The sequence below is a fragment of the Pleurodeles waltl genome, chromosome 3_1 (assembly GCF_031143425.1).
Source record: "Pleurodeles waltl isolate 20211129_DDA chromosome 3_1, aPleWal1.hap1.20221129, whole genome shotgun sequence".
In the NCBI taxonomy this organism is placed as follows: Eukaryota; Metazoa; Chordata; class Amphibia; order Caudata; family Salamandridae; genus Pleurodeles; species Pleurodeles waltl.
This window is the reverse complement of record NC_090440.1, coordinates 952,396,178-952,468,266: the sequence shown is the minus strand read 5'-3', so window position 1 is coordinate 952,468,266 and position 72,089 is coordinate 952,396,178. Positions and strand designations below refer to the sequence as shown.

Here is a 72,089-nt window from a genome sequence, read left to right as displayed (position 1 = left end):
CCCATGGTAGAGAACCCCCACTCCTCTTTTATAAAAATATCCCTGGTGTCTAGTGGGCTTTCTGCCCCACCCTAGGGGACAGATCAGGGGTAAGAAACCCTATCCGCCCCCCACAGGGACAGAAAGACTGTTTCTATTTTTTATGGGGTGGGTGGAGGCATTGGCATGTCAATTTTGGGAGCCACCACCCCTATGTATAAAAAAATAATCCCTGGGTCTAGTGGGCTTTCTGCCCTCCCCGGGGGGCTGATTGGGGTCTATTATTGCCATCTGCCAATTAGGCGGGGCAGACAGACTGATTATGCCACAGAGTTAAGGGGGGAGGAAAAGCCCTTGCCCAAGGGGCTGCACGCCCCTCACTGGTGTCTAGTGGATAGATCCTTGCTTGGGTTCGCGCTCCCACTAGGGAGGAGGTACCATTGGATAGGGGAGATAATCCCCTTTCCAATTATACCTCTCTCATCTACCTCGGTGCTCGGGGACTGAGATAGCCACTGAGAACCAAAGCAGTGAAAGTGAAATGAGCCAATCAACTAATTTCACTTTCTTTTTCATGGAAATGATGCTCGTGCACCATGCACGCTGGTCATCATGTCACTGAAAACCCTGAACAGCCTTGGAAGCTGGGGAAGCTCTCCCCAACTTCCGAGGCTGTTTTGGTAAAAAGGAAATCCCTCTGGTGCCCGCACCAGAGAGATTTCCAGTGCCATGTACGCAGACAACCAGGAGCTGTCCAACGCAAATGAGCATTGATGCGTCAGATGGCTCTCAGTCGTCTGACATATCGAAAGGGATAAGGCATCTTGAGTGGTAGGCAATACCTTTGAAATCTTAGATCAAAGCATTGGTTCCGATTTTAAAATACAAGTGATTAATCTGAAAAAAATGACATCACACTGAGGCGACAATGCCACGTACCCAACAGAAAAAAGTTTGGAACAACAAAAAAGGATTGCAATTAAGTACAGGAGTGGTCGCGCAAAGGTTCTCTGAAAAACAGATAGCAGGATGAAAACATGTGCAGTTGAGTGTCACACAACTTACATGTTGAATATCAGAACCATGGTATTCGTTACTCTTTTGAAGCGAAACATGTTTTAAACTCAGGCGATAGGGAGTAGGTAATTGTTATCAGGGATCTACTTATGGGACTCCTCATTAAGTGAAAATGACCTCAAATAACATGGTTTGTGAAACTGCCTCCACAATTTTTAAATATTAAAATAAAATACAAGCATGCACAATTCACAGGCCAGAACTTTGCAATTCTGTAATAAGGTAAGCTTAAGCTACGTTTCTGATGCCAACCTTGGTTCCAGCTTTTAGATGTGTCTAAATCTCCTTAAGAGGTTCAGAAATCTTCTACCTCTAAGACTAATTTCAGATATTTATAAAAGGAGAAGATTGATATAAAAGCAGAATTTCATGTCTGCAACCTCAAACTAGTCCATGAGATAGAAACCCTGCAATGAAATGTTCAAGAAGGGTACAATCAAAATGCTTCCAGAGATACAAGGGAATAGTAGCCATGTGATTCCCAAAATTGGTGTGGTTGCCTCATATTCTCCATTGAAAGGGGCACCAAATGTGTATATTAACCCTAAAGCTAAAACTCCCATGGTCTCTACACAAATGTCAAAGTGGCAAATACTAAGGGCTTTTCAGAAACATCAAATATCAAAGAAGTGTTTTTAAGAAAGGCCCAACAGGAGGTTCTGTGTGACTCTTTTAAGTGTAAATTTAGCATACCCTCGTATCTTAATAAAAGCAAGGTTGGAACTGATAGAAACATTTCATGTTTCTTTAAATAGCAGGACATGTAATGTAGGCTTCTCTCCAGACTTGTCCACATGGAGGGAACACTCAATGTCTCCCTTGGAATACGTCAATAAAGAAACACAAGTCACCATCTAGTTCTTCACTTAAATGCTTTGACTTAGAATTTAAAAATGGTTGTGTCATTATAGGGGATCGGCCATACATAGGAGACTACAGAAAGGATTAGTATGTAAATTAAAATGTGATTCAAAACTAAACCATATTTTACTCAACTATTTTCATTTAATAGCAAAATGCACAATTAAATCCAAGTGAACAAACACATACACAGAAATTTCTCTCAAAACGATGACCCCCATCAGAAAAGAAAAGCAGAGCTCATTTGAGAGATTTTAACAAACGAGACAACAACAGTAGCCCCTGCTATAGTGGATAAAGCGTTCGTTTGCTTAGCACAGAGAAAAGGGGAGGTTCTTGGAGAAATTCTATTATGACTCTACACACCATTTATTTTGATACAAAGTATTTTATAACTGCTTTCAATGTGGATTGTTGCAGTGAAAGGCACTTGTAGGGTAGGGCACATTTACAACAAAGGTTTTTTTTTAATCACAGGGAAAATCCAAAATATTTGAAATCATTTTTGCATACAGGCAACCAAGGATCATTACGGAGTTAATCCAAAGAGATTAACAGTCATGTGTATTAAAATGAAGTTTAATCACTCAGTCTCATCTTTCAGAATTTTTTATTGCTTGTGGAGCAAATGGACAAGTTCCAGTCTACATTGCAAGTTATGATGCAAGGAAGGCATTTGATAGAGCACAGTGAAGCTCCTTCTGATCTGTCATTGCTGTTGAGATCGGATCTACTGTATAAAAGATTCTCAGAACATTCTATAAAACTTATATTGCAAGGGTCTCAGTCATAATACTTCAGATTGTTTGAAATCACTGAGGATACTAAGTAAACATGCCATTATCTCCACTTCTAGTTCTATATTTTATTGAGCCTAATATCTGGTGTGATTGGAAAGAAAACATAGAGCATGAAGGTATTTCCATGGCTATTGCCCTATGGCATTGATGCCCTTTTTTCAACTCAGCAGCACAACATAGATGGGACTCTGGTACGATCACTGATTGAGTCTGCGCTGAAATATCAAGTTTTACAGTTATTGATGTGAAGTAAAAAGAGTTGCACAGCAGCGTATTTTCCATGAAGTAGAGTGAGGGAGACTTTGAATCAAAATGAAATACTTTCAGATTTGAATATCCACATAATTCCTGGGGCTGTATCACAGATAAAGCTTATTTTCCTTGTTTGTGCCAGGTGCACCTTTTAAAAGATGCGTCTGACGCAAACAAGGAAAATATGCTGTTAGGATGAATTTGCTTGCCCCCAGGGCAGCCATGCACTTGTGCTAACCTGGGGGCAGAGCATTCATGTGCATAATTAACGGGCTGCATTGAAGCCGCTCCGTGTTTCACAGTGCAGGCAGGAACCTGCCCCCACTTTTAGAGATCTCCATGCTGGTGGGCACAAAGGGTGACTGCACCCCCCTTCAAGGGGTTGTGTGGGGGGTCCATAGACCCCTCCTTTCCCACCTCCAGAAGGCTGCCATCAGAGGGCACAGTGACAGCATAGCGCACTGTCAGTGTGCCTCCTGACATCTTTTGTGCCCCTGTTCCTGCGTGTCTGATACTGCGCACGCGCAGAGGCAAAAGGGATCCCTCATTTGCATGGGGCCAGTCCGCTTTGCAAATGAGAGAACACCCTCTGATGGTAGTGCTGATGCTTTATGTGCACCAGCGCTATTGGTATTACAGAAGGGGACACAAAAGCGTCTGCGAACCCTTCTGTAATACTAAAGTGCCATGGGGGCATGGAAAGTTAAGGCAAACAACCATGGCTATTGGTATTACAGAAGAGGATGCACAAGCGTTTGCGGCCCTTTCTTTAATACTAAAGTTCCCTGAGGGTGTGCAAAGCGTCCCAGGGCACTTCTGTAATACAGCCACTGATATTCTGAGTGTGACACACATCAAGTATCACTGAACATTGCTAAAATAAATATATCCCTCCACATGAAGCTTCCTAGAATTCTATTTTATTTAAATGTATCACTTGTAAGGCACCCTCAAAACCAAGTAATTAATCAAATCATGTGGGGAAACAAAGATCAAAGTGCAGCTATGAAGAACTTTACTGATCAAGATTCAAATGGAAATAGGCTCTTCCTAGTATTCAGATTTAAAACTGAACCATAACATCAACTAAAAGTTTGAGTGTTAATCAATACCCTCTAAGAAATCACTGGGTTACCATGCTGGTAAATAGCCTGCATATTGTAGTGTAGTTTTAATGACACTCTTTAAAAGGCTGTAAGAGTTCATGTAAAATTTAGACCAGAATTACCAATATTTCTTTGTTATTTTTATAAAAATGAAGGGGCATATTCATGGGGATTTGGCGCAGGTCAGCGCAGAAATCCGCCGTGCTGCGCTGCCCTGTGTCAAAGCGAAACAACAGGAGTGGGCTGTATCTGTAGGATACAGTGCATTCCTGTCCTTTCCCCCTGCGCTGGTTCACAATGGAAGGCTTAGTGACAAGGCAGGGACTCTTGCACTATGGACCAAGGGTGCCTTTGTTGCATGCAGAATTGTCTTTGTGCACAAAAACAATCCTGGGAGGCGTTTTCATCTTTCTATGTGTGCTGCAGTACGAAGCACACATGGAAAAGGTAAAAAACAAAGAGCAATAAACACATTGTCCCTGGGGAGGCATACAGTTTTGACGCATCCCAGGGATGCACCAAAATCCATGGGTGTTGCATGGTAACACCCACCGCAACATACCCATGGAATGCCTCCCTAATGCAGAGTAAGGCTTTGCACGGCCTCATAGATATGATTTGAAGGTTTGCGCCGCTATTTTGTCACAAAAAGTCATGCAACGGTGGCACTAGGAGTCCATAAATATGCCCAGGGTATTTTTTCCTCTATTTTAAAACCAGTTTGTTTGTGATTTCCTACAAACAATTACACACTTCAAAGTTAATGGAGATGTTCAAACAGCAAGAAAATATTATGTTTAATTTGTCCCTTGCCGTCCATTCAGTCAAGAGATACTGTAGTCCTTCTTGAACTCTAGGCATAAATCTACCACTAAATTTTTCATTTTCATTCAGCTCAAAAGCAAATGTAATGCTTGTGAATCTACAGTGAAGCTAACAGAGGCGTAAATATTTTTCTAAATCATTCATGGCAGTAGGCTTTCCTGAAATATAAAAAATCATATGTTACATCCGCAGACAGAGCTCACTTGAGAGCTGCCTTGGTTCCACAGCGGAAGAGGTGTGGTCATCTGGTTGAGCATCAGCAGATTGGAATGCAGGGCATTTGCTGTGCAGAAAGTATTCCATGTTTAATTCATGTTGGAACACATGCTGGCACTGGTATGTTCATAGCTGTCACAGATCGGATGGGTTTGCACTGGTGGCAGGATTCTGTGCGGCCAGACAAGGATGTCAGTCCTAAAGTTTAGAGCAAGGAATATGGTGATACTGGGGATCAAACACCTCAGATGGATCATGGGCAGGATGTCGGGGATTCAATCTCCCTTCTCCTACCAAACAAAGAGAAAGCTTCCTGTGACAGTGGGTGTGATTACTCCTAACAAATATGGTTGTCTTCCCAGTTTGTATTGTCATGCCTTCCCTGTCAAAGATGGCCTTTGACCAATTTCCTGTAAAGTAATTTTCTGTTCTGCTTGTATATAAGGGAACTTGGAGCTGAAAAGGATGTGTCACAACCATTTTTAAATTCTAAGTCAAAGCATTTAAGTGAAGAACTAGATGGTGCTTTGCAAACCAAGACACCAAAAATACCCTGAGACAGGCTGAAGAATCTAATAGCTGCATAACAAAGGAGCGTACATTAGAGATAAAAAGTAACTGAGGTCAGTGATGAACAGATTGAAAAATATTGTAGTATGCCACAGCAGTGTGACTAATGTCTTGATATATTAAGGCTAAGTCAGACCCTGTGACAAGGGACTAGAATGAATGAGGTCATAGAGACCTAGGACCACAAGAGTGTCATTTAGAGGCTGGGGGAGAAGATGATTGCATGCTGGATGGATGAGGTCTCAGAAGATGAATAAACTTCTTCTGTCTGCTTAATTCTTCTGCCTGACGTGTTCCTTTATGAGGGTCCCTTGCCACACTGGTGACAGGGCTGGGATGCTGAGAACCCAGAAGCAACATAATGAGAAGAGACCTCAACAACTGACTCCAATCCTGTTGATGCTATCCCAAGTCTGCTGACAGCAAAAGGTCATTAGTGCTGATTCTGCTTTAACTGAAAAAGAAAGAGCGCAGTTTCCTCTTCATCCCTGTGAGTCTACAAAGCGTACAAAACCTGAACAAAAATTAGACTGATGCCTCTGTGGCATTAGGAGATAGTGATTCATGCTAGAGCAGGGGCAGAGTTTAAATTCAAACCATCCAGCACCTTGTTGAGTGACTGTCTTGCCTGCTGAAAATAAGTATTTGGGGCCAGTGGTAGCTTACTGGATAGGACTTTAGCCTTGAGGATTCTGTTACTGCTGGGTCAAACCAGTTAGCGCTGTGTTCAGTGACTGTATTGCTTGCTGTAAATAGATGTTTGGGGTCAGTTGTAGTTTACTGGAGAGGACTTTGGCTTTGAGGGTTGTGTAACTGATGGGATTTAATAGATAAAAGAGGATGACACATTTCTTCAGGACATACAGTTGAAATTCCCTTAAGTCTGTCATAATAAGTTACGATGCTTGAAAGCCTACGTTTATAAGATTTGCATGTTAGCACAGGCTAACCCTGTTACTGGTAATCTTTTCAATATACCAATAGCTATCAGAGAAGATGTATAAGTCAAATTGGAAAGACTCAAGTCTGAAGGAATTATTGAGGAGGTTGAAGGCACAAAGTGATTGGCTCTAATTGTGGTGGCCAAGAAACCCAATGGAAATCCTTGCTTATGCGTGAACCTCGGAGAACTGGATAAAAATGTGGTAATTGACAAATATCCTCTTCCAAATATTGCTAACATGCTTTTACTGCTTGACGGGGCTAAATTACTTTCAGCCATTGATTTAACGTTGGCATATCATCAGATCAAGTTAGATACAGCCAGAAACTGTATATTCCCTTTTGGTACCTTTCAATATATTAGATTACTGTTTGGCCTAGTTTTGACAGCCCTGAAAAAGGTATTGAGAGGTCTGAAAGGTATTAAAATTTATCAGGGTGGCGTACTGGTGTTTGGGAGGGATGCTGAAGAACATGATTTCAGGGTGAGACAGGTGTTGAAAAGGTTTGAAGAAAGTAATCTTACACTACACATGTAAAATGTATGTTTAGGAGAGATTCCATTGTTTATCGAGGAAAGACCATTACTGGGGAGAGCATTATTCCCAAAGAGGAGTTGGTACTTTCTAAACACAAATTGAACTCACCCTGCAACAAAGAGGAGCTAATAAACTTTTTAGGCTCGGCTGAATTTTACAACAAATTTGTTAAAGGGTTTGCAAAAATCTGTGTCAACATGAGAACACTTTTTAAGAAAGGTGTAGATTTTTAAGGGAGGGCTCAGTGTTAAACTGAATTTAAAGAGCTTAATAAGAAATCTAGTGGTGCTTCCAAGTTAAGGAATATTAATTCAAAGGAAAGATCAGTATTTATCACAAATGCTAGCCTGAAAGGACTTGGTGTTATATTTCAGAAAGGTGAAAGTGAAACCCAAGGAAACCTATTGTTCTGAACATGAAGTCTGAAAGAAACAGAAACCAGAAATCCAGTGATAAAGAGAGAGACATTAGAAGTGCATTGGACTACAAGGAAACTTTTTATGGGCAGGAAAAATTGAGGTGGGAACACATCACAAACCTCTTCATGAAGTTTTTCATAAAAAAAGGAATCCTTGCTGTCTCGACTAGGATCACGAAATAGGTGGTCACGCCTCAGGAATATTATTTTGTAATCAATTACATTTCTGGTGTATAGAACATGGTGGCAGATTAATTACCTGGGTTAGTTTCACCGGGTCAGGATCAGAATTGTGATGAATTTGAAGATAAAAATGACTTTGATGATGAAATGGTTTGTGGTATTGATACTGCAATGATATCAGAAAAGAAATGGCAATCAGTTACAGTCTGATGCTGTCATGCAGGAAGTGCTTGCATTCATTAAAGAGGATTGGGGTGCAAAAACCAAAAGAGGTGAAAGAACCAATGGTCTGACTTAAAAAAGTGGCATTGCACTTAGTGCAGTGGCACTTTTTTTGCGGCCCTTAGCACCCCTGTAACTCCACCATGTGTGTGCCGTATCTAAAATACAGCGCACCATGGCCGTGATTAGGGGAACTAGCGTGAAAAATTTTGACGCTAGATCAGAGCTTTCCAGGATTAGCTTTAAAAATGTTATAGCTAATCCTGCAAAGCCCATTGAGGCCCATTGAAAACAATGGTGTGCCTCCTTATAGTGCCATCTCTGAGCAGGCGTTAAAAGTGGCGAAACAAATTAAGCAAAAAAAATCTTAGATTTCTTTGCACCATTTTTTCAGCCCCCCCTAACGGGGAACACCCCCTTTGCATACATTATGCTTACCGCAGGCATAATGTAGCACAAAGGGTTACAAAGTGGTGCAATGCATGCATTGCACCACTTTGTAAATTTGGCGCAGTGATTTTTGCCTCTTTGGGCCACATTAGCATTTTAAAAAATGGCGCTAATGTGGTACAAGGAGGTGCTAGGTGCTGTTAAATCAGTCCTTAAGGGCTTCTGAAATGTCAAAGATGAGTTAGCAGTAAGTCAAGAATTACTGTTTCATGGCACTAGATTAATCCCACCTCAGTCTCTCAGAGATGAATTGTTCACCCTGGCACATGATGGTCATCAGGATAAGTCTAAAACCAAAGAGAGGCTTAGAATGGCATATTGGTGTTCAGGCATGGACACACAGGTAGAAAGAGCAGTAAGAGAATGTACCAATGTGCTTTCAATGAGAAATCAGTGAAGTTTAGAGTTCAGCCTATAAGCATTAGAGAAGAAAAAGTGAAAGATCGCAAGGAAAACTTTGAAAGAAGAAAGTCAATGAAAAAATAGTGGTGAAAGTTGGTGATTGGGTTACGATTAGGAGAACATGTGGCAAGGAAAGAGGATTGAAACTTTTTCAACCTTTACGACTCTCTAAACTGTACCAATGGTGTATAAACAGATGATTTCTATATTTGGAATCTTAACAGAATTGTTCCATTTAAAGCAAAGATAAATCTCACTGACACAATGGATCCTCAATGCCCGCCCATAGACAAAGAATGGAATCTCAAGTACAACAAGAGAAACAAAATACCTGTTGGGATTCTTAATAAAATATCATGTAGAGAAATTAGATTACCAGATGTCTTGAAAGATTATGGGAAATAAGTGCAATGCAAATTTTGACATGCATAACTGGACGCCGTGTTAGTATATATGTTCTTGAATTTCTGTCAATTGTAACTACTATTATATTTGACATTAGTGAATAGGGAAAAAATGAATTTATTTTGTTTAAAAAGTTGTAAATGAGGAGGTGTGTAGTATCCACTGTAGTCTGCTACAGCACAGTGAGACTTATTTCTGTTATATTGAGGCTGAGTCAGAACCTGTAACAAGGAAGTAGAATGTAATGAGGTCATAGAGACCTGTGAGAGTGGCACAGGGTGGAGGAGAAGATGATTCAATGCTGGATGGATGAGGTCTCAGACGATGAATAAACTACTTCTGTCTTCTTAATACTACTGCCTCACGCGTTGCTTTATGAGGGCCCCTTATCACACAGATATATTATTTTCAAGTGGATCTTTATTTAGTTTTTACATTTTGGTACCAATAAGGTCCACACCTTCACATACAGATTGCATCAAATATCATTTACATCTCTGATTGCATACAGGTATCAGTGAGACATCATTTGTTGGTTGAACTTCAACTTGGACAACAGGGCTCTATCTCATGGATGAAGCAGTGTGAAGCAATGTGGGTTTGGTCCTATGCTTGTTGGGTCCAAGTTCTGAAATTTCCTATGGCGCTTGGGGGATCCATCCAAACTTATCTTTCAGCTGAGGGGGAGAAGAGGAGGGTTTCACCCTAAGGGAGGATGCATGCTCATGAGTCTAATTTGTACAGTGGGAGTCTGAGATGTATCCCCTAGCTGGCTTTGTTGTGTTGAGTCTTCAGAAGTGTCTTGGCTCAGTATGATGTTTCCTCTCCTTCTGCTTCTTCGTCCAGTATGTCTCTATGTCATTAGTTGGATACTGTCTGTCTCTGGGGCGAAGGTTCAATGTGACCTCTCATCTGACTTCTTCATCATTGAATCTATGTATGTGCCCCATTCATCTGTAGGGGAGTCCTTTAGGCCCCTCATGCTCAAAGAGTTCCATACTACAATTTCTGTGGTTGCCCATTAAGAGAAATCGCATATCCAGTGATTCCCCAGTGGCACTGAGGGGGGCTTCTAGGCCATTGCTATGCATCTCTAGAAAAGGACATACTCCAGGTCTATAAAACGCAGTTCATATGTGTTTTTCTTTGAGTATGTCGCTATGCCCAACAGGCACATGAGCGGGTCCACTGCCAGATGTTTGCCATTGATTTCTGCATGGTGGCAATTATATCTGACCAGAACCTCGTGACCTCTATTCAAGTCCATGTCATATGGTAAAAGTCAGCCTCCGGGCAATGGCATCATGGCAATTAGGCGATATCTCCCAAAACATATGGTCCAGTTGTTTTGGTTTCAGGTATGTGCAGTGTACATAGTTAAACTATGTATATGTAAAGCATGTTTTTTTTTTTTTACAACTTATGCCAAAGCACATTTTGATTGCTGATTTGTGAGGTCCTGCTTATGTTGCATGCCATTGTTCCCTAAGTGTTGGGTAGTAGGATGTGTGGGTTTCCAGCAGGGTGCCATACAGCACAGCGTGGCATATCAGATGTTGGTCTTGAATTATCCTACAAGATTGTCCTGTACAAGACGAAGTTCAGAATGAGGTGCTTGAGACAGTTAGGTAAATAATAGCTTTCACAGTGGAATTGAGAATATCTAAATACACCTTTCCTTGATACTCTTCTTTGGAAAAAGAATTACACTGCATGCTATAAACAGTGTCTGGGAGATTGTTTAAATATTTATGAATTTGAATCACTATAGAACATTATCTTTTTATGAATATAATTCCTTCGGTCTCAACAGGTTAACCAACTTGTCAAGATGTGTACAAAGAAATACTAAGGGGCAGATTTAAGAGCCCCCTTGCACCACATTAGCACCACCTTACCATAATTTTTTGTATGCTGAGGCGGAGATAAGGTGGCCTTTTCCCCGTGCCATATTTACAAAGTAGCCCAATGCATGCATTGCGCCCATTTCTAACCTCTTGAGCCACATTATGCCTGAGTTCCCCTGTTAATGGGGCTGAAAAAAATGCGCAATGAAATTTCAAAGATTTCTTTATGCCATTTTTTGCAGCATTTTTAACGCCTGCACAGAGCTCACGTTAAAAGAAGACACACCATTGTTTTCAATGGGCCTCAATGTGCTTTGCAGGATTAGCGTCAACATTTTTTATGCTAATCCTGCAAAGTGCCAAACTAGCATCCAAAATTTTGACTCTAGTTCCCAAACCATCGGCATGGTGCACAATATATTAAATATAGTGCACATATGAGTCGTTAGAGGGGCGCTAAGGGACGCATGAAAAGTGGTGCTGCATTGGATGTAGCGCCACTTTTCTTGATTCAGGCCCCAAATGTTTTTGAACTTTTTGCTCTAAAATGTGATCTAATTACAAAAAAAATGTATTGTTGATATATCAATCTACTACTGGTGGACTCTAAGGAAGATTCCAAGCATTTCTGTAGATGTTTCACAACTATTAATTTGATAATAAACCAAGGTGACTTTGATTAGACTAGTCACCTCATCCCCAACCAGATCAACATGGACAATTTCAATCAATCACTGCATTTGTAAAGCGTGCTACATACCCGCGAGGGTCTCAAGGCGCTGAGGAGGGGGGTGGTGCTACTGGTCGAAGAGCCAGGTCTTGAGGAGTCTTCTGAAGGCCAGCAGGTCCTGGGTCTGTCGTAGGATGGTGGGGAGAGTGTTCCAGGTCTTGGCGGCGAGGTAGGAGAAGGATCTGCCGCCGCCGGTGGTTTTTCGGATGCGGGGGACTGTGGCGAGGGCGAGGTTGGCTGAGCGGAGGCTTCGGGTGGGGGTGTGGAAGCTGAGTCGGTTGTTGAGGTAGGTGGGTCCGGTGTTGTGCAGTGCTTTGTGTGCGTGGATCAGGAGCTTGAAGGTGATAATTTTGTTGACGGGGAGCCAGTGCAGGCCTCTCAGGTGGAGTGTGATGTGGCTGCGGCGGGGGACATCGAGGATGAGTCAGGCCGAGGTGTTCTGGATGCGTTGGAGTCGTCTCAGGAGCTTGTTTGTAGTTCCTGAGTAGAGGGCGTTCCCGTAGTCGAGTCTGTTGGTGATGAGGGCCTGGGTAACGGTTTTTCTCGTGTCGAAGGGTATCCATTTGAAGATCCTGTGGAGCATACGGAGGGTGTTGAAGCAGGATGCGGAGACGGCGTTGACTTGCCTGGTCATGGAGCGAGTGGAGTCGAGGATGAGCCCCAGGTTGCGTGCGTGGTCCGTGGGTTCCAGGGCTGTGCCTAGAGACGTGGGCCACCAAGAGTCGTCGCAGGCTGATGGGGTGGGTCCGAGAACGAGGACCTCCGTCTTGTGTGAGTTCAGCTTCAGTCTGCTGTCCTTCATCCAGTCGGCTACGGCCTTCATTCCTCGGTGGAGGTTAGCTTTGGTGGTGTGGGGATCTTCGGTGAGGGATATGATCAGCTGGGTGTCGTCGGCGTAGGAGATGATGTTGAGGTTGTGTTGTCGTACAACGTGGGCGAGGGGGGCCATGTAGATATTGAACAGTGTCGGGCTGAGGGAGGATCCCTGTGGGACGCCACAGATGATCTCGGTGGTTTTGGAGCGGAAGGGTGGGAGGCGGACGCTCTGGGTTCTGTCGGAGAGGAAGGATGTGGTCCAGGCCAGGGCCTTCTCTTGGATACCGGCGTCCTGGAGGCATGCTGATAGGGTGCGGTGGCAGACCGTGTCAAAGGCTGCTGATAGGTCCAGGAGGATGAGGGCGGCTGTTTCTCCTTTGTCCATCAGGGTCCGGATGTCGTCAGTGGCGGCGATGAGGGCGGTCTCAGTGCTGTGGTTACTGCGAAAACCGGATTGGGAAGGGTCCAGGATGTTGTTAACTTCGAGGTAGCGGGTCAGCTGTTTGTTGACAATCTTCTCGGTCACTTTTGCCGGGAAAGGGAGCAGGGAGATGGGCCGGAAGTTCTTGAGGTCCTTAGGGTCCGCCTTGGGCTTCTTCAGAAGGGCGTCGATCTCGGCGTGCTTCCAGCTTTCTGGGAAGGTTGCTGTCTCGAAGGAACAGTTGATTGTTTTCCAGAGGTGGGGCGCGATAGTTGCGCTGGCTTTGTTGAAGACGTGGTGAGGGCAGGGGTCCGATGGGGATCCGGAGTGGATGGAGTTCATGGTTTTGATGGTGTCTTCGTCGCTGACGCTGGACCAGACGGTCAGGCGACTGGTGAGAGTGGTAGTCACAGGGGTGGTGGACTCGGTGGTGGGTGCGGGGGGGTCGGAGTTGAAGCTCTCGTGGATGTCGGTGATCTTGCGGTGGAAGAAGGTGGCCAGGGAGTCGCACAGGTCTTGCGATCGCGGGATGTCATTGGTGTTGGAGCTGGGGTTGGAGAGTTCTTTCACGATGCTGAAGAGCTCTTTGGTGTTGTGTGCGTTGTTGTCTAGGTGGTCCTTGAAGGCGGTCTTCTTGGCGGTCCTGATGAGTTGGTGGTGTCTGCGGGTGGCGCTCTTGAGGGCTGTGTGGTTGTCTGGTGTTCGGTCGTGGAGCCATTTCTTCTCCAGCTTCCGACAGGTGTGCTTGGAGATCCGGAGGTCCTCGGTGAACCAGGCAGCTTTCTTGTTGGTGTGGTTGGTTGTAGAGGTCTTGAGAGGGGCGAGGGTGTTGGCGCAGTCGTTGATCCACTGTGTGAGGTTGATCGCGGCGGAGTCTGGGTCGGTGGGGTCGGTGGGTTGTCTCAGGGCGAGGGCGGTAGTCAGTTGGTCCTCGGTGACCTTGCCCCAGCAGCGGCGTGGTAGCTGTTGGGTGCGGTGGTGAGTGGTGGGTTTTCTGAAGGTGAAGTGGACGCATCTGTGGTTGGTCCAGTGTGGTTCGGTGGTGTGGTTGAAGGAGACGTGGGGGCTTGCGGAGAAGATGGGGTCGAGCGTGTGTCCAGCGGCGTGAGTAGGTGTCGTTACAAGCTGTTTGAGTCCGAGGTTGGCGAGGTTGGCGATCAGGGCGGTGGAGTTGGCGTTGTTGTTGTTCTCGAGGTGGAAGTTCAGGTCCCCGAGGAGGATGTAGTCCGTGGAAGCGAGGGCATGGGTGCTGATGAGGTCGGCGATGGTGTCACTGAACTGTGGGCGGGGTCCGGGAGGTCTGTAGAGTTCCTCTGAGGGTGGTGTTGGGGTCGGTGTGGATCTGGAAATGCATGTGCTCGGTGGTGGTGAGGGTGTCATCGGTGTTCGTTGAGATTTTGATGGAGTCTTTGTGGATGATGGCGAATCCTCCTCCCACTCCGTTGGTCCGGTCTCTGCGGGAGATCTTGTAGCCCTGGGGGATGGCTATGGCGATGTCTGGTGCTGAGGTGGCGTTCAGCCAGGTCTCCGTCAGGAAGGCGATGTCGGGGGCGGTGGAGTCTAGGAGGTCCCAGAATTCGATAGCGTGCTTGCGAGCGGAGCGGGTGTTGAGGAGGATGCAGCGGAGGTGGTTGGGTTCTCTGGCTGGTGGTGTGGAGGGTTGGATGCTGGTGAATCTGCAGTTCCGGCAGGTGAAAGGTCCCTGGGTGCGTATCGGGGTGGCCCGGTAGTAGGGGTGGTCTCGTCTGGTGTTGAGTGCGTGGAGGGTGCTTGCGTCGTAGTGCAGTCTGGCGTTGCGGGGGGTGCGGGTTCCAGGGGTTCTTGTGCTGGGTGCGGTCCAGGCACGGACGGGTGCAGACGGGCTTGCCTTAGGCTTGCCTTTGGCACGCCAGCGGCGCACCAGCAGCGAACCAACCGTGCGCGCCCGCTGCGCGCCCGCTTCGTGTCCTCCATATGAGGGCAGAGGGAGGGAGGAGCAGCTGGGAGGTGGGGGCGGGGCAGCCAATGGGAGTGAAGGGGGCGGGCAGTAGGGGCTCAGCGGCGAGGGAAAAACCCGGGGAAAACCCGGGGAAAAAACGGCGGGAAAAGACGGCGGGAGAGGGACAACAGAGCACAGGGGTACAGAAAGCAAAACAAAGGGGCACAGAATGAAAAAACAAAGTGGCACAGAAGCCAAGCGCAGGGGTACAGAATAGAAAAGGGAGCGAGTAGTCAGGCGGCAAAAGCGGCAACGGAGGTTCAACCCACAGGGGGCTGCGTGGCAGATGGGGGGAGCGACCTGCCTGGTGACAGGGTCAAAGGTTTGGTTTACTCTGATTAAAATGCATTACACAAACATTGGCTTTGTAGCTCAAACCAGACAATACTATTCTATTAAGATTTTCCTGCACAGGTTCCATATTTTGTCTTAGACCTGTCAGCCTTAGGGTGGTCTTCCTCCCAAGCTTTTTACCTTACACTTCCATTTTTTTGCTGTTCTCGTTTTTGTTGGCCTTAGGACTCTGAACACTTTACCACTGCTCTCCTTTAAACATGGTAAAATTGGCTTACACCCAATTGGCACATTTAAGTTACTTATGAGATTGTAGCACATACGTACTACATGTACCTCGGACCAATAAATTAAATGCTACCAGTGGGCCTGCAGCATTTATTGTTCCACCCTCTTAAGTAGCCTGTTAAACATGCCTCAGGCCAGCCATAGTAGCCTGTCTGTGTAGCCTTAAAATGTCTTTTTGAACTGGCAAAGTCAACTTTTTACCAGACCTAAACCTTCCTTTTTAATAAATGTATGTCACCCTAGGGTAGGCCTTAAACAGTGCATACGACAGGGTATAATGTATTTAAAAAGTTTGACATGTACTTTTAACTTTTACATGTCCTGGTAGTAAAAAACTCTCAAATTCATTTTTAACTACTGCAAGGTCCATCTTTCCCATAGGATACCTTTGGGTTAACTTATTACATTTAATAAGTAATAACTTTCAATGGGGAGCAGGTGGGAATGTCTAGTTCAGTGCCTAAAGAATTGTAATTTAAAACCCTCCTTAATGGTAAAGTCAGATTTTAAGTCACAATTCTGTAAATGCCACTTTTAGAAAGTGGGCATTTTCCTGACCTAATCATTTGTTGCCTGCAGCCTGTTCTTGGATCATCTGACTAGATTTACCTGACAGTTGGTCTTTGTGTATTACTCTCAGAAAATGAGGCAAAGGAGCATAGGTGTTGGCAGGATGGGCTATCTTTGACTTGATGAGGGGGAGGAGCTGTCACCTACCACACATGCACATCACAAAGGCACTGTCCAGCACACTCACAAAGGGTTTTAACACTAGACTTTTGTGACCCGAGACAAGCTGGAGCCGGGAGCGGAGAGGCAGTATATTTCAAACACCTCATGGGGTGAAAATCCCCAGTGCTGTCTCCAAACATAAATAATAGACCCTCAGACCCAACTCTTCAGTAAACCTCTGGATCTGTGGATAGGACAGAAGGGCAGCTGTGTTGCTTTGCTGCAATAAGGACTGATACTTTGCTTCTCTGCGACTCTGCTGCCCTGCTTGCTGAGAAGGATGACTGGGCCTGCACCCTTTATCCCAGGCTGAAGCGACTCCACGAATCAGCTGACTAACCTTTGGTTCTGAATTACAAGGACATAATAAGCCCAAGAGGCTCCCTGCAACTGTCCAGTGAATCTGATGCCTGGACCTGCCACTGGACCTACCTGAGCCCTGCGGGCCTCTGCTAATGTGAGTTTCTGATCTTCAAAGCGTGTCCCTCAGGTCCTCGACCCATGGTTTGGCATCAGTAAACTAAGAAAAAGGAGAAATACTGATGTTGTGAACTCTGTGCAACCATGAACAGGTCAGTTCACATCAAGATCTTGTCACCATGCTGCCTGTGCAGCCCACAATGAGAAGTTCAGGTGAATCCGACTCTTCATGCCACAGTGACCGCCAGAGAGCTTCAGCAATGTGAGATCTGCACTATCCATTGCAGCATTGACAGCTTGCGGTGACCACCAATGTGTAGCTGCAGCAATGACCAACAGGATCTTCGCACTACAGAGAAGACCATCCAAAACTCCTGGACTGCTCCTCATGGCCCATCCATGGCAAAACTGAACTCAGTCCCAGTCTCCATCAGGGACAGCCTGGACTTGTAACTTTCACCTGCTCTCAAACAACAATATAACTAAGAGTGCCACTTTGTGCTTTTAAATGCCTTACTTGCCTTAAATCTTTAAAATTGCATATTTCCAGTTGTAATGATTGGATTTTTGTCATTTTGGTGTCTAATAATTTATTAAATATTACTCTATTTTTCTAAAGTGGTGTTGATTTTTTTGTTTTGTCTTTTCACTTTATTACTGTTTGAAGTGCTACATAAATACTTTACAGATTGCCTCTAAGTTAAGCCTGTTTCTGTGCTAAGCTACCAAAGGGTTAAACACATGTGAATTTGGAATTGCTAGTCATTTCACCCCAACAAAAATTGTGGCTGCTCCTTGAGCAGGGTTTCACTCTCCTCAACCAGTAAACCATTTTCCAACAGTTTCAAAGTTTGTTGACTTCCAAAGATAATGCAAGTTCTTTTAGGGACACACTTACCTTATGCAATCTTCTTATTGTACTCATATAGGTTTTGCCTCACGCAGAAAATGAAAATACTGTCAGATAATTATTGATCTCACATCAATTTAATTGGTCAGAGACATGTCAAAAACTGTATTTCCTTCAGACCTCTGTTTTCAGAAAATTAGCATCATATAGCATATAATACTGCACCCTTGAAAGATGTTTAAATGTATCTCTGTCTCTCTAGGTTATTGTGGCCATGTACTACATTTATTGTCAGAGAAAAATGGTTAGTCATGGGAACAAGTTATGCCCGAATGGCAATGTGGGATCCATTTATATTATCTAAGGACACTGGACAGGAAAATTAGAAAGCCATTTTTAATGATTTGTAACAACTTTCTGATGCCCCCGACAGGCATTTCTTTCTTACAGGGATAAAGTGTAAATACTCTGAAAGTTGATGCCTTGTCCTCGTGATCAATATCATCCTCCAGTACTGCTATTCTATTATCATACAACAAGAAATCCTGTACCTAGAAGCAGTTAAATGACTGTATGGCTGAAATTGCACCCTGAATGAAGACCAACTGTCTGAGGCTGAACAATGACAAGACCAAAATCATGATCTTCAAGGAAAGCAATTCACAGTGGGACTCCACTTGGTGGCCAACAGAGCTAGGACTGAAAATGTCTCCCAGTCAGCACCAAGAAAACTGTCACCCCCCCTCTCGTCACATTGAATCTGGACAACAGGAACACCCATGCTGAGGTCATCAAAAAACTCACTAGAAGGCTGCAGACCACTCAGACGTCGGTGGCCAGAATCAGCCTCAACCTCCCACACCGCACTCACCTCACAACACACATGATGGAGTTCCACTGGCTCCCCATGAACAAACGAGCACAATTTAAACTCCTCACCCACACTTTCAAGGCGCTACATATCACTTACCCAGCATACCTCAACAATTGCATCTGCTTTTACAAACCTTCCAGACATCTCTCCTCATCAGAACTCCTACAAGCACACATCCCACACATATGGCAAACCAGATCTGTCAGTAGAGCCTTCTCGCTCCTAAAGGATGGATAGACCCACCACTACCCAAAAGAGCGTCGTCCTTGCTTCTTGAATTCCTCAAGAAATGAAAGACTTGGCTTTTCGAGTAGTCCTACTAAAACCTAGGTTCAACTAGATTCACACCTGCTCAGAGTGTGGGTGCCCTCCCAGGTGATATTATACTCTACAAATCTGCATTAGTTAACATAACATCATCACTTTCCAAGGACTCTGGGGCCCAATGTGTTGAACATTTGTACAGTTGCAAACAGTCCAAGACACTGGATGTGAGAGCAAAAATGTTTAGTAAAATGTGCTCTGGCCATTTTAGGAGATTATGGGGGTCATTACGGAGGAAGCACCGCCAACAGGCTGGCGGTGCTTCCGGGGGCATTCTGACCGCGGCGGTAAAGCCGCGGTCAGAAACGGGAAACCGGCGGTGTCCCGCCGGTTTCCCGCTGCCCCAGGGAATCCTCCACGGCAGAGCTGCTTGCAGCGCCGCCATGGGGATTCCGACCCCCTTCACCGCCAGGAACAAGATGGCGGGAACGGGTGTCGTAGGGCCCCTGGGGGCCCCTGCACTGCCCATGCCACTGGCATGGGCAGTGCAGGGGCCCCATAACAGGGCCCCATTAAGATTTTCAGTGTCTGCTATGCACTGAAAATCGCGACGGGTGCCACTGCACCCGTCGCACCCCTTCCACTCCGCCGGCTTCATTCGGAGCCGGCATCCTCGTGAAAGGGGGTTTCCCGCTGGGCGGGCGGGCGGCCTTCTGGCGGTCGCCCGCCAGCCCAGCGGGAAACTCAGAATGACCGCCGCGGTCTTTTGACCGCGGTACGGTCTTCTGGCGGTTCCCGCTTGGCGGGCGGCGACCGCCGCCCGCCAACCTAGGAATGACCACCTATATATTTTCATTAATTCCATTAATTTCAATAATTCCAAAACGGGCTTTGCAACCCAATACCACATCACTACTTAGAAGGGTTATGTTGTTTGACATATCCCTATGAAAAGTATGAGTGTTTGCCACCAAAATCTGATTGCAAAACATTGAAAAACTGCTGACTCCAAAGATGAGATGGGCAGCAATTAGCAAAAGGAAAGGGATCCCCTTGAGAACTCTTTGCCCTTTGTGAATTTAAAATGAAAGATTATAGGAGAATAGGTAGTAGTCCAGAGGACCACTACCAACTCTCACACAAACTTTTTGTTTAAACGTTTATTTTTAACTGTGGCTCCATTTCTCTTACGGTACACAGGATGCATTTAAGAAAAATTTTACTTTATTAAAAAGTGATCACAGATAAAGTGTAAAGTGATCTAGCAGACCACCATCCTGTGATGGCCACAAACTGATTTGCGATTCACGTCATTGATATTCACGCTATAAGACGGATTGTTGACCACTTTAATTCAGAATTTTACACACCAACCTACTACTATTTAGGTCAGTTCGTAAATGTCTTTACTGGTCACAAAAATACTGGTCACAATCGTGCCTAGTTTTTTGTGACCAGTTTTTAGTACATAGGGCCCATGGTTTTTCCTCATCCATGCCAAGCTCAGCTTGCTATTTTTTCACATCCTTTCAATGTTCAATTCTTAAACCGATTACCTCCTCCCCCTTCTTCGTTGTGGAGCAATGTACCGGTTCCTTATTGCCATTTCCAATCTGCAGATCTGCAGCTTTCCTATTCTCCTTTCAGGATCAACTCCAACTTTAGCAGGTCCTAGAGCTGGTATTTCAGAAACTAATAATCTGCTATCAATGGCACAGGCACAATGATCTGAAGATTCCTGGTGATTTCTTTTAAATCATGCGACAGCTTCTCCTGGTCCTACCTCTTAAACTACATTTTCAGAATGTATCACAGCTTATGACAAAATTCCTGTTACTGTACGCCTGTGAGCTCATCAGGGTGCCTGTCACAACCACTCACCTTACTCTTCCTAGAGTCTTGCTGCAAAGCCTCACTCTAGTCACTTGTGTGCCTGGTCTTGCCTGTCAAACTGCAGTTCAAAAGCCAACACACTGTTTAGGTTTGACTTTTCCATCAGCTAGTTAAACTATTGGGTGCTGTCACTAAATTTCAATCTCTTAACCTAAGGCTTTCCCTTACATGTTGCAAAGAGAGAGAGGCCATTCCTTGTCCCATTTAAGGAACACCAAAATCCCACATCCATTGGCAATATCTGCAGGAAAGCTGCAAAAATGTTTTCACCTCAGCTTCAATCAGCGAAAAACCCAATAGTTCTCACATGTAACTTCGCTTAAAGTTCTCTTTGTGTTCCCTTGTACTTGCCGACTGTGCTTTCTTCACTATGATATCTCTTAGGGACCCCTCTAGTTGAAATTGTGCTCTGACTCATGTATGTGGAAAAGACGAACTGTGGCTGCTCTTCGATAATTTTGGGGAGATTCGCTGTGAGACTCTGTGAAAATGCATTGAGAGTCTCCAACTGGTTGGAGGGTGTATTGCTGCACCAGATGACACATCAAGGCAGGTGTGGCCCACCGGCACTCTTGTTTTAGGGACTGGCACTCTGTTTTAGGGACCGGCACTTATTTTTTTGCTCAACAGTTTTTAATCTAGAGGTAGGGAGAGAAAAACGCAAAAAAAGAAAAGAGCAATAAAAAGACTGAAAACTGTGACGACGACAAAAAGTAATGAAAATGAACCTGCTAGAATGAGATAAAGTGACAGGGAGTGTCTGGTGGTGGATTAAAGAGGCAAGAGTTGGAATCACGACCCTTGTTATACAAATTAAGCACTACTGGTAAATTAGCTTAAAATTATTGTTTCGGCCGAGTGATTAGACCAAATATTTTTGGACTAGCTGGTCACTGTAAATATCGATCAGTCCAATTTCAAAGTGCTCAGCTAAAGTGTCACAAATATTGTATTTTTCAGATGCTTCTCTGAAGTGATTTTAAGATTAACAACAAAGCAATCTCGTTTTTTCTAACGGAATGGGTAAGCTAATAAAAATGGATATATGCTCCACCTGAAACATTTGTTGGTTTGTAGCAAAAACCTGAGACTGCTCTCTCTCAACGACAGAGAACATTATATTTCTTTCCTGGCAATTATTTAATTTCGAAGTACTTGCAAACGGCACATCTGTCACCGGGTATTTACTCGTCTTATTGATGACCGTGGACGCTGTTGACTTAGGGATATCTTGGTTCACTGAATCAAGCAAGCTGCGGGTTTGCAAATCAAAGTCAACACGGAGACTGTTTGCACTTCTTGCGCGGTATTGAAATCCCACACTCCCTGTGCATGCTATCACTTTTTAATAGAGCAAGGCTCGAGGCATGCCTGGGGCTACTAAACTTACTTTATGAACCTTCAATCTCTATTTCTTTTTGGTTCTTGTTATACATTTAAAAAAATGCGTGCACGCGCCTGCGATCACACATGCTGCTGTTGGGGAAGACGACGAACACAGCATAGCAACTCCCTGCAGGTAGCAGCTGGATCACAAAACAAAATGCATTGGTGGGTTACTTTCCCTTGAAATGCGGTGCCGATATTCTTGCAGGCAATTTTAGGACGATTTAGTTTATAGAAGTTCACATTCCATACAACTTAGGCCCATAGTTATACTTTTTTAGCACCGCATTTGCGTCGTTTTTTGCCGCAAAATCGGCACAAACTTACAAAATACCGTTGCATGTTGTAAGTTTACGCTGCTTTTGCGTCGAAAAATGACGCAAATACGGCGCTATAAAAGTATATTGGTATGGGCCTTAGGACCACATGTACAAACACTTTTTCCCATAGACACAGAATGGGGAAAAACCTTTGCTACATCTGGCCCTTAATGTGCTGGTCCCTTAGCAGACAGTGCAGGCGCCTTGGAAACTGGACTGAGTTGATCAAATAATTTCCTAAAGAGCAGTGAAACAGTGGCGTAACAAAACTGTAGGGGGCTCCCTGCAGAAAATATGGAGGGAGACTTCCTTCAGGCTCACTCAGGCCACGTGCTGTGCTCAGGACACTCCCCAACCCCCCAACAGACTTTGCCAATTTCCTCACCCCTGCTGCGGGGGACTTTGTTATGTCCCTGCAGTGAAACTATGCACAAAAAAGGGAGACACGCTACCGAAAGGGCCACAACAAATGTGAAACCGAAGTTTGAATCAGTGCCAAAATAACCCAACTAATTACGAAACCAGTGCAGGGGCTGTAAACAAGCTACCCGACCCCCACAAACACAAGGGGGCCCTCAACCCAGTAGTCTGTGCTCCCGAGTAAGTCCAGAGGGACCCGTCCATTTACTTTGCAAAGGGCCCCCCTCAAGTTTAGTTAGGACAGTGAACTAGTGACTCAACTATTGCCTGAATCACAGACCAAAAATGCCCAAAAAATATTGAACTACAGCTGAACAATTTAGAATCGCCAAGCGATTGCCCAAAACAGCACATATAACACTGCTGGAGTCAATGTCCTAACCACCCCCACAACCACTCCCTAAATCATCATGGTAAAATGCCAGAACCGCTGCTCAAAATCTCTGAACAAGTGATCTTGTCCACCAGAATCCTAGCTTTATTTTTATCACAATCCCACATGTGTTGCTTCTTTGAACTCTGGAGCCAGAACCAAAATAACACCATTTCCAATTTTAAAAAAAGTAATTGTGAAGGCACCTTTCCTTGTCGTAACTCTCCTGACATTGGAGTCCTATGAAGGATTTGATAGCAACAGTCAGGCCAACAAGTTCAATATCATCCTTTTCACATGGACTCTTTCAGAGTTGACTGTGAAGGCTTTTCAGTGGAAACGGCGAAAGATTAAAGTAGTGTGCTCGGATTAGAGGGTTAAACTTAGCTACAGATGTGAGAAGGGGCAATTAAACATGTTGATTAAGGTATGGCCTTTGGTTGGGTTGTGCTCTTTGATTTCCTGTGCTTGCACTATGGAGTGTGGTGGCTCAATACCATTTTTAGGTCTTGCCTACATACAGCTTTTACCTATTGGTTGTCGAAGACCAATTGTGGGTGATTCCAATATGTACAGTAAAACCTGGGTAAGCTTGTTCTTGTGTTGCTTCCCCCCCATAACCATGCCCCCAGCCTTGTGCATGTTGCTTCCCCCGCAGCTCATCCGTTGCTTCTCATGTCCTCTACATCTTCTGCCCAGCTCACAACTTTCACATATTTTCTCCTTCTGCAAGTTTCTAAAAAAGTACGTCTGTATATATTGCAAAAAATAAAGCATAGTCTAAAACAGTCAAAAACAGCTCACACCTGGACTTTTTCCATTGTTAATCAATCTGCAAAGTTCTGGTCAAGTACCATGTCTTTTATCAACAGATAACACGCTCTTCTCGTAGGCTTGAATTTCTGTGTTTAATTCCATGCTATGAATCCTGGGGCCTGGCTAATGTTTTGCGATAACTCAGGGATTTTCTGACAGGGTTGTCACTTACCTTTCTATATTCCACCCTGTTTTCTGTTGGTATTTCTTAAACAACCCTTGAAACTAATAGCTTAGACGAAAGAGGATATCCTTTCCTTAATTGTAAAATGTCCCTCCTATGTTTGTCATATTGGATCATGCCATAACTTTACATTTGCATCTAAAAGAATATTTGTCATTGATGCTTGATGAATCTTTATAAGAAGAAGTTTCCCTACAATTAGTTTATAATACATTTTGATCAGAGACACTGTGTTCTTAATTCTACCATTCATATCAGGTTAAATTAGCCAAATATTATTAGTACTACTCAAGGAGCAAGTCTTCGAATGTGTAACAAAATAAGGCAGTTCAATAAACATCTTACTTCATCACCATATCGTATTGGAGTAGAGTCACATAAATCAACAAATAAGACATTGAGGGGCATATTTATACTTTTTCACGCACAACTGCGCCAACGCAGTTGTGCGTCAAAAATGTCACCGCTGGCTAACGCCATTTCAACGCGCCATGTGGGAGCCTTATTTATGGAATGACGCTAGCCAGCACTGCGGATTGGTCTGAGTAAAAAAAATGACTCACACCAGGCAGCGCCGGCGTATGGGAAAATGGGGGTTGTGCGTCAAAAAATGTCGCAAGTCAGGTCTGAGGCAAAAATCAGGCCTCAAACCGGACTTGCGCCATTTTTTTTGACGCACAATCCCCATTGACATGACTCCTGTCTTAGCAAAGACAGGAGTCATGCCCCCTTGCCCAATGGCCATGCCCAGGGGACTTATGTCCCCTGGGCATGGTCATTGGGCATAGTGGCATGTAGGGGGGCCCAAAACAGGCCCCCCATGCCACTTAAAAAAAGTTAAAAAATAAGTACCTGAACTTACATTTAGTTCACTGGGATGGGTCCCCCATCCATGGGTGTTCTCCAGGGGTGAGCGAGGGTGGCAGGGGGTGTCCTTGGGGGCAGGGGAGGGCACCTCTGGACTCCTTCCGAGCCCACAGAACTCTTAACGCCTGCCCTGACATAGGCGTTAAAAAACAGCGCACATCAGGCTGTGCGCCGTTTTTTAAGGCTACCCACTCCTGTGCGTCAAAATGAGGCTGGGCTATAAATAAGGTGCACAGGCCTTGAAGTCATTTTTTTGGAAGGGAACGCCTACCATGCATATCATTTACGCAAGGCAGTTTCCCGCTTCCAAAAAATGAAGCACATGGTGGAATTTTGACGTCCGCTCTGTCGGGCGTCAAAGTTTAAATATGGGGCAGTGTTTGTGCCGAAATTGTGTCAAAATTTTTGACGCACATTCGGCGCAAACAGAGTATAAATATGCTCCTATGTGCTTTGGGATATTAAATCAGGGAGCACCGAGACAGATATGCTGTCCCAAGCAATCATTTGGAGCAGCGAGCTTGAGAGAGAAACCGTCAGTTTCAAGACTGGCTTATTCGATTTTAGGACTATAATATCAACTCCAGTGTTCTTTAATGGCCTAAAATCGATCACCAACACATTCCTTCTATGGTTTTTAAGGCAGAACATATTTTGAAACTCCATATTTTGCACCATACAGGCCATGGGAGACAACTTTAGGTTTCAAAAGACTTTCAGGAAGTTCAAGGACAACCTACCAGGGGTCATATTCACACTTTTTTAAACAGTGATACTTTTAACGCTCAATATTTGTATGATTATTCCAAGGTTCTATCTTGCACTAAGGAGATCCCCAAATATCTACTTGGAAGCTACCACTGTTTGTGATCCCATTTGTGACTAGTATGTTTACATGTGCAAAAGACAAAAATATTTGTCAGTTCAGTCTTCTTGCAGTTCCTCTCCTCTGCAGTTGTGGGAGCCACTGAACTTTGGAGCCTCTGTCTGAGCGTTGAGGTACTCTCCACGTGCAGCAGCTGAGGGTACTGCATTACACAGTGACTACAAAGAATTTGGAGACCAGCCAGAATATCTGTTGAGTAAAAATGTAATCGAATAGAGGACACAATATGATTTTATGTGCGCCAGCAGAGGTGGTAGTGGTAGGATTTTGCAACTAGATTCAGATGTTTTAATGACTAGAATCATGAGAGAAAGCAATCATTTATATCAATGGGCATTTGTCTTTATTTGCTCCAAAGGCGTTGCCAGCCAACTCCATTAAAGAAGGTTGCATAGTCAGCAGCCAGGTATATGTTGTCTACGATCACACGTGCGCTTGTACTGCTTATAAAAACCCTGATGTAAAGCCTGCTTGGCGGTTGCAATCAATCCCTTATCAAGTGCCCTGTAATCTAATTAATTCAAAAGAGGTTTGGCAAGGATTCTGCTGACATAAGAAGGAAAATGCAATAGCTCGTTCTTCATCACTGCTATAATGACACCACCTTTCCAAGATTAATTATTATAATCAGGGAGTAACTATAACTGGATGACAGATTCTCACCACTACAACGGGTATAACTAAGGATAACATTGCCACTGGTTTGCCACCAGCTTTAATTATGTTGATATAAAAATGAGGGTCTCAAAATTTGTAATGGAGACGAGATGTTTCCCCTTTCTACATAAATGTATTGACAAATTGGACATTTTCTCTGTGTGTGGAGAATGCATCTTCAAAGATTGTTTTCCAAACACATTATGTTATCGCTTTGTTCGAGGTAACCACCATTGCAAAACTCAGTATATGGTCTCAAGCCAAATGTGGAATGGCTTATTTCTATTTTTATTTCATTTTTTTATTGTTATTTATTTTATATATGTATATAGCATGACTCTACCTAGTCAGGTGTCAGTACACTTTACAGAAGAAAGATAAGAAGAGATCTTCATACCTGAGCAGTTTTAAGGACATCGTACCTTTAATATCAATAAGCTATAGTAATACTATAGGTAATTAACTGCCTCGGTTAGAATCTAAATCAAATTTTATATTTGAGCATACATCATGACACAATTCCTGAGTGAATATGCCGTATTATATTCAGTGTACTTTTTGTAAGTGTGTGTGTGAATCAATGTTCTTCATTGACAAAGAATAGTATTTCATTTTAAATTACCAACTTCACCCCTATAGGTTAATTCTAAACATCTTGGGGATTCAACCTAAAAACCCTCACGTAGGCCTGTTGTAGATACGTAAAATGAACTTGCATGAAACAATACTGTGAATGACAGAGCTCGAGGGACACTGAATGGAAAGTGGGTATAACAGAAAAATAGTTGCATTTCTGTTCCACGAATAATCATGCAACTTGTAAAGTATGTTTCACTGATGTAATGTTTAGGACAAAAAAACACCATTATGTAGTGAGAAAGCTTTGAGGAGAATCATGCTTGAAACTCAACGTGAGACCCATCAAAAAATTATTATTTGTACTTTCAAGGTTAACATTCCCAATGCCTATTTTTCACACTGTCTCTGTACCACACTACACAAAAAAAAAACCCCAAAAAATACAAAGGAGTCATCGGTGGTCCAGTCTGTGTTAACATTTGAATGATATGTCAAGAGGCAATTCACTTACATCTTGTTCATGAACACCAAATAGGGCATTTTGAATGCAAAACTTTAGTCTTTGAAATAAAACATAAAGTCAAATTTCTGAGCAATAAATGAACAACCTTTTCCCTTAGGATCAATATGATGGGAAGGAAAGAACTGATAATAACATAAAGAAAGGTTGATGCTTGATATTCACAAGAGAATTCTTTAAAAGTTGACAGGACACATTTGGTCTACCCATGGTCTACTGCAAAGATATGTAACCCATGAAGTGCAGGCATGAAGTGTAGGCAAATTACAAATGACCTCTCTATGATTAACAGAGGCAGACGACAATGTGTCTCTTAGTAAACTTCAAAAATATAAAAATAGCCTAATTATAAAGCCATACCGGAGAAATTCCATGTTACTAACTTAATTTCATTATCTACACTACTTCTGATATAGGTGAGCATGTACATCAAGGAAACACATTATTCGTTTGCATATGGGACAGATAAAATTAAGAAAAGAGAGACTAATCCTACAAAATTGTGTGACAGACAGTGAAGGTCTGATGCACAAGTTCACAGTCTGCAGTGGCCGTTTCCAACAACAACCCATGAACTTAGCCACAGTTGTAAGGATATGCGGCTGGATGGACTGTTCCTTTATAAACACTTTGAGTAGATTCACCACACCTTCCCTTTGGCAGGCGCCAGACTAAACAGATTGTAGTCTCTGAAATCGCCTCCTTGCACATGGAACTTTGAGATTTGCACTGGGACGTATTTCTGAAGAGCACAATTTTATTAGCCACAGCCAGGAGACGAGACACTAAAACACATTTTAAGGTATTTTGGGGTCCTGGCAATGCATATTTTGGCAGCTGTTCGGAACAGTTTTGCATATATTTAACAATTTTCTATGGATTCTTGGTTGCATGATGGTAAACAAGATTCAATTACACGTTACGTTTCACAGAAATTGTGTCACACAAAAACTGCCAAAATGTGTCTTGCTCTGTCTTGCCCCATATTCCTTATGTTGACCCTGGGTGAAGAGAGACAGAGCTGTGGTTTGAGGTAAGCAGAGACAGAGAGGTTGAGACAAAGAAACAGACAGAGGTGTGAGAGAGAGAAAAATCCCTTTTCCATTGGGATTTGACTGTGTTAGTTCCTCAGAAATGTGGTCACTGATAGAGGATTGTTGAGTATGTATCAGGAATGAATGTTATCCATAAATGTTGAGCATCACAAAATAGGCTAGTAAACTATTTTAAGGTCTATGGGCCATCAAAGAAACGCTGGACAGCATATCAAAGCCTGAAATCCCTGTATATAATCTTTAAAAAATTTGTTACCGTTTATTTGTGACAACACAGACAGTACAAACGCAGCTCCCTGAGCAGAACACTCAACTATCACTAAAACAAATAAAACATAGGCTAAAGTTTCAGTTTTCTTTTAGGCTTTCTGTCCTGGCAATCAATAAACATTAGGGATTGATAGCAAAATGATTAATCATTGCTCTTTCTAGGTTCAATAGCTGAGCAGGAATATATTTTCAGTTCATTCAATGTAATCAAAAGCACAACGTAGCTTTCATACTGACTTACAATACTTTTCTTACGTGTTTCTGCAAGAAATACAAGTTGCTTGCAGATGTGTTTATTTTCACATTACAGATACCATATCTGTTATATGTTTTCAGAAATGAGAAACCAATTATTAAATGGGAAGTTTGGAGGGAGAGGGTGAAGATGTGACCATGCATAAGGACTAAAATACACCCTATTACATAGAAGAAGGCTATCACAAGTAATCTCAGAGGTCTAAGCCATGAACCTCGTTAGTCTATTTGATCACAGAAGTCTTTGTTGACTCGCCATATCCTTAAAACATACGATATAATGGTAATTTATCTCATATAGAAGGAAAAGCTTTATAAGCCATGCTTAGGTTGAGGGATAGGGCTAGAGTTAAATCACATTAGATACCACGAAGAAAGTCCTTAAATGTGATACCTGTAATCGTGGCCTTGAGCGTGTGGTCAATTTCTGGTAGGAATGCCTTCCAGTGAGGCCTCAGTAAAGCCAAGCCAACATTTGTGAAAGTCAAAGATGGCGCTGCTTCTCGTATACCTCGGGACCATAAGAATATAAATGACTAAAAAGTACCATTCACTAAATAGAGTGGACTGTAGAAGGCGCCAGAGAACACCTGTCGAACCATTTACTACAGTAGTTGCATCACTAGTATGACATAGAATAAGTTTCTCCATATGAAACGTGTAGTTCATAAAGCGTCTGTGTCAATCAGTCCGAAGCTGCAAAACACTTACGAGTCCTCCCTCACAAAAATGGCATTAGGGATAAGCGTGAAATATCGCTGTGCAGCTAACTCTAAGGAAAGCTCCCTCCCCCCCCCCCAAAAAAAAGGCTGTTTTAAAAGCAATAAGAAAGCGGAAGAAATACATCCGGCATTTGAAGTAAAGTGACTACACACAGTTATGGTTTGAGGCAAAATGTAAATGAATACGGAGTAAAAAAACACGGAGCAAGTAAACTTCAACCGACATACATTCACCTCTGGTCTCAAATGAATTTTGGGTATATTGTAAATGTTTGTGCACTGCACATAAAAAATAAAGCCGGAGAAAAAAACATGGAGGATCAGTTGGTGAGTTTATAGTTAGGAGATGTAAGGCATACACAGTAGTATGTAGCTCTGATTCATACATTTAGAAAAACAATTAGCTGATGGGTGGAGGACATAAATTAATCTAAGCTCTGGTAAATACAGGGACAGCCTTCCAGTCCAGCGTTATTTTGCCCAGAATGGCACTCCAGAGATAGACTAGCCATATGCAATCAAATTTGGGGGTACTTAAGGAAGAATAGCATGTAATGTTGCCCCGTGGCTATCGTTCTGATCTTAGTGACTGGCAAATGGACCCTGTAGAGGGTTGATTCAGTATAGATGTTGTGTCCAATAAAGTGAAGTCTCTATAGGGTAAACTAAAAAGCTCCATAGAATTCTAGTGCTGATGACATCTACTGACTCCTTTATCATGGTCTTTTTACTTGCTTTTGACACTTGATATAGCATGCACTGAGCTCCACGGGCCAGTGACACATGTTACATAGAGGGAGTAATTGCAGGAGGAGCAGCTCACACACAAGAAGCTGTACATAGAATAGTATAATGTGTGGGGCCCTGTTGAACCCCTGATGGCAAAAGCTGGGATGTGGAGAGGAAGAGGGGAGACATAGAGCTGCTACCGTGGAGCATGCTGTACAGTTTTATTTTCACAACTTTAGTGTCTTAGATTATACATATTTCGAAGTAGAGGCACAGGGAGAAAAAGGACCTCGTTCATAAAGACGGTAGTTACGTATGTGTTCGTATATAAGTAGTACGTATACACTGTATATTTTTAATGTACAGTTCTGTGATATTTTTGTAAAAGCTTGCGTCAAAATTATCGATGAAGTCAGTCAAGCTAGAAGTATGTGGATTCGATATACTTCCTCCTTTTCCTGTGTAAGTTGCGGTGTTTGTTCTGCAGCTGTTTGCTGGAATGAAGTCGGTAGGTAGGTAATATGATGAACTGGCCCTCTGGGAACTGAGGCACCAGGATGTTGTCATAAACGTAACTTAGCCGACAGGTAAAGCACAGCTCAGCGATGAGTTAAAACGGGCAAGCACATGTTGCAACCGCAAAGAAAAGGTGATTTTAAAAGCCTGGGTTCAGTGAGCAAGAGAACAAGTGTAAGAATCCCAGACTTCATGGTTCCATCACCACTGAGCAGAGAAATGTTCCCACTCTATCTTGCCAGAGACAACCGGAACTGATTTTGGCTCCCCAGCAAGTATGTATTTGCAGTTCAGAAAATGGCCAGTTTTATGAAAGTGTTGTTTGCTGTCTCACAGTAACTTGAATGACATAGATGTCATCCGTTTACACATAGAATTTGGAACATTTTTCCGTAAACGGTTCGTTAATTAAAGAGGTAACGAGCCTGATCTCATAAAATGCCCTTTACTTCATTGAGTTGTACGAGGGCATGTGAAAGGAGCTTCCCCCCCATCGACCCAATTGCAGTGCAATGTATTAAAGGCGTGTGACCACAATTGTGGTTCCAAACTGGTGGTCTGATAGTGACTCACTAAAGGAGATGGCATCCCTTCAGCACAGTGCATGCTGTTCCTGTGGGACAAAACCCATCTTGTGACTAGGTATGTTTGGCATCGGGAGCGGGCAGAATGCGAAGGTTTATTTGCCTTCTCACTTTGAGGGAAAGGCTGCTTATAATGTTGGTATTCAGTGAGCACGAACGAAGGAATGGATGTCTTCTCTTTCACACCGTCATCCCTGCATCCAGATATTTTCAGAGTGTGAGAAAAAGGCTCCGGCCTCATTCATATGAATGAGGAAGGAGTTTTGTGACTCTGCAAATGATAGCTTTGTGCTGCCACTGATTAGTACTTCAGTCACAATGCTCTTGGTGTACAAAAACATTTCCTATGTTGCAACCGCACCTATGTACATTGGGGTTAGGACTATGATTTTTAACGTGAAGGCTCTTTGAGTTGTTCATTTTTGCAGCGACAGAGCAATGACAAATTATGATTGCACAGTAAAATAAATTATGAGTGCATGTCACTGATAAAGGATTAATTGTATATCTAAAAGATTCGAAAACATTGTACAGAAAGCGGCATTAAGGTTTGAATATAAACTTATAAACGCAAAAGTGGTGTAACAAGAATGCAGCACATATTCACGATGAATGAAATGACGGTGCTCAGAACGTGGGAGATACAGTAGGTTGGAGCCTTTGTGGTGGCAATAAATGGAGTATATGGAGTCCAATAGGTTAAAGCGTGCAATGGTTTACTGTTGTCCTCTTTTTGTCATTTGTATATTTTCTTTATTATGTATGCTGTAAACATATCGCTAGGGAGCAATTGTAAAATGACTAGCCTATTACTAGCTGTTTAGTTTATTCTTATTGCAACCTGATGGATGTAGATAACATACTGCTTGTATGTTGTAAAATATAAAAAATATATTAAAAAAAAAACTTGTAAAAGTTAGTAAAATAGTTAAAGTGTTGATAAAAATTACTTATACAAGTTTATTTCTGATATCACAAATGTCATCATTGACGTCTCCTATGCCGCCATATACATTATGAATAATAATCTCACTACCTTACTTAGTAGTGAGCATTTTTGTCCATCTTCTTCAATGTAGTTTTGACTCTCTCTCCCTGAGCCATTAATGTCCCCAGGCCCCATCTTCTGGGGCCCGCTAACTAGCTTTTTCCCAGGGAGCCTATCCCTTGATACATCGGTTCCCTGCCTTCACTGGCATAAGCAAGGCGATCTGTGTTTGCTCCCTGCTTGGCAGGAGCATCTTTTAATCTCCCGTCAAACAGGAGAAAACTCAATGTCCGCTCCCACTGTTCAGGAGCTTTGAAAATGGTTCTAGCAGCTGGGAGTACATTTTTGATATTTTTCAGTGCAGGCAGGAAAACAGATCAAAATATCTCTCCCACCCGCAGGGAGCAGCATAAGTAGCTGCTCTCTTCGGGCAGAAGCAATGCCGGCTCCCGCTGCATACAGGGATGCGGCTGGGGCTCTAATTGCATTGGGCCTCCACCTGTTGCACCCCAAAAATGTATGATGGATGCCCTGGTTGGACACCAAGGCCCCCACCTTTAATGATGTGGGCCTCGGGCTGGAAAAGGTTTGGCAATGCAGTAGCCTTACCTTACTTAAGTCATTGGTCAACTTGCAAGAAACAACTTTCTTCTCTTTATCTGCTTTGTGGGCTACACATCTGCCTTCGACTTGGTTGACTGGAATAGCCTATGGAGAAAACTCCGAGAATGGAGCGTTCCAATCTATTCCAGTCCATTATATATCTGTATACCTTAACCTGGGTCTGAGTGAAGTTAATCCTGACAGTGGTCATCCAGAGAGATGATGGCCTCAAGCAAAGCTGCATGTTAGTGCCCATGCTATTTAACCTCTACACTGTTGACAAAGGGCCGCTCTGAAACAAGCAAACCTGTTACTGCCTAAAATTGGAAGCACTAAGGTACCACTACTTCAAAACGCCGATGAAATCATCCTATGGACCACACCAGAGTTGGCCTATAGAGGACCTTTAACACCTTGCATAGGAACAACCAGGACAAAAATATGGTGGCCAACGCATCGAAGACCAAAGTATTAGTCTTTGGTAACTCAGCTAAAAATCTCATCTCTCTCAGAGCCTGGGCTCACTAAGGGGCATATTTATACTCAGTTTGCGCCGAATTTGCGTCGTTTTTTTCGACGCAAATTCGACGCAAAACGAACTCCATATTTATACTTTGGCGTTAGACGCATCTAGCGCCAAAGTTCATGGAGTTAGCGTCATTTTTTTGCGTGAACACCTTCCTTGCGTTAATGATATGCAAGGTAGGCGTTCCCGTCTTAAAAAACTACTCCGATGCATATGCGTCGTATTTATACTCCCGGGCAAAAATGACGCCCGGGAGTGGGCGGGTCTAAAAAACCTGCATTAGCGCCGGATTTTAACGCCTGGGTCAGGGCAGGCGTTAAGGGACCTGTGGGCTCAGAATGAGCCCAGAGGTGCCCTCCCCTGCCCCCAGGGACACCCCCTGCCACCCTTGCCCACCCCAGGAGGACACCCAAGGATGGAGGGACCCACCCCAGGGACATTAAGGTAAGTTCAGGTAAGTATTTTTTTTTTTTTTTTGTGGCATACGGGGCCTGATTTGTGCCCCCCTACATGCCACTATGCCCAATGGCCATGCCCAGGGGACATAGGTCCCCTGGGCATGGCCATTGGGCAAGGGGGCATGACTCTTGTCTTTGCTAAGACAGGAGTAATTTCAATGGGGGTTGGGCGTCGTAAAAAAATGGCGCAAAATGGGTTGAGGCGATTTTTTTGCCTCAGCCTGACTTGTACCATTTTAGGACGCCCATACTCCATTTTCCCCCTACGCCGGCGCTGCCTGGTGTACGTCGTTTTTTTCCACGCACACCAGGCAGCGCCGGCGGCTAACGCCGGCTAACGTCATTGAATGGCGCTTCAGAATGGCGTTAGCCGGCGCTAATTTTTTTGACGCAAAACTGCGTTAGCGCAGTTTTGCGTCAAAAAGTATAAATATGGCCCTAAGAATCAAAACAGCTGCCAGCTACAACTACCTAGGTGTTTGGGTTTCAACTCAAGGTGGAGCCCAAAGGCATTTATAATTATAGTTTGAAAGTGCAAATTAAACAACGCCCTGGAAAGCCTTTCACCGTCCTATTAAGGTGAGCCTTAGCAGCAACTCTCCTTCCGACAATCAGATATCGCCACAAAGACTATCTGGGCAAATTAGTCAACACTATGGAGAAGTATCAACTTAAAGCATCCAAACTGGTTTGCAGACTACCAATATACCTCCGGAGTTCCCTAATAAGGCTAGAATTAGGTCAAGAGGCACAAAAATGGGCAAGTATGGTGTCCTTCGTAAATTACTATTAGAGGATCAAAAAGGACCCCCTCATACTTTGAAAGCTGTTCTACAGAATATCTTTTCCCATGAAGAGAACCTCTGGTTGCTCTATCTTCAGAAGACTATTGCCACCCTTCCAACTGATCAGTTGGTATTGGACGATCAGCAGCTCTGGTGTGCCATTAAAGCAACATTGAAAAGAAAAACAAAAGAGCTGTCCAAGGCAAGTGACATGGATAACCTTTTGAAATCCAAAATATTGGTAGCAGTGGGGCAATCATATGTTAACGCCCACTCAGATTGCCTCAGACCCCAAACCTACTTGGTGGCACCCTTCGGAAACCCTGTCTGAAAAAAATAATGTTTGCAAGGGCAATGGGTCTACAAACAAGAGAAGTAAAGCCCAAGTGGCAGTCTCTCACCAAAACCCCCAACTGTAGACTTTGTGGCTACAAGAACCAATCTTGTAATCACATATTATGTTGCTGTCCGGCACTCCTGAATTTTCATCATATATTATTAGAACAATTTTTTCTTGCACATGGAACAAGACTTTGTAGTGAGGCCCCAAGGCTGGTATTCACCCTCATGGACCCAATGTAACTGGCTAAATTTGGCAAATACAATGCTTGAAGGAGTCCGCCAAGTAGTGACCCAGTCTGGGAACTGGACGATAACAGCTCTGACAGCCCCCTCCTGCCATGTGGGAGTTTTCCCCATTAAAGACATTTCTACAGTAAGGACTGCAAGCAACAGATTGCTTCAGCTAGTATCAGCCTGGGATAAGACTCCTTATGGCCTAGTTTGTCCTCCTTTTGAATCTTTCCTTTACCTAAAGCTAATTTTTATCGTTTACCTAGGTTCTCTATTCCAATCTTTCCCTAATGAGCTCTGGCAACACTATTTTAAGCCAAGACGAATCATAGTATCAATAGTTTTATGAACATTGTGTTTTTTTTGGTATATACTCTTTAGGTTCTTCAAATGGTAAAGATTTTAACTAATCATACAACAAACTATTCTGATTCTGGATTCTGGTCTCGGTAAGGGAGGTCTTGCAGCCTCCCTCCCCCTTAATTTTAGTAGTGGCCATAGGGATGGGGTCCCCAGGTCCTAACATGACTCGGAGAGAGGGGCTACATACCACATTCCCTTAATTTTCTGTAGTGGCCCTCCACACATACACACACACACACACACATATGTATATTTATATATATGTGCAGATAAGTGTGCGTGTGTGTATATATGTGTACCAAATGTCCTTACAACTAAGAAAAAGCACAGACACCAATGTACAGGGTGCAAGTGGCAAGTTTGTTAACGTAGGTTCACCAACGCATGTTAGCCGTAGCCTTTTTAATGGTCTGTGTTTGTAGTTAAGGCAACCATTTTAAAAGTGCATTACAATCACAGTGAAGAAAGACTTGCGTTTCAAATACAATAACAACAGCAGAACCTTACTGCTGTTGGTACTGCTGTTGTCACTGTATTTGAAACACAAGTATTTCATCACTGTTTGTTGTAAAGCACCAGGGGTTGGCCTAAACATTTTATTTCTTGGGGGGGGGGGGCATTTGGCCCTCCTCCCTAGGCCGATCTCAGCCCCGGGGACACCATCCCCTGGGGCATGGTAATGTCACCAGGTTACCCCTAGGGCACCCAGTCACCACCGCTGAGGACTTTCGAGGGAGCTTTAAGGCCCCCACCATCGTAGCCGGCTCCCCTCCTCCTAGGGGGAGCAGCCATTGCTGTCACAAACAGGGAGCTGCTAATTATGCAGCTCTTTGTCTGAGAGAGCAATTGTAGCAGGGTAGCAGAGGAAACCTCCATTTACAGCAAGTCAGAGCTATTTGACAGCTCTCACTTGCTGGAACCAGAGTATTTGCTCAGACTTGGCTGGTGCTGTCAAAGCTCCCACCAAGTCAGACCAAACAGCTGTGTAGGCATCCTGGGACATAGAAGGAGCCAGCCCTGGGGGTGGGGGTCCCCAGGGCCATTATTGGCTCCACAAGAAGGGGCGTGTGGCCCCCCTTCAACTTAAACAGCCCTGGGATGGTTATGGTCATCATGCCCTGGGTCCTGAAAGAGACCCCGTACCTTATTCAAATGTAGCATCGAGGAAGTGGCGATCCATGGGGCTGCGGGGGGCTGAGCGACCCCCGCATTTCATTAGAAATTCTGCCCCGGGGAGGTGGCATCCCTGGGGCTGTGGGAGGGCCAGGTGATCCCTCAAATTTAATTAAGATACTAGCCCAGGGGAGGTGGCAGACCCCAGGGCTGCAGGGGACTGGGCAGCCCCTCTGCATTTTATTAACATATCAGACCTGGGGAGGTGGTTGTCCCCAGGGCTGCGGGGGGGTGGGCAGCCCCCCCGCATTCAAAATTTCAGTGCCTCTGGGACCTGGCTCACCCAAGGGCTTCATTAAAACAAGCATGGAAGACCTCATTTAAAAAAAAAGTTTCAGCAGATCTGCGACTCTGCCATGACTCCAGCTGAATGAAAAAAAAAAAATTTTGGCTCGGGGTGGGGGGGGGGGGGGGGTGGTGCTAAGTGGTCAGGGTGTCCCTACCCCTTTCCTTTCTTTTTATCTTTTCTTCTGGGACGCGGATGAAGCCGAGTCCCAACATGGCTGCCAATACTTCCTTGTTGAGGAGCCTTTGCGTCCCTATATACAAAATAGTTTTTTCATTAATTACTCAAAAACGTCTGAACAGATTTGCACCAAATAACAAAAAGGAACAATAGCTACCTTTATGCTAAATTAAGTGTTATTGCATCCAGTGGTTCTGGCGCTATTCTTGTCAAAAATCCCTATAGAAAAATGCATAGCGAAAAAGCATTTTGGAGCGCCCCATTTTCTCTGCCCCATTTGCCAGATTGCCTTGAACGTTTCCAGACAGATGCTGAAGTGACCGTTGTATTTTTTGGGGAAAATTTCATGAAGATTCATCAAATGGCGCCAAAGTTAATAGCAAAACAAAAAATGCCTTTTCTGTAGAATCTAGCTCCTAAGTATACCTATACAACTACCTTGTGGCGACCGCCACTAAATCATATATATATATATTTGTTTTTTTTAGATAACCGATAAAGGAGAGTTGGTGGTGGCGTGTGTGGAAGGGAAGGGAATAAGGGAAGAAGCAAATATGGGGAAGCTATGGAGGAGCTTGAGGTGGTAGGAGTGAATAAATAAAAAAAGCAAAAAAGTTCTACATGTGTGAAGCAATCGATTAGGTGGGAGGAAAAGAAAGAAATATGGACCATGCGGGATGGGGGAATTATCTTAAGGGAAACCAGCATATGATGGAAGGACCAAGAAAACATATGCACTCACACAGAGTAGATGCCCAAATGTGAGCAGTGTAAGAATACCAGCCATCAAATAAAAATATATGCTCCAAGAGAGGATCAAGCACCAGAAAAGAAAGGAAAGCTCTCAAATGAGATGCAAGCAAATGAGAGTGCACGAGCGCCAACCAATGGTAGGTAATTGGAAGGTCAGAAGTCCCCTGTTAGTTTTGGTCGGGTTCATAATAATTCTTTGGTAAACTGCTAAAAGCTGTCTACAGACAAGACCCCCCAAAAAGTCTACAACTGTAGTAGAAATGCTCCAGTTGAGGTGTAGGGCTGCAAGTCTGACAATTGTCAGCCACTCACCTCTGTTTTCATTAGCTCACTCACCTCTCATGTCACCACTGCCACAAGTCACAGAGTAGGAAGGAGATTACATGGCTGCATAGCAGCGGATAGAGTGTTTCCCTGCTGTCACTTTGGTTTAGAGCATGGGTCCCCAACCTTTTCTGAAGTGAGAGCTGCTTCTGGTCAGTGAAAATCATTGTGAACTACTGAAGGCTAAACAACTCGTGCATTGTTAACAGACACTCCCAAGGCCACAATTTCCATTGACTTCAAGCCTAATGTCCATAGATCCAGACACTATGGTTTTAATAAAATAGTTTGATTAGAGACACTATGGCAGGGATGGCATGTCTGTTAGTGAGAGCATGGTCTTTGGGGACGAACATGTGTGGGTATGAATGGGATATATGTGTATGGTGACTGAAAGCCTGTGTTGTAAGTATCAGTGGTACAGGACATACTGTTCGCCATATCTGGCGCCGTTACATTTAAAACACAAACATACAACCATTTTTTTAAAGGAGAGAAATATAAAGCACAGGAAAATGTTCTGCAAACATGTTCAAAATATGGAACATTTTTCTGCTCTGTACATTTCTCTTATTTGAAAAAAATGACTATTTTTCAATTATACATGTCTCTTAGTATCTACTCACCACTGGGAGCAAGCGTCCTGCTGTTTGTAAATGTGGCAACTTATAATGGGAGAAAATTAAAATGAAGATTTAACTTAATCATTAGTCTAACATTTAATTTGAATTTTCTCCTATTTAATAGCATTCACAAACATCATTTTGTTCTCACTCCAATACTGAGTTGACATGGACTTTTATTTAAGAGTTACATTTCTTAGTGCTTAAGTTCTTCACCTCTGCCTCCCAGCTAGAGTCTGGATCATAAATCTGACTGAGCACTGCTCATTATCAGACCCTGCTCTCTGCAACCTGATGATAATAATCTAAATAAACACATCCTTTCCTTAACTTTAAAAGGAAAATATGACTGTGCTTAGATAGAAAATAAACTCAAGGCTATGAGCTATCCTGAAGGTGTCTGGGAGCCACTGTTAGATGCCTGGTTTAGAGCATCCTAGCTTGATCTCACATCCATGCCGGGCAGGATATTTGGCTGTAGTGCATGGGCGAAACTATTCCTCAGCTAAAGATGGGGAGGTTCACAATTCTTTGCAAGGGGCAAAGTTTCTTGTTTTTGACTCACCTTCACTGACATAGACAACCACTTCACCCACCACTAATATAGGCAACGAAAACGAAAAACATTGACATTGTTTTGTATGAAACATTGTTTCATAGATACAATCAATGTGTATTATTTGAGGCACAAGGGAGTTTAAAACAGCTGGAGGTAGTGAACGTAGTTAAACTGTAAACAATGACTCGTCAGAGAGGACTGGCTCCTAAATAGGATTTTTTCTGTTCTAAATGCTTACTTTACACATGACTAGTACGCGACTAATTAAGAAAGAAACATGAAGTGCTAATTAGATGCACTGATTCCGAATCCATGTGTATAAAGGTTGTGAAAAATAAGGGTGTGCTTATAAGAGTGTCAAGGGATAGACCAGGGGCATGTATTGCAAGTATCGGTGCCTGGTTTGCGAATGTACAGAGTTTTTACTTGACAAAATCTCTTGGAGTTCTTTTTAAAACTTTGAAGGCTTTGCAAACCTTTCAAAGACTGTACAGTTTGTGAGAGAGATTGTGCAAAATTCGGATTTGAGAAAAAAGTCAGCAAAATCCTACTTTTTATGTGAGAATGCTCTCTCAAAAACAGTTTAAACAGAACATTATTGTGCAAAAGCGCCTTCACGAGTTTATTCTCCCAAACCCAAACTTTTAGTAAGGTTACTGATCTTTTCACTGATTTTTTTAAGCTTCACACAATTAAGCAGTCAGAATTTCGATTTCAATGACTTCTATTTAAAATTGTTAAGTAGACTCTAAAACAGGGTGGCGATTTCCAAACAAGAACCACAATATTTCTTCCTACTTAGCTGCCCGTAAGTAAATCAAGGAGTTTTAAGTGGCCTACGTGGGGGAACAATTGCAGTTTTTTCATTGATAATGCCAGGAAGAGACTCTCCTCTTACACAGAAAACCATGACGTTTTCTAAAACACAAATCATTTCATTCTGAAGATGGACCTGTGCAAATTTACCATTAAAGGAACGATTCTGAGTTTGGCGGATGGAAACCTCCGTCTGCCAAATTCACAATGGGGAGGTCCCGCCGGCCTCATTACGACTTTCCCACTGGCCTGACCAGCGGAAACCAAGGTTTCTCCCGGTCAGCCTTGTCGCCAGCTCATAACAGAGCCAGTGGAAATGCTGCCACCCGCCGGGGGCACTAGCACCCTTGAAATGCGCATTGTCTGCACAGCAGACAGTGCACATTTGCAGAATGCTGGGCAGGAGAACTCCTGCATGCAATTGGCTTGTGGCCCCCTGAACATGTTCTCTGCCAGTTTTTTGATGGCGGTGAAACCGCCATGAAAAGGCTGGTGATGAACAAGGCAGTAATCACCAGGGTGGCGATGAGTTCAGCTCCACTCTGACTGATTACAACCTACACCGCCGTCAGCCCGTCAGGATCACTCATCATGGTGGGGACAGTGGTAGGTTGGCGGGTCTGCCGGCCAACCTCGTAATGTGGCAGTCAGACCGCCACAGCAGCAGTTGTCTGACTGCCACCGCAAGGCTGTCAGTCTTTGGACCGCCAGCCTCGTAATAAGGCCCTAAGTCTTGTGGCAGGACAAATGTCAGAACTGGTAACTGCAGGGCACTGGAATAATGCAGCAGAGAAGGACCAAATTATGTGGCAGGGTTGACTAAATTATACTGCATAAAAGGCAAACTGTGCGACCTAATGTGGCACATTTTGTGATAGAATTACTTCATAATTTTGTAAGGTTTTTAAATAGTAACGTTGGGCAAAAGTTTGACCTCCTCAGTGCCCGCTTTACACTGGAATACAGTCTCATGCAAATGAAAGATGACCTGCCCATATTTGCATAGGCCCTTCTTCTGCATGACAACTGCAACAAGGCTTGCTGCAATGTTAGTAGCTTTTGATCTTTTTGAGGTAGAAATACTTTTTTGTGTTAAAATCTGCAGAACAGGCAGCAAATGATAGATTGGCAAATCCATTATTATGCGTAAACACCATGACTGCAAAATCGCATAAGTCCAATGGCCATGGGTATTTGCTTCTGTGAATCACATACAGTTGTATGTACAACATGTCATGTATAACTTAACCATATAAGTCAACATTTTATTTCTGAATTGCATTAATAAGTAAGCTATGCATGAAAAGATTTACTCAAGCTTCCTTTAACCTTTGTGAATTGGCAACCAAGAGATTAGCACTAGAGCCGGGTTGTCCAAGATAGGTCCAGAAGTACCAGATAATCACTAATTATGTAAATGAGTTATCTTTACATTCCTTGCAAGTGAATGTATCTTATGAGGACATGCTGATCATCTTATATGGATCCGACACTGATGGACTTTCGTTGCATGCCACTGCTGTAAAGAAAACTAACCCATCGCTGCAGACTGAACAGCCACTGCAAGAAATGCACACACAGCCTGACCAACATATTGTTTTGACTGTAGTGAATTTTCTCTTTTCACCTGTAAACTATTTGATAAAGTTGTATCTTGAGGTAGCAGGTTCCTGTCAGCATCTGATACACTGATTTACTGCGATATCCTTAGAATGGATTAAACCGGGGAGTCATTTGAATTTTATACCCGCTTGTCACACAAATCTCAGAAACTGCTGTCTTGCATGAAAACTTTCGCTTCCTACTCCAGTGAGATAGGATCTCAAACTGAAATAAGGTTGGAAATGTGAAATGAAAACCCGTAATGTGGCACTTTCAGCAAGATTTTTGGAATGTCTATGCGACCCTGCACCCGCCCCACCTGCAAGAATATTAATTCAGCATCATCAGTATGGAATGAAAAGAGGTCAAATAAACACTGGACAATATAATAGGTCACACGTAATAAACAAGAAACTCATTTATATAGTTTGTATTTTTTACTGTTTGGTGCAATGTCAAGGGATGTCGCCATTGCCAGGTTTTCATAGTAAAACTGAGACAGAACATCTTACTTTCAGACTTAGTAAAAAGTGTCTGATTAGCATATTGTGGACACTCTGCCCAAACTGATCCAATGGCCCATTAATGGAAAATCAAATATTCAAATATAATGTAATTAGTAATATTAGCAGTATAACAAAAACACAGCCTATGTCCTGCACCTGGCGTTAAGATGTAAAAAATTAAAAAGAAAGTAAAGAAATGTGAATATGTGTTGGTATTTATACAGTGCAAATCCATCCGTGAAGCAATACAGTGCTGTACACGAGGATGGAGAATCATAGTGGCTGGTGTACCTAACGGGAGTGCAGCAGAGTGGTTGTGAGTCAGATGGGGCCCTCCTTGACTAGGTTAGAAGGGGGGATATAAAATGCACAAACCTAACGGTTGTATTCGAATTTCAAAGTGGTCAGCAACAGTAAAACGTGGGTTTGGACAGTAGGATTCTACTTAAGTGCCACACATATTCCAAACCTGTGATTTACCAAAACTTTGAGGTTTTTATATTAACTTGCACTTCTATGAACAACACAGTATTGACTGCCAACATATCATTAACTTAAGTAGATATGGAGTTAGAGAAGTGAATCTAAGCTCACCAATGTATGATTGCTTGGAGGATATGATGGAAGTCGACATTGTGCAGCTGATTTAGGAGGAGGTCCATATTCTTGATCTTATCATTTTGCCATGCAACCTTCAAAGTCCTTTAGTTGTACGGCTAGGCTCGCCGACCCGCCTAATATTAAAATCCAGTTTGGTTTTCAGGATTCCACAGTAAACGCGAAGAAGGATAACTTACATATGACACCTTTTAATTGTGAATCTTCATATTTTTGCAAAATCTTTGAAAATCTGACTGGAAATTTCTATTGGATTAACACATTCACAGCTGATTTTATTTTGTTTAGGAACTGGCCGGTAGATAGCGATATGGTTGGGCTGGGTTCTCAAGGAATGCAAGGTTGCTGCATAGTCATAACACTGTGCGATAACAATTTATGTTATCATATTTGCAAACTTTGGAGGGATTTTTGTGAGAGGCCTTGACAATAGTGTCCAAAGGAAATGCCCGAAAGCCAATGTTACACTTGCCTGCTTTGGCTTGGTCATTAATAGTGGGCGTCCAGTCTCGGGAAGTCGGTGGCAAATTATGACCGATTCAGTGTGTGCTTGTGGATACATTTCCAGGTTGCCTTCAGCAGAAAATGATGTGAGCAGAAAAAGTCGTGAGCAAGACATTTTGACGTCTGAGGCTCTTCCTGGTTCACCATAAAAAGAAATAGAGTGATATTAGGAGGAGAGACTCCTCTCTCAGTCCAACAGGATTTAATTGCATATAGCCACGGGGAAGTGTGTATATGCCTCTACCGCTAAGGAAATTCCTATTATGGCATTAGTAGAGCTGGAAATAAGCAGACCCCTGAAGTTAGGTTGAAAAAACATAAGATTCCCCCTTGGGCCTTTTAAAGTAGATTCCAACAGAAGTGTGGTCCTGAAGAAGGTGGCTGTGGAATTTGTTTTACCCACCGAAACGTGTGTGAACTATTTTAATGTTTGTTCACAACACTACAAAGGAGAAGATCTCTTCCCATTTGCACAGTGGTGTATGCATGTTTTGACTGGGATTAGAAAAGGTGTTATAGTGTGTGTGTATGAGGTTATGTGTGGCAAGTGAGAGAGTTAGTTTATGGGGATGGAGACTTATTTTGCATTTTGACTTGGCTGAGATGTAGTGCAATATCTGATGTCTTTGTAATAAAAATGTATATGTACAAGTCATGAAATAATGTTTTCACATTCTACACATGATGTTAATAAATACACTTGGATGAAGAAGTGAAACAATAAACAAAGGGAATGAGAAATAACAATCTCTATGTATTCGTGAATTATTAGTTACAATCAGACCACACTGAATTAATTGAGATACTGAAGATATACAGGTCGTGTGGGATATTTTCTGTGAACATTAATATAGATAGAACCATGAACCAAAACAGAAGATCATGTAATATCCCCATCCAGTGGTAGCTGTACAATAGGAGAGTGTCAGGACATAGCACCTTCAACAAATATAGGGGATTGCCAGACCGCTACATGAAAACAAATATTCTCAGTGGCTCACTCCTTTTCATGCACACTGCACATCAGCAACTAGAAGACAGACGTTTCCATTTTAGTTCTGCCATGGCTATGTGTCTGTGAATTCCATTCACAGTAGCACATGCATGACAAGGTACAGTACGCTGGTGGCATCCTGTCCATGTGTCAGGCTGTACAGGATGTTAGAAATGCAAGATTGAGGGTTGTTATGGGAAGTTTTTCTGGAGTCCCATAGCAATCAGGGGTTAGTGGGCTCAAATTGTAACAAGAACCTCTCACCACTGGTGTTCTCGAGCTTAACCATACTTATGAACAGAAAAGTAATCACAAATTCAGAACTTGACTCTCAGGATAGGGAAGTTGAGCATTCTAAATCTCATTCAGAGAAGTCCTTTGAAGTAAACGGTTATATGTGATTTCATAGAAAAACAACTTTGTGGAATACCATTACTGAGAAACCTTTTCACCTAAACTGTTTAACTGAACTTTGTCAGATGGATGGCATTTACCACTTAACTTAATTTGGGGGACATAATTGTGGATTTATATCTTTTACAATGTCAAACAATTACTTTGGTGCTTTTAATTCACAGACCCCCTCACCACACCATTCATCCCTGACCCCAAACTCCGCCATCCCTGAACCCTAAAGGCCTTTCTACTTCTATACTCCATCCATTCCTGAACCTTAAAACACTTACCACCTCTAATCCCACTTATCTGTGAATCTGAAACCCCCCCTTGCCACTCCTAAACTCCACCCATTAATGATCTTTAAAAAAAAACTCACCACCCCTAAACTCCACCATTCTCTGATTCCTAAAAACTATCTACATGCCTGAACTCGACCTATCCCTGACCACTAAAACACCCACATCACCCGTCCCTGTACCAAAAAAAAAATCCTCAATACCCCTAAACTCTACCCAGGTTTAATGTGATTACCTTCATAATATTTCCTTTAATTTTCAATTATTTGTATTTCTTTAAAATTGTTTTTCCCTGAAATAGTTTTTCTATGATTTGGTTTCCACCAGTATAGTTTCTCAGTTTTTGTTTTTCCAATAATTCGCATACAACAGGGGTAGACTCCAGAACTCAACAAGTCATGTGTCTGGTGCACAAACTTGTGCCTTCAGGCACTTCATATTTTTTCAAGGAACCCACAAGGTGAGTTTCTGTTTTCCATAACCACTGAGCCAAGACTAACACTCTTAATGCTTTGCATGCCACAGGGGTAGCAGAGCCTCAAGGGCCTCAGCACATGGCCTGGTGATGCACATCTTTCCCTGGGTTGCAGTGAACTACCCCAGCACCTCCTTGTCCTCCTCAAACTGGACATCCCCTTTTTCATGCAAGAGTTCCTCGAGGACCTCTTTTCAAGAGAACATTAACTTCTTCCCTCAAGGAGACAGTTCTTCTTTAGGCAGGTTGCAGAAATTCCAGCATACTTATACCAAATCTGCAGACAGAGTTTGAGTTTTCACAGGCCCAGCTCTGGTACCGGTTTCCTTCAAGTCCTGCCTTTTGCAAAAGCCTCCAAAACTAGTTCAGTCATAGTATTTGTTTCATAGTTTCAGTAGGAAGCTGGGATGGAGTTGGGACCCCCTTCCAAGTGTCAGGTCCAAGGATAACTGCTCAGTAGCACTAACATGTGATTCCATGGCCCACGAGGAGTGAGGCACAATGAATGTCCTTCCCTGATCCTCAGAGTTCAATGAAGTGAATAACTACTTGCTCATGCATAGAAACACCAAAAGGAATGCCTTTGATTAGTGCAGCGCCAGAAGTATGCAATGCCTTTGTAATTGTCCATTGATGATGCCCACCTACGCGTATCAAATGTTGTCACTTACTATATTTCTCTTTTCCTGTTCAGGGTTGCAGCTGCTGGCGTGAAAACCTCAACAAAGCTGCAGTACTGGAAATATGTCTCTGCTGGTGTCACTGGACAATCAGAGCAAATCAGGTAAGCTCTCTGAAGTTTCTTCACTATCAAGACTCAAATTGACTAGCAAGGGCATGACGTTTTGGTCATCGCTTTTATAGCTGCAACTATTCATGATGTCTGCTGAGAATCAGTCTTGCGTGGTCTTCTTGAAGATTCTAAATGAGTCCACGCTCTTTCTACTCTGCTCTAATGTACTTCAGTTTGTGGCACTAATGTCTATGATAAACAGAAGACTTCTTGTTATGAGAATGTAGGAGGTGTGGGTATAGCGTTTTGGACAGAATAATAGCACAGAAACTGTAAGAGGTGAGATCTTCTATTGTGTGTACACATTTCTCTTATTTATAATTGCCTCGTTCAGTCTCTTTCTTGTTGACTTCCAGTCTCTTTCTGGGCTCTTATTATATGGTTCCCAAGGTTCCCTTCCTTTAGCTTCTAATGTATTCTTCTGTTTTCCTTTCAGGTAGTTCTCTCCAATGGCGCAATCTCAGTTCTCCAATGGGAAGCAGAAAACTCACCGGTGTTGGAGTTGGGAGTGGGAAAACCAGAAAAAGAAAGGAAAGGTAAGTTGGGTATTGGAGGACTTCTGTGTTAGAATTAGAAGGAGAGGTGCGGTGTGGTGGGGGGGGTGCTGGGGTATTTTCTACTACATGTCCCAGACTATCACCAAATCATGGGGTTCTCCCTTTGGGTCACCAAAATAAAGTAAGCAGGCTGATTCAGGAGGACTGCTGACTTCACAGTCCTCCAGCTGTGTGTTAGTTAAAAAAACAAAATACCTCAGCCAAGAGTCTCTCTCTTTGTCCGCTAATGTCGGCTTGGTCAGGTCTGCATGTTCTCATCTCTATTTTCCCACCGGCCGCTCCCTCCTCCCTCCCAAGGAGAGTATTATCACGTTTGCTGAAGCAGGAATGTACCTGCGCTAGCCACGTCCCTCCAGAGACGTGGCGGGAGAGGGGTCCTTTACAGTCTTCTGGTGCCTGCGACGTCGGGTCTGGTTCCCCTGTGGATTCTTCTTTTCTCTTCTTGTCTTGGTCTTATTGGTTCGGTCTTTCTTCGGTTTTGCCTCCTGTCTCTTCTGCCGCCTCTACTAATGCTGTGGTATCATATTCGTTAACAACGACACTCTTGATATATTTCGGGTTTTCTCTCCCGGTATACAGAACTCTTCCTCTGGTAACGCCGATTTCCATAGGCTTTGGCTTCTCCTCTTTGTGGGGCACACGCGAGCAGTGTGACCCCACTCTCCACAGCTGAAGCACTGGGGTTGTTGGGTTGGGGGTCTCTCATTAAATCGGGGAATAAAAATCGATTCAGGATTTTTCCGAGGTACAGAACGAGAGGGGCTTCCTATCGGCCGGCCAGGGTGAGGAGCGCCTTTTGAGGGGCCGGGTCTAAAATCCGTGGAGCGGTGATATGCACAGGCTAGGTCTTTTGCCATAGTCGTATCAATGTTGGGGTGCTGTTTGATCCAATTACAGGTAACAGAGGGTAAGGCCTCTAAATGCTGTCCAAGGAGGACCATCTGAATAATGTTCTCTCTATCGGTGCCAATTGGCCCAAACCATTTTAGTCTCTGATCCTTTACTCTGTAATACAAAGCACAGGGGTTTTCTGATGGGCACCACTTAGTCTTCCTGAATTTAAGCCTCTAACATTCAGTAGCAAAACCAACGCATTCCAAAATACTTTTCTTTATTTCTGCTTAAGGGGTTGTTCCCCCAGGGTTAACTGCTTGGTACGCAGCTTGAAGATTGCCGGTCAACCATGGTGCTACATACTGTCCCCATCTGTCTTCTGGCCATGTAGCGGAGGTTGCCACTCTCTCAGAGTTCATGTAGAATGCATCAGGATCTTCACCCCTTTAGTACTTTTGGAGGACAGAGCTGGGCACGTTGGGATGGACTTTCGAGGGAGCTATGGTGTCCGTTAATTGTTGTAAGGCGGTCTCGTGTACCAACTGATTATTTGCTATGATGGTGGCCTGGCTCTTAAGGGCGCTTTGAAGGGTTTCTCTGTCTGTCCTAGCTTCCCTTTGGTGTTCCTCCCACACCACTTGGAGATGACGCTGTCCCTTTTCTAGCTGCTGTATCATATCTTCAATCGTCGGCTTAACCTCCATCTTATGGAATGTGATTTTGTCTCGTTGGTCCTCTTCTGACACCACTGTAGGTGGTGTGGGTATAGCGTTTTGGACAGAATAATAGCACAGAAACTATAATAGGCGAGATCTCGTTTTTCTGTTGTGTGGCCTTTATTTCTCTTATTTATAATTACCTTATTCAGTCTCTTTCTTGTTGACTTCCAGTCTCTTTCTGGGTTCCCAAGGTTCCCTTCCTTTAGCTTCTGATCTGTTCTTCTGTTCTCCTTTCAGGTAGTTATCTCCAATGGCGCAATCTCAGTTCTCCAAGGGGAAGCGGAAAGCTCAACGGTGTTGGAGTTGGGAGTGGGAAGAACAGAAAAAGAAAGGAACGGTAAGTCGGGTATTCATGGGCTTCTGGGTTAGAGTTAGAAGGGGAGGTGCGGTGTGGTGGGAGGGGTGCTGGGGTATTTTCTACTGTATGTCCCAGACTATCACCAAATCATGGGGTGCTCCCTTTGGGTCACCAAAATGAAGTAAGCAGGCTGATTCAGGACGAATGTTGACTTCACAGTTCTCCTGCTGTGTTAGTTAAAAAACAAATACTTAAGCCAAGAGTCTCTCTCTTTGTCCGCTAATGTAGGCTTGGTCAGGTCTGCCTGTTCCTGTTTCTCTTTTCCCATCGCCCACTCCCTCCTCCCTCCCAAGGAGAGTATTATAACGTTTGCTGAAGCAGGAACGTACCTGCGCTAGCCACGTCCCTCCAGGGACGTGGCAGGAGAGGGGTCCTTTATGAGCTTCTGGTGCCCGGGATGTCGGGTCCTGTTCCCCTTTGAATTCTTGTTTTCTCATCTTGTCTCGGTCTTCTTAGTTTGTTCTCTCTTCGGTTTCGCCTCCCGTCTCTTCTGCCACCCGCGCTCGCGTCTGAAGTCCTTCCTTTATTTTGTTGGATACCCGGGTATCCGGATTTCCACAGTACTCCGTCGCTTTGTTTTGACTAAAAGTGCCCCCGGGACATTGGTTAGTCGGTCCAGGGTCGACGTAGGTAACCGGGGTGCTAGCGACCCAGTTACAGAGTATTAATCTAAGCTGTCATCTTCCTTGCAGTTGCGTGCTTCCAATAAGTATGGCCATATCTTGCGTCTCCATACATACACGTTGTGTGTCCAGATTGTTCCTGTGGAAAATATTGGGCCTTTTTGGGTGACTGGTGGTTTTATGCATTGGGCGATCATGACAAAAGGCAGACAGGAAACAAGGGTACAACAGGAGGAGGGGCTTACCAACCTAACTGTCAACCTGGTGGGGAAAACAATTCCTAGAAACAATGAAGAAGAAAAGGGTAAGGCTTTTCCAACATTCACAGTGACATTCTCTTTTACCTTCCACACCCTACAGTCTGGTCCACTACAGAGGATTCTAGGGAAGCTTTGAAGAAGTCCTGCTGTTCATTTTGCTACCTGGAAGGCCCTCTCTAACCTTCCTTTTATGTAATACTGAAGTGCAGGAAATAAGAAATGGATTTGTGTGTTACCACAGCTATATGCAGCATACACACTCCAAACACATCCTTCCACACACATAAAAGTTATACTCACATACAAAATGTTATGCCCCACATGGATGAAGTGAAAGCCCCTTTTGCAGGAAACTGTGAGACCACAGGAGTGGCCAGTAAGCAAATATTCAGGGCAGAGATGGGTAAAAAGACCTGTGCTGCACCTCTATTCTGTTTCTGCTATCTCTTCCAGTCCTCCACAGCTCGCTGAGTCCAGACAAGTCAAGCTCAGTAGAGAAGGGTGAACATTGTGCGCCTCTCCATGCTACGGGGTCCAGCTCATGGTTACATTCCATGTCATGGTTACAATCTATGTTGCAGTAGGCCGTCAGAGCATATGTATGATTGTTGTGTAAAATGGGGACAAAAAGGTCCAAAATCAACTGGCGGGTGTTAAGGAGAATCAGCGGCAAGCAGGCTGACATTCATGATCCCCAGTGCCATGAAAGGAAGCTATTCCACCCCAAAACCTGTCAATTATTTCCATCTGCCCAATCATAACACATTATAGAGACAGGGCAGGATAAAGTAGAAAAGGAGAGTCTGCCTCAAAATCTCTCCGGATTCAGACTGGAAGGTTCAGATTGTGCTTCACTCATGCAGGACAAGCAGAAGCTGTCAATTATACCAGCTTCAACTTGTTCTAGCTAGTGTTGCGTAGGCTCTCATTATCCTAATGAGGCTTATGGATTCAGGCAGCAGAATCACCTGATTTGGGGGGAACTGAGTCCAATTCCACACCATGTGGCAACTGTCAGCCTAATCTGGGTTTTCCAGCGAACTAGCAGCCCCTCATCACTGCCCTAGAGCAGGGATGAGTGTGGCAACTGGGCTCAAGATGGAAATGACTCCTTAGGGGAGTCGTGGAAGACAATCAGATCTCATCCTTTTCTCTCAGTTACATTAGTCTCACATATGCCAAGACAAACAGATAATTATTTAATAAGGTTTATTGAATTAAATGCATCTTAGATAAAATGGCATGAATTGTAATAGCTAGGATGATAAAACACACTAGAAGCAAAATGGTGACAAGAAGAGTGAAACACAGAAAAAGGTCCACCATACTGTGACTATCCATAATATATGTGGTTTCTACTTAAGCTATGTTACAGCACATTTTAATAAGCCCTAATCCACCCTTCAGGTTTCCCCCCTGGGAAGACATAATTCCCCCATACCTGAGCAAGGAAGCCTGTTGTCTAGAAAGACACCATCCCCATGTAGTCAGGGATCTGGTAGTCTAAGCAAGCAGCTGTAGCGAAGGCAATCAACATGTGGTCGTGGTCATCTGTCTGGAATCTCCCTCTAACGTGTATGGGACAGAGAAGTGTTTTTATAATAAAACAGCTGATGTTCTGAGAAAATGTCCCCTCGTCACAATGTGTATGTTTCTGTGATTGTTAGAGACACAGCGTATCACCTTGCCAGCAACTCTATCTGGCTGCAGCCTTGAGGAAAGCAAAAAGTGAAACAAATGTCTTGCTAGGAACGTAATGCTTTCCTAGGTGAAAGAAAAACTAGATTAAGAAGATAAAACAGTATGCAAATGTGGCAGATGCTAAAATAATAGAATGAATCTGAGTAAAATGTAACTGGGCTAAAGTGATCAACGGCAGTCCTAGTTGCTAAAATAATGTGTCTAAAAACATGCTAAAATAGCTATACAACACTGGTGTGCTGATTGAAGGCTGGGAATGGGACCAAACCAATGAAATCTCATTCAAGGTGTTGCGCCATCTTCTTGAAAGTTGTTTGCATCTGCGTTTCGAAGTGCTGAGCCCTGAGGTGTACCAGTTGGCATGTTTGGAGGGTCTTTGCCCTTTGGCTGCTCTGGTGATGGTGATTTGGTTGACTGTGTTGGTAATCCAGTCATTAAAGTTCTGTACTGAGAAGTCTAGGTTGGGGAAGTGTTTTGGTTGTGTTGTGCTCATGGTGAAGGTTCACTGTTGCTGAGTAACCTTGGAGCATCTGCAGAAGGGTGTGTTGTGGTTGGGGACAGTCAGTGCGGGCATATCCAGTGATGATGAAGTGTACGAGGGAGTGGTCCGACTAGATGAAGTTCGAGGTGTGGAAGTATCTGATTCTGTTGCTGGACGTGAAGAAGGGGTCCAGCGTGTGTCCAGCTTTGTGCATGGGGTCAGTAACTAGCAGCTTGACGCCGATGTTGTAGATTCATTGGAGGAGGTTGGTGAAATTGCCGTTGGTGGAGTCATCTAGGTGGTGATCAGATTCAATAGCAAGTGGGGTGATGAATTTAGCAATGGTGTTGCTGATTCCAGTCTGTGGTCCTGGAGGTCTGTGTGCAAGGGTGCCTCTGATGGTGGTGTTATTGTCAGTGTGGAGTTGGAAGTTCATGTGTTCCATGTTTGGCGTGGTCTGGTCATCGGTGATGGTGCAGGTGATACACTCCTTGTGAATGACAACGATCCTGCCACTGTGCTTGTTGTTGTGGTCCCGGTGTTTAATCTTGTATCCAGTGGGTGTTGTTGTGGCATTGTCCAGTGTTGACTCTGGGGTGATCCAGGTTTCTGTAATGAAAGTTACGTCAAGGTTCAGGGTGGAGATGGTGTCCCAGATTTCAGTGGTGTGTTTTCAGAGGGATCTGGCTTTGAGTAGGCTCCATCCAAGCTGACCTAGTGCAGTCTTGGCTGGTGCTGCTGGTGGCATATGGGAACCTACGGGTGTGGTTAGTGATGGGGGAAGTGAAGTGGCAGCGGAGACAGGTGAAAGGTTCTGCTGTGTAGTGGTGAGATGTGAGGCAGCAGTTGTTGTTGTGAATGGGGTCTGGGGTATGAAGATCAATGGCTGAGTACCTGTGGGAGGCCGGAGGTCCAGAGTTCCTGGAGCTGGATGGAGTCCAAGGCACAGATGGGCTTGCCTTTGGTGCGCCTTTGGTGCAGCAACGGTGTGCCCATGCTGCAGCCTCTATTAAATAGGTCTTGAGAAGGGGTCTGGGGAGGTAGAGGGGTGGGAAAGAGCAGTACCCAGGAGCATGGGAGAAGTGGGAATCAGGAGCAGGGGGGAGCGGTCCCCAGAGGGCAATGCAGGTGACAAGGCTCCTAGGATCAGGAGAACTTAGAGCTGCAGGGGGCAGTAGGACCTGCAGGGAGGCAAGGGCAGAGCCTGGGCAGAGGGCCAGCAGCTGGGTATAGCTGGTCAGGACCTGATCACTGGAGCCGTGCTGTGGCCTCCATTGAATAGGTCCTGGGTGGAGGAGGGGTCCTGTGAGGCAAGAGGGCGGGAAAGAGCAGGAACCAGGAGCAGGGGAGAGCAGGACCCAGAGGGCAATTCAGCTGACAACCCTCCTAGGATCAGGAGAACTTTGTGCTGTGGGAGGAAGATTGTGGGCAGTGAGACCTGGCAGAGATGCAAGGGCAGAGCCTGGTCAGAGAGCCTGGTGCCTGGCAGAGAGACTGGCACTGGGTACAGCTGGTCAGGAGCTACTCTCTGGAGCTGCGCTGCAGCCTCCATTAAATAGGTCCTAGAAGAGGAGGAGGGGAAATTGGAAGGCAGGATGGTGGGAAAGAGTGGGAAACAGGAGCATGGGAAGTGCGGGAATTAGGAGGGCAGGGGAGCAGGACCAATGCAGGTGACAAGGCTCCTAGGGTCAGAAGACCTTGGTGCTGCTGGGGCAGAACCTGGGTAGTGGGACCTGGCAGGGAGGCAAGGGCAGAGCCTGCTCAGAGACCCTGGTGCAGGGCATAGAGCCTGGAGATGGGTAGAACTGGTTAGGACCTGCTCAGATGAAAAGTCTAGGTATCCTTTTATTTGATGATGGCAAGAAATCAAGATCATTTTAAAGTGGAAGACAAGGAAGTGTGTGCCCTAATATCAGCAATGCATTTTAACAGAGTTTAAAGCGCAGCAAAAAGATGATGGCTGTTGGAGGATGCAAAATCATTTATTGAGGAATGAGGTTTACCAGGGAAGAGGAAAGGACAGCAACACGTTTATGTGTAAAGGGTAGTAGCATGACGGAGAGGACAGATGGGAGGATAGCAGGTGCTAACACGTCTGACCTTAATAAGTAAACTTAAAAGGGGACGTGAGTAGGTCGATCAACCTTTTGACTCGCAATTAAGATGTTCCCACTATAACTCCAGTACATGGAGATCTATAACTCCAGTACAGGTAGATCAATAATCAATCAATAACATCAATAGTCAATGATAATCAATAGCATTACTAATCAAGGGAGCCAGTAATTGTCACACACCATGACCTTTCAGTCATAAATAACCACACCTTTTCATAAAAGTTACAATATTTATTTCCCTATATTAACAATGCTAAAGTAACGTAAATTAATCTCAAAATCATGGTAAACATACAGAAACAACACTGGCTGTCCAAAGCGATGAAAGAAACGTAATCTAATCAAATTTTTAACTACTACACATTCTTAGGTTACAGTGCAAATTATTAACAAGAATATTTGCACAAAACGATATCACATACATTTAGATTCACCAAAGAAAAGACATCAAACTTTATTCCCTATAGAAGACTTTCATTAGTGAGAATGCTTAACTAACACCAGCATGTTGGGCTTCATGCAAAACAATTTAGTAACATAAATTTGGAAAACATCTAACTATGGCTCTATCAAAACAGTGCAGTTGGTGCCTAGAAAAAAAAACAAAAAATAGGCATAACAAACACATGGGTACAAGAATACCTCTCCTGAAATGGTTCGGCAAGCTAAGATAGTCTTCGTCATCAGGACATCAGTTCGGTCAGCAAGGCATCAGGATTCAGCATCAAGGTTCAGAAAAGGCAGTCTTTAAGCAATAAAGTTAAGCACTTCTCTTGTCAAGATGCTCTAGAAAGTACTGACCTTTTGGCCAGCAAGAAATCGAGCAAATGTTCCCTTCCCTTCATGCAGTCAGGCTAAGTTAGATTTCCTAAAACTATTCCCAAAGTCCCTATTGGTCAAGGGATTACATGTTCACACTTTGTCCAATAAAACAAAAACTTCAAATCTATGACTTCTACTACTACTCCGTTCACAAGTCGCTGATTGGCTTCTCCCACAGTGTTCTTATCATCCGTCTCATCAGGTAACAATATTGTTGCAGCTTACACTCCAGTTAGTTTCTTCATTTTTCTTTTCCTGAGAAAGTCAGTCTTACATAGTTTACACTCAAAAGGTTACATTTAGCAAGAACAGCATCTTCTAGCAGTCGGTTCTCATGAGAAAGACTTTTCGCTACGCACACATCTACACAATGCAATGGAAAATCACAGTTTAATTCTCTAGGACAGCAATTTTATTAAACGTTAATAAACACAGCTTGACATGAGACTAGGCCAAGACCTCCACTAAGTTAAGGCCTATACTTAATAAAGTTAATACATGATGCATAACTCTTTAATATGACATATTACTACATTAATCTAACACATACTCAGCATTTCATATGAATAAACTATTAATAGGTATACTTTGTGAACATTGGCAGCCACTCATCATGATCACATTTTCTAACGTGTGCATACATTTTCTATGTTATTGCTTTTTCTTCACAAATCCATTACTCATAATACAAGAACACTCATTAATAATTTGTATTAAAACACCTGAGCTAGCAATGGTGCAACAACCCTAAGCATAATTTTCTGGAACTGATGGAATGACCATGAAGCACACTGGTTGAGGGCAGAAGAAGGCCAAATTAATTTTTGATGAATACTGTGATGCGGACGAAAGACAGTTGGTGGCAGAAGTAGTGGTTGTTTTGTTCAAACTGCGCATAATGTAGTTTAATGTGTAATAAATTGGAAGGGAATGTATTGGTTTAAGGGAGAGGAGAAAATGTTAATCATGTTTAAGAGGGAGTAGTAATAATGTTTTACAAAAAGTTCAAAAGGTACATAGGTAAGGTTGTCCACCGGTACTCTTTAGGGAGGAGGACACTGGAAGAGTATGAGGGCTGCTAGGTATCCATGTGCGTGTGTTTCAAAGAGGAAGGTTGGGGTAGACCAGTGAACCATTTCAGGGGAGAGTTTGCTAAAGGAAGGACGAAGAGGATTGTCGAACTGTAAGTCATCAAACTGAAATATTTATAGAAGGGAATGGGATAGGGCAGAAGGAAATAAGCCAATTTCATTAGGTAATGAAGAAGCTAAAACGACTATTTTAAGATATTAATGTACCAATAGCAAATGCAAGCGAGGTTAGGTGTTGTATGGCAGTGTGGCTGCTTATCTTCAATGTTGCCCACCTACCGTCAGATTCATTAAGCTTGCCTCATAGGAGCTTGAGACACACTTAGAAAGCTTGTAAAATAAAAACAAGCAAAACCCTTTAGGAAAGTAGAGATGTACAAATCAAACATTTCACAAGCAAAGTTGTGTAAAGTTCATACATTTTGCACTTAATGATACTGCAGTACGAAGTGGTTTTAAAACAATTTGTTGTGGAGGCACGATCATGTCATTAAAATATGGGCTCTAGTTGGTTTCTACCCACAAAAGCCTACACTGGTCATTATTTTTACTGGGATTTGTTTTCCATAAATAGGTTATTGTTTGCAAATTACATTTCCCAATATTTACAAAAGGTGCAGAGTTTTGCAGAAAGCTTTGTTCAAAGCCTGTGGCGAAATAATGTTTCTTGTTAGAAAACTCAGTTTTTAGAGGTGTCCTTTTTGTCAAATATTTAACTTTATGAAGTTCACAAAGTTGGCAAGGGTGAAGAAAACTTTGCAAACAGAAAGTAGGAAAGGTTTGACAAATTCGTCCACAATGAATCCAAACTAGCGTAAAAGGCTATGTTTATCTAGTTAAAATAAAAGGTTTGACTTTAATAATTGCATTGACGCTTTGACTGCAAAATGGTTTATTTAATTGCATCATTTTATCATTAGCTGTCTCAAGAAACTACCTTGCAATTTTATTTTGGGTGTGACTTAATCCCATGCAAGTGATGATAATAAGTAGTTTCTTCCATTCATTTAAGTAATTTAAGGTAGCCATATTAAAACAAACGAATACGTTTTCCTAGCTGTACGTCATATAATCAGAAAGAGTGAAGGACCCACATAATCTTCAGCATATGAGTGCCGGTAATGTTCAGAAGCAAATCTGACTTGGAAAGTCTGAGTTGCTTCTCCATGCAATATGCTATGAACAGTGACTTTTTGTGAAGAACCTGGTTTATCGGTGTATCGTACTTAAATTCCTGATGCAGATGCAGTACTGAGACTCTATTATGTAAGGATAGAGCAGCAGCCAACATTAATTTGCAATAGTCCTTGATACCTGAACAGGCTCGGTTTATGTCCAGCAAAATCAAACACCATTATAAAGAAGTTGCTGTACGCTTGGAAAGATTAAAGCAAATAAAATCTTCTGAAATTCAAAACTAAAAACCACAATAAATGTATGTTTGTTGAAACCCTAAAAAAATAAATGACCATTCTATTTGTTGGGCAACAAGTCGAGCTACCGGCATGGGTAGGGCTTATGTAGAAAGACTTCCATGCTCTAATAGGCCACACTCAAGATTGTGTGGCACACAAGGACACGATTACAATATTGTTGAACAGTAGTTGAACGTCTACTGAGGATCCCAGGTACCGAGGTTCAGTCTTTCAGCTGATTGAATGACTGCACATTTATATATATATAAGCCATAAATATTAACGTGTTCATGTGCAGCCCAGTCCTATCTAAGAGACCTTTTTTATTTTTACCTAGCTTTACAGTAGACTGAAAGCGTGCAATCCCCATTAAAACATTGGAATGTTGGTAGCTCCATTGAAAACAATGGAGTGCTGCGGGCTTTTACTGGCCGGTAAAAGCCCGCAGCGCCAACATTCCAATGTTCGCTTTGATCACAGCAACAGCTGTGAACAAAGCCTCACTGAGCCCGAAGGGATTTTAATCCCCTCGGGCTCCGTGAACATTTTTTTTTTAATAGAACATTCTGCCCTGAGTGGCAGAATGTTCTAATAGCCTTAGAACCCACCGTAGCGGGCTCTACCGGCTATTAAAGTCCCTCTCCCTTGTTAAATGCCCTCGCCTTCGGCTCGGGCATTTAACGCGGGGAGCGGGCCTTTAATAGCCGGTAGAGCCTGCTACGGCGGGTTCTAAGGCTATATTAAATAACTGTGTATGCAGCCAAACTAATACACATCTTTGGATGGTGTGGTGGACAAACCCAACACGTCTTGTGACATATTTACAGAATACTATCCTCTCGATAAGTACTGTGAAGTTAATCCTCTACAAATCTCTATGTGAGGCTTTATCACCAATTCTATTAGTCATGAAGTCATGCTTGTAATAACAAAGGTGAGACTGGAGGTATTTCTGCATTAAGATGGACTCCACGTACTTGGTCTGTGCAGGGGTGTCTTGTTTACGCAGGCAAGGCCTAACTCAAAGGAAGCAGCATGAAAGTTTAGTCAAGGTACAGTGCAAGTTTTATCTGTCAGTCATGGTTGCATAAAGTTGAAAATGTTATAACGGTATTGTTTTTGTGTTTAAGAGCAATATTTTAATAAGAATTCAGAATATGCAAACAAATTGCAGTATAAATAGTAACTAAATAATGAAAAGCATATAAATTAAATAAATAACAAACATGCAAGTGCCAGGAGGAATTATAAGTATAACAGTGAGCACCTTCCTTAGACACACAGGGCCTCATTACAACCCTGGCGGTCAAAGACCGCCAGGGCTGTTTTGTCGATTGCACCGCCAACAGGCTGGCGGTGCAATCTTGGGTATTACGACTGCAGCGGTTTTCCGCCACAGTGGTCCTGGCGGATTTAATCCTCCAGGGCAGCGCTGCTTGCAGCGCTGCCCAGGGAATTACGAGTCCCCCTCCTGCCAACCTTTTCATAATGGTAGGAACTGCCATGAAAAGGCTGGCGGAAAGGGGAGTCGCGGGGCCCCCTGGCACAGCCCCATGGAGCTTTTCACTGTCTGCATAGCAACTGCACCCGTCGCACCGCCGCAGCACCGCTGGCTCCATTTGGAGCCGGCTCCTGTGTTGTGGCCGACATCGCCGCTGGGCCAGCGGGCGGAAACTCTGTTTCCTCCTGCCGCCCAGTGGGGATGTCATAATGGCCACCGCGGAAGTGCGGCCGCATTGGCTGCCGCGCGGGAGTTACAACTTGGTGGTGGAGGGCCACATTATAGACTATTGATATGATTGCGAATGCTAAACTGTTCCTAGATCAAAACAGATTTGTCCTTTTGTCAAAACCCAGAAGCTCTTTAGTACTGTTAACAGTCACTGACCGGTCACAGACATCAGAAAATGTACAAATACACTCAATACAAATGGTGCAACCCGGATATGGAAGGAAAGTCTAGCATAGTGAAATAAAATATTTGTGTGTTTACAAGCAGAAGTTATGGACCCAGTAAGACATTTTTATCTCCAGATTTAAGTCTCTCAGCATGCCAGTCAGAAAATGGAGAATTCATGACCTGGAGGTCGTGGGTACTCCATGTCAAAACCATCACAATGGGGAGGGAGAACAATTGTGGTATAAACCTGCATGTGCCACAGATGCAGTTGATGTGTGAGACTAAAAGCACATGGGCACACACTAGAACTATGCAGCTCCGTTTTCACCTATGTGGATGTGGTTAGTGTTCAAATCAACCATTTGGTCAACCACTAAACTACAAGAGAAAGCCAGAGGATTCCAAATGTGTCTTGATGATACCTATTCCAGCAAGTTCTTCAAGGCTGGTGATGAGCAAAGTGGTGTATGTCCCATGAAGTATATTGTGAGCAAGCATATGCATGGGTATATAGTGGCAGGGTGAAGGCATGGCCAATTTGTCCAAGATGACAGACACATATTAACAGAGTTCTGGACTCAATAGCCCAACTCCTATATTATCCATGACCAGCCAGGCCTGCTCAATGCTATCCATCATCGGCGGGCTTAGGGCAGAGGTTGCAGCACCTGCTGGGTACACCAACAACACTGCCTGACCTGTGGCAGCACTAGTGAATGGCTGTGGGTCTCTGTCAAGCTAGAGACATTTGTGCACTGCTGCCAAAGCAGCTGGGGCAGCATAGGGGAGACTCCACTCTCTCTCCTCTCCCTGCATTTCCAGCAACTCCTTGATGCTGAACAGGCAGCTCCCCCACCCCAAGACTCGGGCCCATATGTATACTTTTTTAGCGCCGCATTTGCGTAAGTTTTTGATGCAAAAATGGCGCAAACTTGCAAATTACAATTGAATAAATATGGGCCTTGGATCTTTCCTGCTCTGATGGTTGGTGTGCACCGAGTGGCCCAACTGAATGGGGCGGTTTGTCCAGCACTTCAGGGCTTAACAGCTCCCACTTCTTCCCTGAAGCACAGGCCTGCCGACTGAAGCTGCGACCACCCCAACAACTGGTACCCCGGCAGTGAATTCTACTTTGCCTGCTACACCTGATCAAACAGATTGTCCATCATCCTGGGTTCAGCTTTATTTGCACGGACCCTCCTGGCCAGAACACTTGATGCCCAGTGGTCCCCCACCCAGCTTGGTCACAAGGCCTCTCCACACTAGTCATGGGTGAGGGACCCTGATGTCGAGGATTGCAGCACTTTTGCGCTGTTTCACTCACCTTGAAGGGCGCTTCACAGAACACTGCCTGTGGAACCTGTTCTAAGGACTTAATAGCTGCAGTCACCCCGCTTCTCACAACTGCCCTGTTTCTCCACTCTGAGTGTTGTATTTCACATTACTTGTGCTCCCAGGCTCTGACCAACCAACATGCAGCACTGGCCAGTGACATCAAATCTCGGCATACTGCTTCTAATGGGACAGACGCTGTCCGGTGGGATTTGGGCTGGACTGGTGGCAACTGTCACTGCACTGGCGTCCCTGCCCGCTGCCTTAGGGGACTGGAAAGAATGAGCTTGATCTACCTAAAGCACCCAGGCTATTGAAGTTTTGCTACTGCTCAGAGACTGAGCTGACAATTGCCCAGCTGCAGGGTGTTTGTGCCTACTGTGGCTGGCCTCAGTGCACTTTGACATCACAGCTCTGCGATCCTCACTTTGGCATTCTAACAATGGGTTGTGACAGAGATGCTAAGACCACAGTGCATTTGTTGATTTCCCCCATCTGATGGTGACCCGGTTGAAATAGCGAATTTAGCCTCTCTTCTAGTGCCAGCTGTCCCTGAGGACAAACTGTACATGATCCTTAGTGTAGGCCATAGAAACCTCACACCCTTCTGTGTAAGCGAAGATTGGCTCAGAATGATGACAAGAAACTTGTCAGCAGGGTGACTGAGGAGGAGTGGGCTTTTCAGGAACTGAAACCACAGGCAAGCAGTAACAGATGTAGCTCAATAATATTCTGGACTGGTTGCACTTCCTGGCGGCAGAGCAGAGGATGGTGAGGGGCAAGCTCACCAGAACAACATCAAGGTAGTGAGCTTAGCTGAGGGTGCGGACGGATCTGACATGGTAAACTTCTTGGAGCAATGGCTCAGAACCTTCACTCCTGCACAGTTCCTCGCTTTATTCTTCATTCTCCAAATGGGTATCCTTTCTCCCTTCCTCAGCGCGTCTCCACTGTCTCAATGCCCCAATCTGAATGAGACCCAACCCAACTGTCCTCCTGCAGACCATTAGCAATATCGGGCACTGAAGATTTTTTAACTAAACTTCTAGTGGACAGATATTTACAAATAATCCCTGGCCTTGTCTATTCAGACAAGAATGGTTTTGTTCCTCGATGCAGTGTTTCGCTCAGCTTCAGCAGGTAACTCCACATTGTGAAAAGAGTTCCCTCTCAGTTACCCTACTTTCCCTGCCTGGTTTTTGAGCTGGAGAAGATGTTCGATACAGTAGAATGGGGCTACCTCTTCCATGTTCTCGCTAGGATGGGGGGTAAGTAAATGATTGCTCACCCTTGCTCGGCTGTTGTGCAACAGGCCCTCCTCATGAGTTTGAGTGAGTAAACTGATATTGTCTTCCTTTTCTATCTACATGGATACAAGGAAGGGATGCCCACTCTCTCCCTTCCTTGAAGTACAAATCCGGACCAAGGCATTGGCATGAGGTATCCTTCTGGATGGCATAACACATTCAATTTTATTGTAAGTAGACAATATGCTGCTTTATCTCAAGGATGATCTACTGGATATCCCACCAATGGGCCGACCCTGCAAGAATTTGGAAATGTCATGTGTTTTTCCGTTCAGGAGAGGCACTCCCTTTAAACCCACTGATTTTGGAAAGGGGATGGTCCTTCGGGAGGAACACACATTCCAGGACTTGGGAATCAAAATCAGCCATACTGAGACCAACCTATACAAGGGCATTTTGGTTCACTCCAATTAGTGCTGCTGGCCGAGACTCAATTCTGGAAGGGTCTTCCAGAGGCAACCATGGATAAAATAGCCCTATCTTAGATGGTAATGCTCCTGTGTTTACTATATTACTTTGCAAATATCAAAGTAAGTCCTCCTAGAAAATTCTTTTGAGAGCTTGATAGCATGCTCTGTGACTTAGTTCGAAGATCCAGACTTTACAGCATAGCATTGAATAAACTCCAGTTGACTATGACCAGGGCAGGCTGAGTGCTCCCTCCATTGAGCGGTATTATTAAGATATTGTTCTCCAAGGGCTACATTGCTGGCTTGCTGGCCGCTTCCTGGGAGACACTAGCTTGGGTCAGGGCTTTCTAAACCCAGAGGATGGGATCTGGCTCATCTGACCCAAGACTAAGAACCTGATTTATATTGAGGCAGGCTGCCTCTTTCTTCACCAGGGTGATGGGGTAAATTACTCCATAGCCCTGACAGATGCTGCCCGCCTAATTTAGAAATGACTGCAAAGCAGGCGATCATTTATTAAACATCGGCAGGAACACTCCTCACAGCGGTTCCTGTCAATGGTTTTTGCAGTTTAGTGCAAGGCTTCATCAGCATGGAATACAAGAGACCCATTTCCCTGACGTTAATTTATATTAGGAGGCCCTCTACTGCATCCTGAAAACTAAATAATGCAATCAACAACCAGAGATACTAGACTCTCAACATTATAAGTTGTGAGACACACTGAGAGTCCTTTTAAAGTGTGCTTTAAGTTCAATGAGGTTGTCTTAAAAGGATCATGAACCTCACATTCTTTTGCTTCCGTGAAAATGTAGATGTCAAAAAGGGAGCTGCTAGCAAAAGGGAAAAGTAGCACTAGTAAAACTAATGGAAAATGTTCACATTTGTACACTACCATACCATTAAAAATGCCCTGAAAGAACACCATTGCAGAATACAAGGCAGTTTCTTCATTTGTGCTGGAAATTGTTATTGCAATTTCATTCAACTTTGCTGGGTTGGAAAATGATGACTCTTGACACAGATGGCCCTTGGGCACAGTCAACAGGTTTGCAGATTAGGAGACGTCAGGGAATACAATTTAGTTTGTGATGTATGCATAATTTTAAAGAAAATGATGAGAAATGAAACATATTATGCAAAATGTGCTTCAACAGTGTCTCAGGTGAAAAATGAATAAGAGAGCATGTTTTGTGCATAAAAGTCACTCAGGATGCAAGCATGAGACTGATCAATCAAGAAATGTTTGTTGTCAAAAGAACATATCAGTTTTGCCATTACCGCAAGGCATTTTCTGCTTGGATAAGTCTGCAATTGGCAATAATTCCAAAAGATAGTACAACCATTGAAATTGAAAAAATCAGAAATCTTTTATTGCCAAATACACAATAGTTTTTTTGATTTATCCCATGTGATAAAGAAAAAAAACTCTGGCTCCTTTATTAGCCAAAGCCCATATTCAGAGGAGCTGGCACAAGGCAGCAGAGATGAGAGATCACTAGGTTAGGTGGTTATGGAATCTGGAATGCGAGGGTTGTTACATCCACTAAAGTGTACATTGCAAGGGGATAGGATCAGTGGTATAATTAAACTTGAGGGCCCCCCTGCAAAGTACACAGAGAGGCCCCCCTCCCTCAACCCAGTCAGTTCTTCTCAGTCCAGGGGCTGGATGCCTGTGCACAGTGCACTGGAGCTTGTGGTCCCCCTGCACCGCAGGAGCTGCGGGGGCTATTGTTACACTACTGGATAGGATGCTGCAGGGGTACAGGTGGAGAGTAGAAGCTGTGGCCTAGTGGCTAGAGCTGTTAAACTTGCAACAGGAAGAATTTGTTACGAATCCCAGCTTTGGTGCAATATCCTGTGGCTCAGTATCCTGATTCTGAGAAAATCACCTAGTCTTCCTTTTTTTCTAAAAAGAATTGTAAACTAGTTTTGTTCTATTGTGAATCCTCTAATGCCTTTGGAACAGGTTGGTGCTATGAAAAACCTGCAAACAATGGTGTAGGAAGGCATGAGGCCATGAAGTATTCATTTGTGTGTCCTGCTGTGGTTGTGGTTGGGAAGAGATCGAGATAAGGGAACCCTAAACACAGTGGTCTTAGAAAATATGGGTTTTGAAGGTTAGTGCTTATCTGGAACAGGGCTTGTCTGTGCTGTAGAATGCTCATGACTTTCATGAAGGGAACCTTCATCATATTTCTTGCTCCAAATTCCATTTAAATACTATTGCGTCACATATCTGAATGGTGAACTCATGAAAAACTGACTTAGATGACAACAAATGTTTGCAAGCATCTGCTGAGACACTCACAGTCCTCACCAAAATGCAGCTGGGCAACCTGAGGGAATAACACCTATATGCTCAAGTGAGATCATTGGCATTTCTACATCATGAGCAGACCCCCTCCTGGCAGTGACTTTTGTGGATCCTTTTCCTTCCTCTTTTAGCCTGCTGCTGAATGTAGCTATCCAGTTCATACAACAAGCCAGCCATCTAAATCCAGAGTTCTCATATGATCCGTGAGCCCTGGTACTCTTGGCTTTTTGGCCTGTGTATCGGTCTCAGGATTTTGAGGCTGGCTATCCCCCTTGTGTTAATAAACTGAACACACAATCTCTGAGACTAAGTACTCTTTAATATTCTTAGTGCTGTTGTTGATTTGCCTTCATGTTTGCTTAGTTTGAGTTTGAATTTAAATGTGTGCTATTCTTAAACTGTATCAAACGATACAAAAGTAATCTGTTTTAAGCAGAAACAATTCATTTTGAACAACATCCTTTCTGAGATTTGTAGACATTAGTTGCCTGTGAATATGTATATGTGGCTATATTGTGCTCTGCTTTCAGGTCACTACAGTCTAAGGGGGTCATTCCAACCCTGGCGGTCGGTGATAAAGCGGCGGGCAACCCGCCAACAGGCAGGCGGTCCAAAAAATGAGATTCTGACCCTGGCGGGAACCGCCAACACAGCCCGCCACTTTAACACTCCGACCGCCACGGCGGGACAAACAAACAGCGCGGCGGTCACCGCCAACAGGCAGGCGGCAGACAATGTACCGCCCACCCTATCACAACTCACCAATCCGCCACCTTTTCCGGGGCGGGAGCCCCGCCGATAAAAACACGGCGGAAACAGACTACGAACGGGCAAACGCTCACCTATACACACTCCACGAGGAAGGAGGACAGCTTGGAACCCGAATTAAACATCCTACCAGCTATTGTCTACCTGCTTATCTACCACGAGTACGAACGCCGGCGCAGACGACAACGGTGAGTACTGCACCTACGACACAGGGGAGGGGGGAGGAGGAAGGGTTACGGGCACACACATATGCGATACACCCACCCCCCCACCCCAAATACCTACACACCAATGCCGAGCAACAAGTCAGAGTGACACCCCCCAAACCCCACGGAATAATGCAAAGACAAAATTAAAATGATCATTGAAATTGAAGTATATTATAGCACAAATGAAGTAATGTGAAATATGAAATATGAAAGATACAAAATAAGGAATGAACATAGTTAAAAATATATACATATGCAATAAGTCCTGCCCATACTGTCAAAGTTCCATAGTCCGTGGGCCAATGTGCACAAACACAGGGGCAAAGCCCACACAGGAGACCCGAATCCATTGGAGAGAACACTGCTGGGGCATCAGATGACAAAACTACCGGCACCTCAGGGGGAAGGGAAGGGGGGGCACCTCAGCCACATGAGTCCACGACGCCAGATCCACGAGGGGCCTCCATGCCCACTGTACCATCCTGGGGAGTGCAAAGCCACAGTCTCACAAGTCACTACAGTGGGTGACTTGCCCACTGTGCCATCCTGGGGAGTGCAAAGCCACAGTCTCACAAGTCTCTACAGTGGGTGGCTTGCCGACTGTGCCATCCTGGGGAGTGCAAAGCCAGTCTCACAAGTCACTACAGTGGGTGGCTTGCCCACTGTGCCATCCTGGGGAGTGCAAAGCCACAGTCTCACAAGTCTCTACAGTGGGTGGCTTGCCCACTGTGCCATCCTGGGGAGTGCAAAGCCACAGTCCATCAGATGGATTATTGACTCCACTGTTAATGGAGGAGGCACGGTGCCCAGAGTGCTACGTGAAGCCCTGCTCGACACAGAACCGGCACTGTCAATGGGCCAGCGGTGCTTGAGACGGCGGTGGCCAGCGGAGCGGTGCTTGAGATGAAGGGCCCAGCGGAGCGGTGCTTGACAGGAAGGGCCCAGTGGAGCGGTGCTTGACAGGAAGGGCCCAGCGGAGCGGTGCTTGAGACGGCGGTGGCCAGCGGAGCGGTGCTTGAGATGAAGGGCCCAGCGGAGCGGTGCTTGAGATGAAGGGCCCAGCGGAGTGGTGCTTGAGATGAAGGGCCCAGCGGAGCGGTGCTTGAGAGGAAGGGCCCAGCGGAGCGGTGCTTGAGATGAAGGGCCCACCGGAGCGGTGTTTGACAGGAAGGGCCCAGCGGACCGGTGCTTGACAGGAAGGGCCCAGCGGAGCGGTGCTTGAGACGGCAGTGGCCAGCGGAGCGGTGCTTGAGATGAAGGGCCCAGCGGAGCGGTGCTTGACAGGAAGGGCCCAGCGGAGCAGTGCTTGAGACGGCGGTGGCCAGCGGAGCGGTGCTTGAGATGAAGGGCCCAGCGGAGCGGTGCTTGAGGTGAAGGGCCCAGCGGAGCGGTGCTTGAGATGAAGGGCCCAGCGGAGCGGTGCTTGACAGGAAGGGCCCTGTTCAGCGGTTCTTCTCACTGCGGGCCCCTGTTCAGCGGTTCTTCTCACGGCGGGCCCCTGTTCAGCGGTGCTTCTCACGGCGGGCCCCTGTTCAGTGGTTCTTGTCACGGCAGGGTCCTGTTCAGCGGTTCTTGTCACGGCGGGCCCCTGTTCAGCGGTTCTTGTCACGGCAGGGCCCTGTTCAGCGGTTCTTGTCACAGCGGGGCCCTGTTCAGCGGTGCTTCTCACGGCGGGCCGCTGTTCAGCGGTTTTTCTCACGGCGGGCCCCTGTTCAGCGGTTCTTCTCACGGCGGGCCCCTGTTCAGCGGTTCTTGTCACAGCGGGGCCCTGTTCAGCGGTTCTTGTCATGGCGGGCCCCTGTTCAGCGGTTCTTCTCACGGCGGGCCCCTGTTTAGCGGTTCTTCTCACAGCGGCCCCCTGTTCAGCGGTTCTTGTCACGGCGGGGCCATGTTCAGCGGTTCTTGTCACAGCGGGCCCCTGTTCAGCGGTTCTTCTCACGGCGGGCCCCTGTTCAGCGGTTCTTCTCACGGCGGGCCCCTGTTCAGCAGTTCTTGTCACGGCGGGCCCCTGTTCAGCGGTGCTTCTCACGGCGGGCCCCTGTTCAGCGGTTCTTCTCACGGCGGGCCCCTGTTCAGCGGTTCTTGTCACGGCGGGGCCCTGTTCAGCAGTTCTTGTCACGGCAGGCCCCTGTTCAGCGGTGCTTCTCACGGTGGACCCCTGTTCAGCGGTGCTTCTCACGGCGGGCCCCTGTTCAGCGGTGCTTATCCTGTGTTTCTGGGGAGCCAGACCTGGCCAAGACTTCCCGCTCACTCGGCATCCGACGTTGCGGTCGCGGGGCCCTCCTGTGATGGAGTCCTGGGCCCGTGGGTGTCGTCCGTCACAACAGGAATGGGGCTGGTGGGGCCCTCCTGGGCAGCTCGCCTGCTGCCTGACTTCTCCGCCCTGCTGCCCTTGCCCTCCTTCGCTGAAGCTCTGTGGCCCTTGCCTCCCTTTGATGATGTGGCAGGTGACGGGGCAAGGCTACTGTCCTTGGTGGCAGCCGTCTCAGGCTTGTCGCGCCGGCCCTTATTTTTTTTTGTCCTCTTCCCAGGGGGTCGGCTGGCTGTCCCCTTGCTGCTGGCCGATGTTCCTGCCCTAGGAGCTGGTGGACTCCAATAGCCCTGCACTATGGTCACAGTAGATGCAGGGCTGGTTGTGGCTGAGGTGCTGTTTGGACTCTTACCAGGTGGAGGGGGTGGGTCAGGTGAGGCAAAGAGGTCAATTTTGGAGAGGAAAAATTTTGTAGGAGCCATGGGAAGGGTAGGTGCAGTGGGTATGGGAGTGGAGGAAGAGGATGTGGTTGTAGGAGAGTCAAGTGTGCTGTCTTTGGGTGCAGGTGCTTGTGACGGAGGCTGTCGTGAGGTGGATGGCTGTTGGGTGGGTGGCTGCCTGCGTTTGTGTGGTTTGGAAGAGGGGGTGACAGACACACTGGGAGAGGACACAGGGGACGTGTAAATGGCAGTGGGGGTGGTGACTGCACGTGTGCGGACTGTAATGGAGGGTGTGCTGGTGATGGAAGTACTGGATGATGGTGGTGTGCATGCAGGTGTGAGTGGAGACGTCACAGGGAGGGAGGAGGGAGATGAGTAGGTGGGGGACACAGAGGTGGTAGTGACTGTTGGCATGTCTGCATCTCGATGTTGCTTGTGTGAATGCTTGTGGGATCTGTGGTGCTTATGTCTGGATGAGCTGCCCTTGGGTGTTGAGGTGTGTGCAGGCTGGTCTGATGGTGTGGATGGGATAGGCAGAGGAACAGGAGACTGGGACTGGGTGGAGGGAGTCAGAAGAGGGAGGCTGGAGACAGGGATAATGGCTGCCGTCAGTGCTGAGGCCAGAGCGTTGAACGATCGCTGATGGGCAGCCTGACCCGAATGAATGCCCTCCAGGTATGCATTGCTCCGATGCACCTCCCTTTCTACACCCTGGATGGCATTCAAGAGGGTAGACTGCCCAACAATGAGCGTCCTGAGGAGGTCAATGACCTCCTCACTGAGGGCAGCAGGGGTAACTGGGGCAGGGCCTGAGGTGCCTGGGGCGAAGGAGATGCCCGCCTTCCTGGGCGAGTGGGCACGGAGCGAAGGCTGAGGGGCTGCTGGGAGGGCGGCGCTGGTGCGCTGGGTGGCGGTTGTACCGGTTGTGGCGGTGGGCACGGATGTTGCCGCCACCGCAAGGGAGCTCCCTTCCGAGGACGTGTCGGTGTCGCTGACGTCTCCACGGGTCCCCGTTGTGGAGCTCCACTTGCCCTCCGTCTCACTGGTGTACTCGGAGTCTGTTGCATGGCCCTCCGGGGCCATGTGAGATGCAGCTCCCTCGTGCGCTGATGCCACTTCTCCTCCGCCTGATGATGCTAATGCACACATGAACAGGAAGACAAAGAAAATGGGGGGGAGAAATGAAGACAGGTTGAGTGCATGCATTGGCAACACCGTTGGCGGAGAGGACAGACACAGAAGCCCCCTGCACTAGGCCGCGCAATCGGGGTACACTACTCAGTTATTATGACTAGGCCTACAGGTCTGTGGACGACAAATGCACACATGGGTGAGGCCGGACCATGGATAGCTGTACTTGGCACCCTACAGAGGTGGGGGCGGGGGCACAGGGCCATGCCTAACGGAGGGGCCTAGCCTACAGAATGCGCCCTGGCCTAGAGATAGCCACAGCCCTCCTCCCCCACCCAGAAACCTTCACTGCGCGCAAAGATAGCAGATTGTGCTGATATTCACCCCCTTGTGTCTGCTGTGATGTCCTCACGCGCCCATCCAAATCAGGGTAGGCCACCGCCAGGATCCGGGACATCAGGGGGGTCAATTGGCGGCTGGCACCCCTCCTACGTTGGGAGGCCATCCCCAGCAGAGACTCAGCGGTCTTCTGGTCCCGCGGCGGATGTCCTCCCACCTCTTTTGGCAGTGGGTGCCCCGTCTGTTGTGGACCCCCAGGGCCCGGACGTCCTTGGCGATGGCACGCCAAATGTCGATCTTCTGATGGGCGCTGACCTATGTGACATGTACAGGGTGGTAAAGGAAATCTCATTACTTTTCTGCCTGGTCAATGTGAGTGGCCCCCCCTCCCCAACCTTGCCATGTGGCACATGCTCTCATCTTTCTTGCGTTGCACTCCTCATTCGCTCACCTCCCCACCATCTTACATCCACCCCACTCAACACAGGCATAGCCCATTCAACGTGCACCATGTGTACTTACCTGTTGGTCTGGAGGACCGTAGAGTAGCGCATACTGGGGGAGGACCCCATCAACAAGTTTCTCCAATTCTTCTGAAGTGAAGGCAGGGGCCCTTTCCCCAGTCGCAGCAGCCATTGTATCTCCCAGACCGAGGTCACAGCAGCACTTGCAGTATAGGTCCTCTCCTGTGGATGATCAGGTCTCGAGTGCTTAATCAGATAGAAAATGGCGGTCACGCCCGCGGCGGTGCGTAACGCCGCGGTGCGTACCGCGACCGCCGGCGCACATCGTCATTGGCTACTGAAACCCATAGGGTTCAATGTTAACCAATGCGGCTTAGCACTGCGGTCTTCGACCGCCTACCGCCACGGTGTGCCACGCCAGCGCATTGACCTCACATCCCACTGTCACTCTTCACAGGTCAGGCAGCCACCATTTCAAGGGCCCACATGGCTTAATTTCTACTGCGTCACACAGGCCTCGGCCTTGCATTGCCACTCATACAAGCCTTTCAATGCATAGCGAATCGTGTACTGTGCAAGCTGTGTGAACGAACCTGTGGGTTGCTTGACTGTGTGCTCCATGTTGTCCTTCCTAGGCACCGTCCGCTGGGACTTGCGAGGAGAAGGAGGAATCCTCCCGTGTACCGACCGCTGGTGGACCTGTCGACAATGGAAGAACGACATATCATACTTACTTACCGGCTTGACAGAGCAACTATACATGAACTATGTGCCCAGCTGGAGCCAGACCTGATGTCCCCCATCCGCCAACCCACAGGGATTCCCCCTCTGGTGCAGGTTCTGTCAGTACTCCATTTTTTGGCAAGTGGGTCTTTTCAGACAACAGTGGCCATATCATCAGGGATGTCTCAGCCTATGTTTTCAAAGGTTTTGTCCAGAGTGTTGTCTGCCCTGATGAAATACATGCGGAGCTACATTATTTTCCCTGAGGTGGGCGATTTGGCTACAGTGAAGGGTGATTTCTATGCCCTTGGACATATCACCAACATCATTGGTGCCATTGATGGGACCCATGTGGCTTTGGTTCCCCCCAGTGAAAGTGAGCAGGTGTACAGAAACAGAAAAAGTTATCATTCGATGAATGTCCAGGTGGTCTGTTTGGCTGACCAGTACATCTCCCATGTAAATGCCAAGTTCCCAGGGTCAGTGCATGACGCGTATGCCATGCGAAATAGCAGCATCCCTTATGTGAT

The 72,089-nt window shown here is 45.0% G+C and overlaps 1 long non-coding RNA gene across 1 annotated transcript; it reads left to right on the top strand.

The window, feature by feature from the left end:
- Window positions 1-31,312: 31,312 nt before the first annotated feature.
- Window positions 31,313-49,437, top strand: LOC138283290 (uncharacterized). Its single transcript, XR_011201169.1, has 4 exons — window positions 31,313-31,484; window positions 46,892-46,981; window positions 47,427-47,526; window positions 49,338-49,437. It is a non-coding gene; the product is annotated as an uncharacterized lncRNA (long non-coding RNA).
- Window positions 49,438-72,089: the final 22,652 nt, after the last annotated feature.